This window comes from Aquarana catesbeiana, linkage group LG02 (genome assembly GCF_042186555.1).
Source record: "Aquarana catesbeiana isolate 2022-GZ linkage group LG02, ASM4218655v1, whole genome shotgun sequence".
Taxonomy (NCBI): Eukaryota; Metazoa; Chordata; class Amphibia; order Anura; family Ranidae; genus Aquarana; species Aquarana catesbeiana.
In genome coordinates this window covers 23,879,536-23,951,624 of record NC_133325.1, presented here as the reverse complement: position 1 = coordinate 23,951,624, position 72,089 = coordinate 23,879,536, and positions in this window count along the sequence as shown.

The window sequence follows — 72,089 nt, the reverse complement described above, 5'->3', positions numbered from 1 at the left end:
CCCAGGATAAGTCTACAGACCCTACAGTTTGCAATAGATGAGGGGGGCATGGCGGTCCCGCATCCACATTGCTATTTTCTAGCGGCCCAGCTGCAACATCTGAGATCAGGTAATGGTCCTATGTGTAATAATAACCTAGGTATAATGATTACAGGTGCACCCCACAAACGGGTTTTGGAGGTGTTGGAGGCAAATTCGTTTGTATATAGGACTCCCACAGTTAAACTAGTGTTAAAACTTTGGAATAGTATTAAGGGCCTGAGGGGTATGGAGGGGGTGGCGAGAGGTATGCCTCTTTGGGATAACAAAAATCTCCAAGAACTGACACGGATAGGAAAAATCAAGGCATGGGAGGTAAAGGGGATAATTAAATTAGAGCATTTATACAATGGTAACATGTTGAAATCCTTTGCCTCCCTAAAGGAGGAATTCTGTGTCCCGAAGCAGTCATACTTTAACTACATTCAAATTAAGCATGCACTGCAGGCCCAGTTTGGGGAACAAGGCCCGAGCTGGAGCCAATCACCTATCCCTCAAAAAATAGAGAGCTTGGAGGGGTCAAGAGGACTAATAGCTGAATTCTACCAATATATCTATAAAAATAGTAGGGAAGGGCCAGATAAACTTAGGTGCAGAGGGAAGTGGGAAAGAGACCTGGGGCCTATGTCAGATGCCCAGTGGAGGGAGATATTGAAGGGGGGTCATCAGGTCTCGGTATCGCCTGCGCAGAAGTTTTCGCACTTAATGTTACTTCATAGGGCATATTATACCCCCCAAAAGCTATTTAAGTGGGGGAGAAGAGTAGACGCTAAGTGTCCTAGGTGTCAAGCTACAGGAGATTTGCTACATATGGTATGGAAATGCCCTAAATTATTCCGCTACTGGACGGAAGTGGTTGAGACCATAAATAAGATCTTTAATTTAAGTCTTAAACTAGACTCAAAACTATGTATTCTAGGGATGGGAGGGAACTTGGGCAATGGGAGGGAAAAAACAAAAGCAGTGCGGAGATGCCTCTACCAGGCAAGAAAGGGAATAACTAAGAGATGGCAAGCTGAGAACCCCCCTTCTGTAGATGACTGGCGTAGAGCAGTGTCAGAAACAATAGGGAAAGAAAGGACAGTGTTTGTAAGGGCAGGGAACTTAAAGGAATTTAAAAAAATTTGGAATCCCTGGTTGGTGAAGATGGCCCACCCTACAGTGTGAACAGAGTAAGAAGAAGATAAGGAAGTTGTAGGCCCGAAGATAGGTGTAGTAGTATGTACGTATGAAGTGTTTCATAAAGAGAGAGTTTCATAAAGAGAGAGCTTGGTACAAGGTGCATATATTGGGGTAACAGGTGGGGAATACAGGGGAAAAAAAGGGGAGAAAAATCGAAATACACTTTTTATAGTATGGATTTATACAACACATTGGGTATTAGGTTGTTTATTATTGTTTGGAATTTTGTATACTGAGTAATGTGATGTATTGTGTACAATTATGAATAAAAATTATCAAATAAAAAAAAAAATAAAAAATATCATCAAAAGAAATCTCTATTTGTGGGAAAAAAAGGACGCAAATTTTGTTTGGGTACAACATTGCATGACCACGCAATTACCAGTTAAAGCGACGCAGTGCCAAATTGTAAAAAGTGCTCTGGTCATTGAGCAGTTTAATCTTCCAGGGCTGAAGTGGTTAAGGGAGCAGTGATTTTAATGATGTTTAAAGTGAAAAAATAAAAGTGAAATATTCCTTTAAATATAGTGCCTGGGGGGGGGGGGGGGGGGGGGGGGTTCCCTTAGTCCGCCTGTAAAGTGGCACATCTGTTCAATGTATAAAACATGCCACAGCAATAATGAAATTTCTAAAGGAAAAAATGTAATTTAAACTTACTCATGGCTGTAATGTTTTGCCAACTCCCAGTTACAGATTTTTAAAAAATGAAAAAAATGGCATAGGGTCCCCCCCTAGTCAATACCAGGCCCTTCAGGTCTAGTTTGAATTTGAATTTCTGGGTCTAGTGTGAACCCCACACCAAAAAAAATAAAAAACTGGAGTAGGATCCCCCCAAAATCCATAACAGACCCTTATCCGAGCATGCAGCCCGGCAGGTCAGGATGGGGGGGACAAGCGAGCCCCCCCCGAACCATACCAGGCCAAATGCCCAAAGCACCTTGTCCCCATGCTGATTTTTACAAGGGCCTCTTCCTGACAACCCTGGGCTATGATTGTCGGGGTCTGCGAGTGGGGGCTTATCAGAGTCTGGAAGGGGTCTAAAAAGGGGGCCCTCAGATCCCGCGCCCCTATGTGAATAGGTATCGGGTACATTGTACCTCTACCCATTTACCAAAAAAATGACAAAAAGTAAAAACTACAAGAGACAGTTTTTGACAAATCCCTTATTAAAAATAAATAAATAAAAAGTGTCCCACGATGTAAATCCACTATCAATCACACCGCCTGATGGACCCGAAAAATAGCAAAAATGGAAAACACTGTTGGAGGCTATCTGCCGTATGTGCTTTCTTTGCTTTGGCAGCTCTTATATAGGCAAAGGTGGGGCCACCGGGTTACGTCACTGGGTGGTTCCGCCCTTGCCTATATAAGAGCTGTCAAAGCATAGAGAGAGCAGTCGACAGTCGAGCGTTTTCTACTTTTGCTATTTTTCAGGTCTGTGGAACGGCATGATTGATGGTGGATTTACATCACGGGACACTTTTTAAGAAAAATGTCTTTTTTAATAAAGGTATTATCAAAAACTGTCTCTTGTGGTTGTTACTTTTTGACACTTTTTTGGTGAATGGGTAGGGGTACACAATACCCATTCACATAGGGGGGTGGGATCTGGGAGCCCCTCTTGATAAAGGCCTGTTCAAGCCTGCAGACCCTGAAAACCACAGCCCAGGGTTGTTGGGAAGAGGCCCTTGTTCCCCATCAACATGGGGACAAGGTACTTTGGGGGCAAACAAAAGCACCCTCCACATGTTGAGGGCAAGCGGCCTGGTATGGTTCAGGTGAGAGGGGGTACTCGCTGGTCCCCCCTTTCCTGGCCTGCCAGGCTGCATGCTCTGATAAGGGTCTGGTATGGGTTTTGGAAGGACCCCCACGCCATTTTTAAGAAAATTTTGGCATGGAGTTCCCCTTAAAATCTATACCAGACCCGAAGGGCCTGGTATGGATTTTGGGGGGGACCCCATGCTGTTTTTTTCTTTATTCTCTCATAGGGTTCCCCTTAACCACTTCAATACACTGTATTATATTCTCTGCACTGCACTATATACTCTGCACTGTGTTATATACCCTACACTGACTGCACTATATACTCTGCATTATATACACTACAATGACTGCACTATATACACTACACTGACTGCACTATATACTCTGTGTTATATACACTACACTGACTGCACTATATACTCTGCATTGTATACACTACACTGACTGCACTATATACTCTGAATTATATACACTACACTGACTGCACTATATACTCTGCATTATATACACTACACTGACTGCACTATATACTCTGCATTGTATACACTACATTGACTGCACCATATACTCTGCATTATATACACTACACTGACTGCACTATATACTCTGCATTATATACACTACACTGACTGCACTATATACACTGCATTATATAAACTACACTGACTGTACGCTCAATCCACTAACTTGCCTAATCTCTCTCCATTAATGTAAACTATACACAGCCGCCGTTGGAAGCAGCCTTATATAGTATGGGGCATGGACTTATACCCTGAGCCATGATTGGTCAAAGGCACCTCACCTTTGGCCAATCAGGGTCCTCACTGTACATCACGCAGGGATTGGCCAAAGCATGCCGGTCATATGCATGCTTTGGCCAATCAGCAGCCATCAATGCTGATCTCGCAGTGCATTATGGGGCGCTTGTCGGCGGGTGAATGTCCTGCGAACACCCCATATGTTCGTTTGTTCTACAAACAAAGGAACATCCGTTACTTACGTTCGACTCGCACATCGGCCCATCTCTAGTGGACAGTGATGAGGGGGACAGAATGGCAGACAATAATGGCGGGGGACTGAATGGTGGACAGTGATGGTGGGGACAGAATGATGGACAGTGATGGTGGTGGACAGAATGGTGGACAGTGATGGTTGGGACACAATGACAGACAGTGATGGTGGTGGACAGAATGGCGGACAGTGATGGTGGTGGACAAAATGATGGACAGTGATAATTCGGACAGAATGGGAGACAGTGATGGTGGGGACAGAATGGCGAACATGTGATGTTGGGGACAAAATTGCAGAGAGTGATGGTGGGGACAGAATCTTGTACAGTGATGATGGAACAAAATGGAGGACAGTGATGGTGGGGACAGAATGGCGGTCAGTGACAGGGACAGTATGGTGGACAGTGACGAGGACAGAATGACGGACAGTGATGAGGGGGACAGAATGGCGGACAGTGATGAGGGGGACAGAATGGCGGACAGTGATGAGGGGGATAGAATGGCGGACAGTGATGAGGGGGATAGAATGGCAGACAGTGATGGTTGGACAGAATGTTGGACAGTGATGGTTGGACAGAATGTTGGACAGTGATGGTTGGACAGAATGGTGGACAGTGATGGTAGGGACAGAATGGCGGACAGAGATGGTGGGAACAGAATGACGGACAGTGATGAGGGGGACAGAATGGCTGACAGTAATAAGAAGGACAGAATGGTGGACATTGATGAGGGGGTGTCAGGGCTGGGCTCAGCCCTTCCTTCTCAGAACTGGCGCTCAGCTGTCGGATAATTGTCATCTCATATCTCTCCACAGTTACTCAGCTGTTGATGATAGCCTGCTCGTCAGTCCTGCCTACTTAAGCCGTCCAGCCCAGAGGATCTCTGCCTTCGCCTTGGTCAACATCACAGAGATGCTCTCCTTTGTTCCTGTTTAAAGACTTGCTTGGCTGACATCCCTTCTGGCTCCAGATCCTGCTTGCTGTTCCACTACATTAATCCCTGACGTCTGGCTTGGCTGACTATCTGTTCCAGTTACTGAACTCTGGCTATGTTTTGACTACATTTGTTCTTTTTACTTTTATTATTAAACAAGTGTGATTTAACTGTACTTTTGTCTTGGTCTGATTTCATGGTTTATGACAGTAGGTGAAGGCCATGAATTTAGACGATGCAGTCAATCCACTTGTTGGTACAACCTATGTTGCAGGCCGTCCCTGCTGCTGCTCCAGTCTCTGTGCAGGCACCCGCCTCGAGTATTACCTCTATAAGAGGTATGTCTGGTTCCGCTCTGCTTCCCTAGCGATTTGGAGGCGATTCAGTCCAATGCAGAGGGTTTATCAACCAGGTTGGGTTATACTTTGAGATGCTGCCCCAGGCGTTTCCCACGGACAGAAGCTAAGTAGGTTTTGTTGTATCTTTGCTTTCTGTTGGAAGCAGCCTTATATAGTATGGGGCATGGACTTAGACCTTGAGCCATGATTGGTCAAAGGCAGTTTGGAATATACTTTGAGATGCTGCCCAAGGCATTTCCCACGGACAGAAGCAAAGTAGGTTTCATGATATCTTTGCTTTCTGAGAGAGCCTTGGCCTTGACAAACCCTCTATGGGAGATGCAAAAGCATGTTGTCTTGAGTTTTTTTTTTTATAATCACTTTTTCTTTATTAAGATAAATTCCAACATATAATATAGAAAAACACATTGCACAATATATCTATATAAATCTTTTCATTAACATACACCACACTATCCCCCCCACCCCGAGAAAACACACCGGATCCTTGATCATGTCCTCTTGAAAAGAGAGAAAAAAAAAGAATAAAGCCCACCCACTTGCCTATCCATAACCAAAACTCAATTTGTGCAAAACATTATTCAAAGTATAATTAAGAAGGGGGCTTTACAGCTCCCTATTACGTGTGTCAAACAACCAACAATACAAAATACAAAATACATTGGCTTACCTTTAAATAGACTATCCCCCCTTCAGTCCATCATGAATGCTGCTGCCAGACTCATCCACCTTACAAACAGCTCAGTGTCTGGTACCCCTCTCTGCCAATCCCTCCATTGGCTACCACTTGCCCAACGAATTAAATTCAAAATACTAACAATAAGTTACAAAGCCATCCACAACTCTGCCCCCAGCTACATCACTAACCTAGTCTCAAAATACCAACCTAATCGCCCTCTCCGTTCCTCCCAAGATCTCCTGCTCTCTAGCTCCCTCATCACCTCCTCCCATATCCGCCTCCAGGACTTCTCCTGAGCCTCGCCCATCCTCTGGAATTCCCTACCTCAATCTGTCAGACTGTCTCCAACTTTATCCACTTTTACGCGATCCCTGAAAACTTTCCTCTTCAGAGAAGCCTATCCTGCCTCCATCTAACAACTGCACTATTTTCTCCATTAGCTCATCCCCCACAGCTATTACCCTTTGTATAACTTGACCCTCCCTCCTAGATTGTAAGCTCTAATGAGCAGGGCCCTCTGATTCCTCCTGTATTGAAATGAATTGTATTGTACTTGTACTGTCTGCCCTAATGTTGTAAAGCGCTGCGTAAACTGTCGGCGCTATATAAATCCTGTATAATAATAATAATAATAATAATTCCCAGGGATGTTCTTTGGGCCCTTTTTAAATATTGGTGCTACATTGGCTTTTCTCCAATCAGCTGTTACCATTCCAGTCAGTAGACTGTCAGTAAAAATTAGGAACAATGGTCTGGCAATTAGTTGACTGAGTTCCCTAAGTACCCTCGGGTGCAAGCCACCTGTTCCCAGTGATTTATTAATGTTAAGTTTCTCAAGTCTAATTTCAATTCTGTCCTCTGTTAACCATGGAGGTGCTTCCTGTGTTGTGTCATGAGGATAAACACTGCAGTTTTGGTTACTGAAGCCCCTCGATTCACTCGTGAAGACTGAGGAGAAAATCAAATTCAATACCTTTGCTATCTCCCCATCCTTTGTAACCAGATGTCCTTCCTCATTCTTTATGGGGCCAATATGGTCTGTCCTCCCTTTTTTATTGTTTACACACTTAAAGAATTTCTTGGGATTTTTTTTGCTCTCCTCCGCTATGTGTCTTTCATGTTCTATCTTAGCCGTCCTTATTGCACTCTTAAATTTCTTGTTGCATTTTTTATAAAGGCTGAATGCTGATCCCTCAACCTTGCATTTTTTGAAAGCCTTCTCCTTTGCTTTTATATGCATTTTTACATTGGAGTTAAGCCATCTTGGACTTTTGTTTGCTCTTTTAAATTTATTACCCAATGGGATGCATTGGCTAATACCCTTATTTAATATGCTCTTAAAGCAAACCCATCTCTCCTCCGTGTTCTTTGTTCCTAAGATTTTATCCCAATTTATGCCTTCTAGCAAGGTTTGTAGTTTAGGGAAGTTGGCTTTTTTGAAATTCAGTGTCTGTATCCCCCCTTACGTTTCCTATTTGTGTGATTTATACTGAAGCCAATTGACCTGTGATCGCTGTTCCCTAAATTGCCTCGTATTTCCACATCCGTGATCAGGTCTGTATTGTTGGTAATCAGTAGATCCAGTAACGCTGTATTTATAGTTGGTGCATCTACCATCTGACCCATAAAATTGTCCTGCAAGACATTTAGGAACTGGTGAGCCTTAGATGAATGCGCGGTTCCCTCCGCCCAGTCTATGTCTGGATAATTAAAATCCCCCGTTATGATAACACTTCCCATCCTTGCTGCTAATCCAAATTGTGATAGGAGATTTCCCCTTCCTCCCTCAGGTTAGGGGGCCTATAGCATACTCCCAGTATTATTTTCCCCTTAGCTTCATCCCTTTGGAGCTCTACCCATAAGGATTCCACCTCCTCCCTAGCTCCCTTAGTGATGTCATCTCTCACATTCACTTGTACATTATTCTTGATATATAGGCATACCCCTCCCCCTCTTTTACCCTCTCTATCCTTGCAATAAAGGGTATACCCTTGAATGGTTGCCAGCCAATCATGAGAGCTGTTAAACCAGGTCTCTTAAATTCCCACAAAATCAAAATCCTCCTTGTACAACAGTTTCTCTAGTTCACCCATCTTTTCCGCCACCAATGCCAGACACCTGGGATTGGTGAACAAGCCACGTAGTTTAGACCTGTCACATATTATCCTCTTATTGGGTGTTCCGAGATTGCAACTAGGACTTGCTACTATACTTACCTTAGGTTTATGTGCTTTAGTCAACCTACTACTAATGCCCCCAATACTACCCTCTGGAATATGTTCTGCGCTGACTATATCTACATCTGGACCCTCACCCCATTGCCTAATTTAAAAACCCCTCTAACTTTTTGGCCATCGTCATTCCCAGCTGATCTGCAGTCTATCCCTTCTATAGTACTTGTTATCGACTAAGAAGTCAGCCCAGTCCTCCAGGAACCCAAATTCCTCCTTACTACACCAGCTCTTCAGCCACTTGTTTACTTCCCTAATCTCCCTCTGCTTTTCTGGTGTGGCTCGATGTACCGGTAGTATTCCTGAGAATACTACCTTGGAGGTCCTTTTCCTTAATTTATCTCCCAAGTCCCTAAAATCGTTCTTTAGGACACTCCATCTGTCTCTGATTTTGCCATTGGTGCCAACGTGCACCATGACAGCTGGGTCTTCCCCAGCCCATCCCAGTAATCTGTCCACCAGATCCGTGATGTGCTGAACCCGAGCGCCCGGTAGACAACATACAGTTCGGCGCTTCAGGTCTTTGTTACAGATTGGCCTCTCTGTCTTTCTAAGAATTGAGTCCCCTACCACCAAAATCTGTCTTTCCTTTCCCTTCGCTTCCCTCCCCACTCTCACTGGAGGAGTTCTTCCCCTGGCAGCTAGGAGAGTCCCTCAGCTCCAGCAGTTCTGGTGCCCTGACTGGTTTCACCAATGTCACTCAATGGAGCGTACTTTTTGGGATGCTCCAGCCCTGGATCGGCCTCCCTGGCACTTCCTCCTCTACCCTTCCTGACTATCACCTATCTACTCTTTCCTAGTGCCTGCTACTCTTTGTCTCCATCCGCCTCTGTGATGGCCCCTGCCGGCACCTGCCATGTACGTTCCTGGCTCTCCTTTAGTATGGAGACAGTTGCTTCCCCAGATTCAGAACCTGGGCTTCCAGGGAAACAATGTGCTTACATTTTGCACAGCAGTATTCACCCTCGATCGGATGATCAAGGAATGCATACATGCCGCAAGATGTACAACGAGTCACCTCTCCACACACGCCGGGCATCGTACCTATTAAATTTAATGAGGATTGGGGATTATACCCTGTCCAAATTACTTAACAACTAGCTTCCTGACACTAATACTCAATAAGACAATACACAGGTACTCAACAAGACAATACACAGGTACTCAACAAGACAATACAAAGGCACTCAACAAGACAATACACAGGTACTCAACAAGACAAAACAAAGGTACTCAACAAGACAATACACAGGCACTGGCAGACCTAAGTGCACTGGCAGACCTACGTGCACTCACAATACACAAGTACACAATGCATAAAGTACTAATGATCCACACACACTACTCAAACAACACTCAGGTACACAGGTACTTTGTCCCCTGTTATAACTGTTCTGTTTATCATCCAAAATAGAATCATTCAATCGCCATGTTCTTTCCAGGCGCCCAATCGATGCCGGACATATCGTTAAACTTATTTTAGCATGGTCTAACATGGTGATTGACTAAATAGTTGATGAATTTACATAATTCAGATAATGTTGATCGATCAACAACATATCGATCCTTGAATATACATTGTGTATTTTGGAGTAATAACTGAAATCCCTGTCCCGCTCATGCAGCACCCTCTAACTGTCCATCAAATGCAGAGAGCCAAGGCGCTGTTTAACATATCTTAATGCCTTATGAGACACAAAGGTTTTCCCCGAAAAACCCTGCCATGAAGTGCGTCTCTTGCAAAAAACTATCTCGGCCTTCATATGACGCAGTTCATGCCAGAGGCAGCCCCTCTTACCAATCGAACAAATCCCTCTTACATTATATGATACAATCTTCATTCTGCCTGCCATTCTCTCATTACTCCCATGAGTCTCTTATTATAGTGCTGTGCCTGATCGGTGTTTGCTTACGGCCTTCTGAGCTCTCTCACCTTGGATGCATCGAATGAGAAGAAGGAGGAGGAGAAGAAAAAATACAAAAAAAAAAAAATCTAAAAACCATGACCCATGGTGGCACATCCCCCTAAAGGGAGGGTGAATCCGGGCAGAGGTGCACCACCTGTGCCCAGTGCCCCCCCTTCCGAAAAGAAAGTCCCTTGTCTTGGGACCGACCTATTGGGGAAAAAATGAATAAAAACATGAACAGGGTACCTCGTGAACCCCAGACTTCTGTTTATATTTTTATATAATTTTTTTGCAATATTTCAGCGTATTGCCTCAAAGATTCAAACCAAAGGGGAGAAAAAAAATATTTGGGGGGGAGGAAGGGAAAAAAAGGGGGTAATAAAAGGGATTTAAAAAAAGAAGGGGGAAGGGTGGTGGGGGATTAAGAGAGAACAGAGGAAATAACAACCTCTGCCCCACCCCCCCAAAACACCCCCCCAGTCAACTGTAGGCAATCTGCTCCATTCCTCTTCGCCTTTGTCACTTTACACCACTACTCAGGCTTATCTTTCTATGACCAGATTATAGTCCTGTCTTATCCACATCCACATCAATTTTCTGTTGACCTTTAACTGGCACTTGTTGCCATCATTCTGGTCATTGTAGTGATGGTTTGTAGTTATTCAAGCTTCAATCCAGAAAGTCCACCAGGGGGAGCTCCATCACCTCTATGAAGTGTTGCAAGTCATCTTTCGTTTTAAGTGTTGCTGTTTTCCCATTCCGGGTTGCTACAACCTTAAAGGGATATCCCCAACGATATTTAACATCAGCTGCTTGTAGAACTTCCAACAAAGGTTTAATCATTCTGCGTTGCATAAGAGTTCTATAGGATAAATATGGAAATAAGGCTATTTGTGCACCTTCAAAATCAACCATGGATTTATTGCGGGCTGCTTTCATGATGGCTTCTTTCAATGGATATCTATGTAGTTTACAAATGACATCTCTTGGTTTTTCTGCATTTTTGGGGATAGGGGCAAAGACACGATGGACTCTGTCTATTTCAATCTTATCCGGTGCAGATGGCCCCAGAATTAACTGGAACAGACTGATAATCTTTGGAAGCAATTAAAAATGTTGTTTTATTCCAGGCAGGCCCCTTATACGTATAATTTGCCTACGATCTCTGTTTTCTTGATTATCCATTTGATCTAACAGAGAATTAAACACTTCCTCATGATGTTTTGTCATATCTTGGATATCAGCCACTCCTTGTCTAATATCATCCTGGCCCATCTCCATTTCCTCTACTTTGTGCCCCAGTGGCCCTATTTCCTCCCTTAACCCCTCCACAGCCTATTTACAGGATGATTCAACAGCAGTTATAGGTAATTGAATGTTTTTCTTTGTAGCAAGTGCTCTCAAATGTTCTCTTAAGTCCCAATCCACTATTAGCTCTGATTGAGATGCACTTAGTTCATTATTAAGATCACCATACAAAGGGTTAACATACTGCACATGCCCTGTAGAGGCTGTCTCTGGATTCATCACAAGTCCTTTGCTGATTTTTGCTGATTCACTGCTGGGTTTTTTTAGTACCACAACTTCCAACTTCCAGGGATTTAACTGTCCCTCCTGGGATTCCTTCCACCTACTGAAGACTCGAGTCCCCTCCAATACACTGTCCCTCCGGACCCTCCCTTCCACCAGCATAAACCGAGGTGTCTCTCCCTTCTCCTGGGAGATCCCTTTCCAGGGTTGTACAGCCCTGCTTTGGGCTCAGAGGTATTTGGCCATTGCCCTTCCAAAGCCTGTCATTCCTCAACCCCGTACAGGGGGATCGCATCCATGCCTCCCCGGTCCCCCCCTCATATCAGGGGAGCCGAAATTCCTTCCCTTCTGAACTGGGGGTCCTTTTAATTGCGCTCCCAGGATCTGCACTCTGCACCAAGAGGTAAGCTCTAAGCCCGTTAGCCTGGCTCTTTCCACCACCACCAGGCAGAGGTGCAGTACGGTGGAGTGTGGACATGCTTTAGCTGGTCTGGAGCCTGCTTAACACCACAGCCTATATTCCTGGAGCCCGGGGATCACTGAGTCAGTGAACAGACATGCTCAGTCAGTGTGTCTGTTCATGCCACGCCCCCTCATACGTTTTAAACTGGGAGACGCAAAAACCTGTTTTCTTGAGTTACCCTGAGTTTGTGGCTTTGTTTAAAAGGGTATTTGATGTTCCCGCACGCTCCGCTTCTGCTGCCAAGTGCCTCATACCCATTGAACAAAGTACGAGAACTGTTGCAGACTACACCATTAAATTCCATACTCTGGCAGCAGCGGTTGCGTGGAACAATGAGGCCCTTGTGGCTGCTTTTTCTCATGGTCTCTCGGATACCATCAAGGATGAGATAGCAGACCAAGATATACTCACTGAGCTGGATAAGTTAATCACGTTTGCCATCCTCATTGACTCCAGACTCAGAGAAAGACTCACTTTTAAGGAGCACTTGCGGAAGCCTCCTGTACGTTTGTCTCCGAGCTTTGCAGTCCCACCCGTGCCTCCCTCAACTCCCATGCCTCTTGGTACCGAGTCATCAGTGAAGGTGAACCCATGCACTTGGGTTTCACGTGTCTCTCTGCGGATGAGAGAACCTTTAGGAGGAGGGAGAGATTGTGCCTTTATTATGGCCAGGCAGGTCACTTTTTGAAGTCTTGTCCTGCCCGTCCAGGGAACGCCCAAACCTTGAGGTCCTGTCACGGACAGACCTTAGGTGGCGTTATTTCATACCCAGTTATCCAGAAGGATAATCCCCTGGTTTCGGTCACCCTTTCTTGGGCTGAGTCATCCATCGAGGTACAGGCTCTAATCGACTCTGGGGCTGCAGGCCTGTTCATTGATGCTGCCTTTGTATCAAAGCACTCAATTTCGCTGCAGCTGCGTGACACTCCACTTGCCATTGTGGCTTTTGACGGGAGACCTCTACAGGCTGCCCACGTGACTCATTAGACGGTTTAGTTGTCCATGGCCATAGGGGCTCTTCACCTTGAGATAATCAAATTCCAGGTTATTTCCTCACCTAAGTTTCCGCTGGTTATTGGTTATCCTTGGTTACAGAGGCACAACCCCTCATTTGATTTGCTCCGTGCTGAGGTTCTCTCCTGTTCACCACAATGCAGTAAGACATGTTTCCAGAAGGTAGCCAAGGTCCTGTGCACCTCTTCACTCTCCTCCCTGCCAGAGGAGTACCATGATTTTAGCAATGTCTTTGACAAAGGTCAAGCCGGTAGTTTGCCTCCACACTGGTGGTATGATTGCGCAATTGACCTTCAACCTGGTGCCATACCCCTCGTGTCCAGGTTTACCCTTTTTCGGTCTTGGAGGATAAAGCCATGGAGGAGTATGTTGCAGACGCACTTTATCGAGGTTTGCAAATCCTCATCTCCTGCTAGCACTGGTTTCTTCTTTGCGAAGAAGAAGAGTGGTGAACTGAGACCTTGTATTGATTATAGGGGTCTCAATCGTTTCACGATTAAGAATGCCTATCCGATTCCGTTGATTACAGAGATATTTGACTGCCTCAAGGGAGCAACAGTTTTCACAAAGCTTGATTTGAGACGGGCATACAATCTTGTGAGGATTAAGGAGGGTATCCTGAAGTATTTCTCCTTTGATTCTATTACACAGTGGGGGGTCTTCTGCCCTGTGTTAAGGCTAACCCCCTCCAGACGGCTCCATGGTCTGGAAGGAAGGCATTGTTCTGTGTTTGACCATTTGTTTATGTACTTTAATTACCCCCCGGGGTTTCTCTGTGTCATTACACATATCAGTCCTCCTATTCAAGCTATCGGACCACTCTCTGCTGACCCTGTTTCAAGTCCTCATTTGCATGGACAAGAGGACCTGAGTGAAGACTAGAGTGTACTTTACAATTGACCAATAGGAAAGTGGTTGTTGGGGGCGGGGTGTTCAAACTGCTGTATATAAAAGTGTGTTGTGTGCATCAATAAAAGTGAGATTCCTGTTTGAACTTACATACAGCCTGCCTGGTGTTTGTTCTGAGCTATCACATATAACTGGATTAGAACGGCACATAGCTATAGTTCGAATCCCGGAGCATCGGATGACCGAACCATCAGACGTTGCGATCTGCAATCTGATTCAATAGCCACAGAGGAGTGTCGGGAGAGTGGAACCGAGCAAGCAGGGGCTTGTTACATTGGTGGCAGCGGTGGGATTTGCTCTCCAGTTACTGGGACACTCCAAACCACCACAGTGAATGGCCAGCTATGCAGCCTGCAGGAGAGCTGAAAGATTTACTTGAGAGCCCTGGAGGGACTGGTGGGACAAAGAACAAGGCCACCCTGATCAGTGAGCTAGCCAAGATGGATCAGAGGGATGGTGATGCGGGACCCCGGTCAGTTGAAGACTTGTTTCAGCAAGGAGTTCGAGAGTGGTTGGCATTATATGGTGCTAACCCATCAGAGACCGCCATACAGAATGCCATTAGAGACATCCAGTTGCAGGATGAGCAACAAGAGAGAGAACTAGAGCGGCAACATGAGCGGAGAATGGCGGAAATACGGCAATCGAAGACAACACCTAAAGATACAGCGCCTTTCCGTAAGTTGCCCTTTCAGGCGTTTAAACTATTTAAGGAAGAAGAGGAGGAAATTGAAGCGTTCCTGCAGGACTTTGAGAGACTATGCCAGATATATGATGTACTGTCCCAAGATTGGATTGCCTTACTGGTGAGTAATTTGACTGGCAGAGCAGCCGATGCGTATTGGGTCCTGGAAGACGAGGACACTAAAGATTATGACCGGGTAAAAGAAGTTCTGCTGCCATTACACCTGAAGCCAGCGGGATTAAGTTTAGAGAGTCCCGGAAACAAGCCAGCATAACATACGTGGAGTGGGCACATCGTCTGCAGCGGAACCTTAAGGACTGGTTCCAGGGAAGGCACGCTCATACCATAGAGGACATCACCCAGCTAGTACTCTTAGAACAGTTCTTTAACCCCACCCCTCTGATAGTACGGGATTGGGTGCGAGATAAGCAACCACAGACTGTACAGCAAGCGGCTACTTTGGCCGATGAATATCTGGACTCTCGAAGGTCAGACGAAAGCGAGCACTATCCACTATCTCGGCCCAGTTTACCAGCCTCTAACTCAACTTCGGTACCTCAGTGGTCTGCCTCTAGACCCCCAGCCCGACCCAACCCTCCTAACAGACCTAAGTGCTATACCTGTAACCAAATCGGTCATCTGCAGCGATATTGTCTTACCCGATCCACGAGGTACCGAGAGACTGCTCATCCATCCAGACCAGTGGCTCATTGCTTCCAGAACGAGCCCAACCATTGAGATGTTCAGGAAGAGTGTGGCAAACTTTTTGAGGCTGATCCCGTCCAAGCTGCTGCCGGAGATAATCGGCAGCACCATCGTCAGGCTGTATGGGTTAATGGGCAGCCATCCCAGGGACTCCGCGATTCCGGGGCTACGATTACCCTCATCCAGCCTCACATGACTCCCCAGTCGGCCCGGACCGGCCAGACTGTTGCAGTCAGGGTAGCAGGGGGCAAGGTGCTATGTTTATCCACCGTCCAAGTCCTCTTGGATTGGGGCTTAGGGGAGCGACAAGTGCGAGTGGGATTACTACGTGAGTTACCCACGGAAGTACCTCTGGGGAACGATTTGGGGAATTTGACTTCCTCATATGCCCCAGAGGCCGCCATGGCCATGACCACCCGACGTCAGAGCCAACTTCAAGGCAACTCCACTCCTATGGGGACCCAGGTAAGACCAAATCCTCCTACATTACCCCGACTTGACAACCCTGTATCCTGGGATTCTCCTTCCGACATTAGGCAAGAGACTCAGAATGACCCAACATTAGCTGGTTATCGGGACAGGGCAGGCAAGGATCCAGGGGGGTTGGGGGAAGACAAAATAGAGTGGGGGGGGTTCTTTATTGTTACACTGAGGGAATGGGCACCAGGAAGCGGCAGGGTTCCCACAAACAGCTAGTTGTACCCCAGAAATACAGACGGGAGCTATTGCGGCTGGCTCACGACATCCCCTTGGCCGGACATTTAGGGATAGCTAAGACCCGAAGTCGGTTGTCTCATGCGTTCTTCTGGCCCAGGTTACATGCTGAGCTGCGAGAATACTGCCGGACCTGTGAGACTTGTCAGAAAGTAGGGAAGACAGGGGATCACCCAAAAGCCTCACTGCAACCCCTGCTGATCATTAGAGAACCCTTTAGCCGCATAGCGGTAGATATTATAGGCTCATTGGCCCGCCCCAGTGCCACTGGGAAGAAGTATATTCTTACGGTGGTGGATTATGCCACTTGCTACCCGGAGGCCGTTCCCTTATCCAATATCCAGGCTGATACAGCAGCAGATGCCTTACTGCGGGTATTCACTAGGGTAGGGTTTCCCCAGGAGATATTGTCCGATCAGGGTACCCAGTTTACAGCCAAGCTGACACAGCAGCTCTGGCGTCTCTGTGGGATTAAACCCCTCCAGAGCACTCCCTACCACCCTCAGACTAACGGGCTGTGTGAGAGATTTAATGGGACCCTGAAGCAGCTGCTTCGGGCCTTCGTGGAGAGTAGGAAGGATTGGGAGAAATATCTTCCCCATCTACTGTTCGCCTATAGAGAGGTACCCCAAGAGTCCACGGGGATTTCCCCATTTGAGCTGTTGTATGGGCGAAGGGTTAGGGGGCCCTTAAACTTAGTGAGGACCCAGTGGGAGGGGGTAGAGGATCCAGAAGGCCTCCCCATCCTTAGTTATGTCTTGGAACTCAGGGAGCTCCTGCGGGAACTTACCGATCTAGTCCATGAGAATATGCAATTGGCCCAGAGTCAGTTTGGTATGATCGGACTGTGCGGAATCACACCTTTTATATCGGACAGAAAGTCCTGGTACTAAAACCCCTGAAGCAAAATAAATTACAGGCCTCCTGGCAGGGCCCCTATCCGGTGGTAAAACAGCTGTGCGATACCACCTACGTGGTTGCCAGCTGTGCAGACACAAAAATTAAGAGGACGTTCCACATTAATATGATGAAGGCCTATCATGAGAGGCATATGTGCTCCTGCCACCGGGTACTCTGAATATCTACCGATGCCGGAGCTTCCCGAAATCAGTAACTGTTCCAGGGGTGTGGAAGATATACGGCTAGGAGATAGATTAGGAGCCCAAGAACGAGAACAGGCCAGAGAATTACTCCAGGACCGGCAGGAGATGTTCTCGCCACTCCCTGGGTACACTCACATAGCTGTGCACAAGGTAGAGACTCCCCGAGCAGAAGCCCCTGAGACAACCAGCCTATAGGATTCCCGGAGCAGTGCAAGAAGTGATGAGAGCGGAGATTTGGGAGATGCTCGAGTTAGGGGTGATCAAACCATCGGCAAGCCCCTGGGCTTCCCCTGTAGTATTAGTCCCAAAACGGGATGGCACGACCTGATTTTGTGTGGACTATAGGTGACTGAATGACTGTACTGCAACAGATGCCTACCCTATGCTCCAAGTGGAGGAATTGCTGGACAAAATAGCTCAGGGACATTATCTGACGACTATTGACTTATGTAAGGGCTACTGGCAGATTCCCTTAGAAGCGGAAGCAATTCCAAAGTCGGCCTTCATCACCCCGTTCAGCCTTTACCAGTTTGGGGTAATGCCATTCAGGATGAAGAATGCTCCGGCTACCTTCCAGCGGATGATAGATGAACTCCTCGATGGTCTGCAAGATTTTGCATGCGCATATCTTGATGACATCGCAATCTTTAGCCAGACATGGGAGGAACAGCTTAGACACCTGGGAATAGTGCTAGATTGGATCCCAGCCACTAACCTGACCCTGAAGCCAGACAAATGTAATATGGGGATGTCTGAGGTGCAATATCTGGGAGTGGGATGTGGGAAGCAGAGGCCAGAACCTGCAAAAATCGAGGCCGTCCTAAACTGGTCAGTTCCCAGAACCAAGACCCAGGTACTTGCATTTTTAGGGACAGCAGGGTACTACAGGAAGTTTGTACCCCACTAAAGTGACATAGCCAAACCCCTGATGGACCTGACCAAAAAGACTCTCCCTAGACAGGTCCTGTGGTCCCCGGAGTGCGAAATAGCGTTTCATCAGTAAAAAAACGCCCTAACGCAAGCTCCCATACTGGCGGCACCCGATCCTAACAAACGCTTTGTCATTCATACAGATGCCTCCATGTTCGGACTGGGAGTCACGTTGGCAATGACTGGAAAGAGCACCCGGTGGCGTATTTCAGCCGCAAGTTGTTACCCCGTGAAGTTGGATATGCTGCAGTGGAAAAAGAGTGTTTGGCCTTAGTCTGGGCTTTAAAGAAATTGCAGCCCTACGTGTATGGACGCTCTTTTACCGTCATGACAGACCACAATCCCTTGATATGGCTTAAGCGGGTGGCAGGAGAGAATGGCCGATTACTAAGGTGGAGCCTGGCTTTGCAACCGTACAATTTCACTATACAATATCGGCCAGGGCCTCAAAACGGGAATGCGGATGGGTTATCCCGGCAGATGGACCTGGAACCTTAAGACTACTTTTCCAACATCCTCAGTTGACCCGTTCGGGGTCCCACTGTGGCTGTTGGACTGTTTCCCAGGGGGAGTATTATCATGAACCTTGGAATACTGGATTGTCATGAAGCTTGGAATACTGAAGTATTTCTCCTTTGATTCTATTACACAGTGGGGGGTCTTCTGCCCTGTCTTAAGGCTAACCCCCTCCAGACGGCTCCATGGTCTGGAAGGAATGAATTGTTCTGTGTTTGACCATTTGTTTATGTACCTTAATTACCCCCCGGGGCTTCTCTGTGTCATTACACATATCAGTCCTCCTATTCAAGCTATCGGACCACTCTCTGCTGACCCTGTTTCAAGTCCTCATTTGCATGGACAAGAGGACCTGAGTGAAGACTAAAGTGTACTTTACAATTGACCAATAGGAAAGTGGTTGTTGGGGGCGGGGTGTTCAAACTGCTGTGTATAAAAGTGTGTTGTGTGCATCAATAAAAGTGAGATTCCTGTTTGAACTTACATACAGCCTGCCTGGTGTTTGTTCTGAGCTATTACATATAACTGGATTCGAACGGCACATAGCTGTAGTTCGAATCCCGGAGCATCGGATGACTGAACCATCAGACGTTACGATCTGCAATCTGATTCAATAGCCACAGAGGAGTGTCAGGAGAGTGGAACCGAGCGAGCAGGGGCTCGTTACACTACCCCTGCAGGGGTAACTACTTTCAGTGAGTGGGGACCCATTGGGGGAGCACCACAGTCACCATACTTGCTGTGCACTGAAGTCACTTGATTTTTGGATATTTGGGATCACATTTTTTGTTCCTTTTTTCAATTTTATATATATATATATATATATATATATATATATATTTTTTTTTTTTCTTTTATATGTTCACGTTTGGTCAGGAACTTGGACTATACATTGAACACTTATCAATTATATGTATTAGTTGTGGACTTTAGTTGCGAGTTCTCTAAGGTGCGCTCATTCACTTAGCGCTCACACTGATTGGTGTGGATATTTTTGCACTTTATGTACATCCACTTATCACGTTATGTTTAACGGATTGGTTTATTTATGGTTTTCATTTTAGTCTTTGGGTTGGATGGGTGAGGGTGGGTATGCACACTATTCTGAGTTGCATCCTAGCCTTATTCAGACACACTTCAAACACATATTCACCTATTAGGCATTTTCTTCATACTTATTGGTCTAGTAATTAATATTTCTTCTTTTGTGTATGGTTTGAAATATCTTCTAGACATCCACTTTAATATCACATTTTTTGGGGACTACACACATTGTTATTTTTATATATATATTCTTTTATGTCAGGTCTAAGGAGTACAGTCTAATTATCATACACCACTTTCTTACCACCACTTAGTGCCATATAGGGTAGCGCCATCACCCCACTTTTTCTTAGTAATGCTTCCCATCGTAGTTGGCCCTCTTGAAGATGTCCACCATCTCCACCATCTCTATAAAGGCCATATTTGAGGCCTTAAATATCCTCCCGGATCGGGACGTTTGTGGCTCCTGGCTTTCCTCAGCGTTGCTGCTACTCTCAGGCACCTGCTCTGTCTCTGCCATGTGCTCTCCCACTGCGCCGAAAGACAAGGGCCGTGAAATAGACTAGAAAGAACGTCTGGGGTGGGTGGAGTTTCACGCATGCGCAGTGTATATAAAGCGTAACACGCGTGCGTTGTACGTAAGACTTGTGAAGATATGAAATATATGAGCCATATCTTGTTATGTATCTAGAGTTCCTCTTCAACATGAAAATGTATTTCTTATCATTTTGAGTAAAATGTTTTTGAATTCTTTTGGTATTGCAACACATGTGGCTGTCTTGGTTGGCCTCCAATTGACATGAAATGTTCTGCCTATGACATGATACAATTCTTGGAAAAGATGTTAATATGAAAAGTCCCCATTTAAAAGTTAAATTAATCCCTTGATATAATCAATCTTCCTTCTGTCAAACAAACTGTCACCCATTATTCAGTAAGGTCATGCTGACCAAAAGTTATGTTGAAATAATTAGTAAAATACGTACTGTGTGATGTGTAATTTTGGGCTTGTGCCCACCATAGACTACTGTATAATCAGAAAGAACGTCTGGGGTGGGTGGAGTTTCACGCATGCGCAGTGTATATAAAGCGTAACACGCGTGCGTTGTACGTATGATCTGTGAGAGGAGGAAGGAGTAGCGGAAGCGCCAATCGTTTGAACGAAGGTACAATTTTAACTTGGTGCATCAGTGGCCTATACTTCTTATAGATTGAGGGCTATATTGGGACAAGATTAGGAGAGTTTAGCCTGACATTAGGGTTTGTCTTGTGTTGTGTCTTGCAGATAAAATGATCAGGACTTTATCCCCATATTCACTGATATGTACAGGGAGCTGCCCTGTCTGTGGCAGGTAAACCAACCCTTTTATAACAATCAAAAAAACAGGAAGGCAGCGCTGGATCAATTACTGGAATTTGTGAAGCCGGTCATCCCCTATTTGAAGGCCCTAATTGGTGGCATGAGGAGCACTTATAATAGGGAGCGCAAGAATGTCCAGGATTCCCAGAGATCAGGAGCTGCAGCAGATGACATTTATGTACCCAGGCTGCAGGGCCGGTGCTACCACTAGGCAAACTAGGCAGCCGCCTAGGGCCCACTGCTGCCTAGGGGCGCCCAGCCACTGGAGTTCCTACTCTCTTCTCTCTGCAACAAGCAACTAAGTCTCATCATCAGAAGGCAGCCGCCGCTCTGTGCGCACATAGTGTCAGAGGTGCAGTGGCAGCGGAGCACTGTGTCTGTGTCTGACTCCCGAATTAATGGAAGCAAGCAAACATTTATTTATGGGCACTAGTAGGCTACACTGATGGGTGCTGGTGAGGCAGCATTGATGGGCGGTGGTAAGGCTCCATTGGTGGGTGCTGGTAGGCTGCATTTGAAGGGCGCTGGTGAGGCTGCATTGATGGGCAATGGTAAGGCTCCATTGATAGGTGCTGGTAGGCTGAATTTGATGGGCGCTGGTGAGGCTGCATTGATGGGCGATAGTAAGGCTCCATTGATAGGTGCTGGTAGGTTGCATTTGATGGGCGCTGATGAGGCTGCATTTGATGGGCGCTGTTGAGGCTGCATTTGATGGGCGCTGGTAAGGCCCCACTGATGGGCGCTGGTGAGGCTGCATTTGATGGGCGGAGGTGAGGCTGCATTTGATGGGCGCTGGTAAGGCCCCATTGATGATTGCTGGTGAGGCTGCCTTTGATGGGTGCTGGTGACGCTGCATTTGATGGGCGCTGGTGAGGCTGCATTTAATGGGTGCTGGTGAGGCTGCATTTGATGGGTGCTGGTGGGCTGCATTTGACGGGTGCTTCATTAAAAAGGTGGGGTATACATGGGCAGGACAAAGGGGGTAGAATCAGGGGTGGAGCCAAGGGGGTGCAGCAAAATGAAGTTTCGCCTAGGGTGTCAAAGATCCTTGCACCAGCCCTGCCAGGCTGTGGTACTATGACAGACTGCATTTTCTGGCAGGCCAGACTGAACCCAGGCCAGCACTCTCCAGTCTTCCTTCAAGGCTTCCTTCCACCTCAGCTGAGGCTTCCGACGTCTGACCTGGGCCTTCAAGCCAGGAAGAAGTGGAGGAGCCCAGCTTGAGCCAGGTATAGCATTGTTCAACATATTTCTTGTCAAATAATTAATGATGTTAACTAGATGTTATTATTGAGCATTCATTTCTGATTTTACAAAGTGTTTTATATATGAATAGACAGTAGTAGCCACAAATGATTGTAACAAGAATGAAAAATGCTGGGGTCTGAATGATAGTCTTTTCTATTTATTACCATTCAATTTGCAACAGTCATGAGCTGAAAATTGTGTATGATTGATGAACCAAAAACTAAAATTATGTCCCTTTTTCATACACAGGAAAGTCTCAGCCAGGAGGAGGCCATGGAAAGTGGCAGCCAGGAGGTGGCGGGAGTAAGTGGCAGCCAGGAGGTGGCCGGGCCCAGTAGCCTGCATGAATCCCAGGTCCCTCCCCTCCGCCTTCCAAAAAAAAGTCCCAGAAAGAGGAGTAGCCTGGAGGAGGCAGCACTTGGCTATTTTGGAAGGCTACTGCGGTCCTCAGAACCCCCCCAATATTCAAGAGGACTATGCCTACATGGCAGCCTGTAGTTTTGCATGACTTTTTTTCCTTTAGAAATGTCATTTTGCTGTCAGACTGTTCTAAACACGGGAAACATGCACCCCTTTAAAGCCATACTATAGACACCCCCCAGGTACGAAATTTAAAGGAATATTACACTTTTATTCTTTCACCTTAAGCATTATTAAAATCACTGCTCCCGAAAAAACTTCTGTTTTAAAACTTCTTTTTCAATACATGTACATGTCCCCTGGGGCAGGACCCAGGTCCCCAAACAGTTTTTATGACAATAACATGCATATAAGCCTTTAAAATGAGCACTTTTGATTATTCATGTTCGTGTCCCATAGACTTTAACGGTGTTCGAACAAATTTTTTGCCTGTTCGCATGTTCTGGATGCGAACCGAGGGGGTGTTCAGCTCATCCCTACTGTCCACCATTCTGTCCCTCTCATCACTTCTCTGCCATTCTGTCCCCACCATCACTGTCCGCCATTCTGTCCTCCACCATCACTGTCCACTATTCTGTCCCCGCCATCACTATCCACCATTCGGTCCACCACCATCACTGTCCATCATTCTGTCCACCACCATCACTGTCCATTATTCTGTCTCCACTAACCCTGTCCTCCATTCTGTCCACCACCATCACTGTCCATCATTCTGTCCCAATCATCACTGTCTGCCATTCTATCCCCACCATGAGAGTCCGCCATTCTGTTCCCCTCATCACTGTCCGCCATTCTGTTCCCCTCATCACTGTCTGCCATTCTGTCCCAACCATCACTGTCTGCCATTCTATCCCCACCATGAGAGTCCGCCATTCTGTTCCCCTCATCACTGTCTGCCATTCTGTCCCCATCATGACCAGTGTAGGAACTAATGTCCCCAACTTCCACTACCCACTCTTTATTTACTACTCCCCTTTCCCTTTCTTATCTATAATAATTAGATAACGCACACAGGAGTTGTTTTGGAGTAAAACCGGCCATAGCAGCCTCCTTTATTATAAAATATAAAACCAACTTTTAAATAACTTTAAATAACTCTTTTAATGAACATTTTGTACAACTATGTATAACTTTTAACTGACAGTTCTTACACCTCCCAATCTTTGGTCTTCTGATGGCACTCTTAACTTCATCTCCTCCATTTTAACAACTTCACCAAACACCATACACTGCGGTACATAATTTTTACCATACCAGGCCACCAGCCGTATTTAAAAAACAGCTCGGTGACAACACCCTTCCCGCAGTGTAACATCTGTCTTCCAGCCTCGCCTTCCGCTGTAAGAACAGAACACACCAGAGGGGCCCAGAATACTGAAAGCCCCCCACCATTTACCATCACCTCTTTGCATTTTTACCACCATCAGAGACCAAAGATGCCGCCACAGCCCGCAAGGATGACCCCTTAGCCTTAAGGGCACCTCCACACCCGCAATGCCCTCTCAATGCCATCTTGAAGCCCGAGAGCCCAAAGATCAATGCCTACTGAGGTAAGGTGCATCCCATCTCCCCTTAGATACATCCCCACATTAACCTCCAACTCCGTGTGCCTCACCACCAATCCCCCATTATTAACCACAAACTTTCCAATTGCCTTGTTTACTTTAATTCTCGCTTTGTTGATCCTAGGTACCGATCTAGCCATGCGCCATGACGTCCTTGCCACTATGTCAGACCAAACTATGATCATGCCCGGGAAGGCCACCCGAAGTGCCAAAAAATCGCACTTGCCGGCCGACACCAGTTCCCTGGTAGATCGGACCCCCAGATCATTCCCTCCTGCATGTATCACTAAAACATCCGGGGGTCTATCGAGTCGAGTGTATTGTTCAAATTCCTGAACCACTCTACCCCACCCCATGCCTGGAAAGCCCAACCAGCGAATACATGCCTCCCTCCTGGAAATCCCCAGTTGCCTGCCTTCTGGTCTGACGTCCCCCCTTTTTGCACCCCAGAAAACATAGGAGTGCCCCAAGATCCAAACGAGGCGTGGTTGACCCCCATCTGCAAAGACATAACACAACAAAAGACAAATTGAAACATGTGAACTTCCTCTACCCCTGTCCTCAAATGCATGTAATCATAAAATATCTATGTGTATTTTTTTTTTTTTTTATATCGCATCTGATGACAATTGAGGGCGCACATAAGGCTGGAACCTCCTGGATTCCCACCTCCCAATCCTCTTGATTGCTGCCTCATCCAACCCACACCTGGCAGCTTCAGTAGCCGCCCCGATACGGAAGGAGTGCGAGGCGAATTGCCTACTATCCAACCCTGCAGCCCCAATGCATTTTCTAAACACTGCAATGAATTGAAACCTAGATAAGAAAGTTCTATCTTCATGCACAAACAACGGCCCTTCCCCGACCGGGCGAATTAGCAGAAATTCCTCAACTACTTGAACCGGGCAAATTCCCGACCCAGGTAACCTGAACAGTTGCACTTTTACCCCTTTTCCGGCTTGGTCTGTTTTTGACCTGCCCAGTTTCAGCAACACCCTATCCTGTTTTACTTCCACATCCTGCATCTTCAAACCCCCTGCTACTTGTTTTGCTGGACTCACCAACTCGCCAACCCGAAACGCTCCAAAAAACGCGATAGAAAAAACCGCCTTGAACAAAATCACTTCATAACCCGACTTACATACCCCACCTAACTTATTACACAATACCTGCAATAATGAAAAAGATACCGGCCTCCTCGAATCCTTCTTCGCATGGTTCTTCCTATAACCTTTTAAGGCCTGTTTTACCCAGAAATCCTTGGTAAAATCAGTCAGGCCCTGTAACTTGAATAAAAAGGCCAACCCCGCCAATTTCCGCTCAATTGCGGACACTGAACCACCCCCTTCCATGTGTCGTGACACAAAATACACTACCAACAACCTCAAGTCCTGTTCTCCCAGCCCGGCGTCCGCCAGCCGTGTAAACGTGGCCCATTCCGACCATACTTTTCTATATGCCGCCCATGTCGACCCACTCACCGATTTCCTGATCCATCCTGCGGCGATTCCAATACCGTCTCCCAAAGCCACCCCGGACAAGGAATCCCCTCTGTTTCCGCGGCGGGCGCCAGCTCCCTGAATCTGTCCCACTGGAACCGAGACAAGGAATCAGCCAAAGTATTATCTACGCCCGGGATATGCACAGCATATAGAAAAACATTAATTTGTAAGCACCTCAACACCAGGTGACGCAACAATCGTATTACCGGCGGGGATGATGCCGATAGCCGATTGATGACCTGAACTACCCCCATATTGTCACAATTTAAACGTATTTTCAAGTTCCGCCATCTCTCCCCCCACAATTCTACTGCTAATACCACCGGGAATAATTCCAATAGCACCAGATTCCGAGTAAATCCCGACTCTACCCAAAAATCAGGCCATGCCTCCGCACTCCACTGCCCTTGGAAAAAAGCCCCATACCCCGTAGATCCCGCGGCGTCCGTCACCAAATCCATGTCACAGTTACTTACCGGTCCTTCCATCCACACCGAGCGCCCGTTGTAGCTTTCCAGGAACGTGTGCCACACCTTCAAGTCCTCCCTATGTTCCCTGGTAAGCCTGATAAAGTGAGTCGGAGACTGTATCCCCGCTGTGGCAGCTGACAACCGGCGGCAAAAAACTCTACCCATTGGAATAATGCGACACGCAAAATTCAACTTACCTAAAAGGGATTGTAATTGCCGCAGCTGCACTTTCCTCTGTCCCATCAAATCCCTGACATCCCTTTTTAACCCGTCCACCTTATCCCCTGGCAACCTGCACTCCATGTCTCTGGTATCTATTTCGATGCCCAAAAAACTCAACACTGTCGTCGGGCCCTCTGTTTTATCCGCTGCCAATGGTACCCCAAACTTACCTGCAATGTGTTCCAAGGTTGCCAACAGAATCGCACACCCCTTGGACTCACGAGGCCCCACGCAGAGAAAGTCATCCAGATAATGAATCACAGAATCCATCCCTGACACATCCCTAATCACCCATTCAAGAAATGAGCTAAACAGCTCAAACTTGGCGCAAGATATCGAGCAACCCATTGGCAGGCACTGATCGACGTAAAATTCCCCCTGCCAACAGCAACCCAACAGCCAAAAGCTGTCCGGATGTACTGGAAGCAAACGGAATGCCGCCTCAATGTCTGCTTTTGCCATGAGTGCCCCCTGACCGTAATGTCTCACCCATCCCACCGCTGCATCGAACGATGTGTACGACACTGAACAATCTTCAGGATTGATACCATCATTCACAGATGCCCCTTTTGGAAACGAAAGGTGGTGAATAAGGCGAAACCTGTTTGGTTCCTTTTTAGGCACCACTCCCAACGGTGACACTACTAAATTCTGTAACGGCTTAGTTGCGAAAGGCCCACTCATTCGCCCCAACGCTACCTCCTTGGCCAGTTTTTCCGAAACCACCCCAGGATTCTGCAGTGCAGACCGCAAGTTCTTGGCCATCGGAGGTATAGCTGTCAGAGAACATGGAATTCTGAAACCCACTGAAAAACCCTCCCCCCAACTCCCTCGCTGCCTCTCTGTCCGGGTACCTATTTAAAAAAGGCCGCATCCTTACCTCCTTCACTGGCGTTATCCCTCTTCTGAGCAGGTTCCCCTGTCTTCTTTCCTCTTTTGAAGCAGCGTGACAAAGCGTGGTTCCCCCCACATCCTGAGCATTCATGTTTAAAACGACAGGATCCCCCAAACTTGCAGGATCCTTCGTTAAACTGCCAACACACCCCAAATTTTTTCCCGGCCGGGAGTCCAGAGGTAGACGATCCCCCGGCCCCCCCATGAAAAGGCTGGTTTGGTGCCCTGGCGGAAGACATCAAACGCATCCATAAGCTTATATCCTTATGGTCCCATCTAAGAGCCGGCCTCACCGCCCTGCGTTGCCTAAATTGCTCATCGTATCGAAGCCACGCAGTGCCCCCATACACCCTATGTGCCTCGCCTATGGCATCCATGTAGCAAAACAACGCAGAGCAATGCTCTGGGTTCTTTTCGCCAATTACACTCGCCATAATGGCGAACGCCTGTAACCAATTACTAAAGGTCCTAGGGATCAGACGATACCTTCGCTTCTCCTCATCCTCTTTTTTGGAATCGTCCGGCTTTACCCTATCCAAGTTGAACTTCTCTAACGGTAACAAGGAAAAAATTTCCACATACTCACCTTTTACTATTTTCTCCCGCACTTCTTGTTTTAAGTGTGCTCCCAGCGGGCCTTCATAGCAGACGTACACTTCGCATTTAGCCGCATCCGCTATCCTGACCACATCCTTCCTGACCGCCACTGCAGATTCCCCCGTGGCGGTGTTTTCCGCCACCCCTGCGTCTGAGTCGGCGACAGCCTCACCCCTTGTCCCCGTTGTTCCCCCAACACCCGACTGCTCCACCTGCCCTCCAACCCACGGCGCCACTATCGCTGGTGCCGTCTGGTTGGTTGCAAATCGTTGCACCAAATCCCTTAATCCTCCTAACAATTCCTGCAATGTTCCCCCTGTCCCAGCGGCGACAGGCTGAACGCCCGTCCCCCTTAAGCCAGGCGATCCCCCCGCCACGGCCCCTAGAGCTCCCCCAGGAGCCGTCGTGTCCCCCCCATCACCCCTATCTAACCAATTACCACCATCAACATTGATAACAGAATCAGTTAAAACATGTGACTCACCAGGCTGACTGGGTCTGCTTCCCATCGCCGCTGCACTGGATCCTCCAGAAGGCGCGATGTCCTGGCGCACGTCCTCATCCGAACCCGACAGCTCTCCTTCCAGCCGAACTTCCGTGGCTTGGAGCATCGGCGTGAGTAACCTCCCAGGTGAAGCTTGCCTAGGGGCTGTGGATTCCCATCTTGTGGCTGTTCTCCCCCTTTCCTTGCGACCACCTGCTGCTGTGTTCTGCTGTCCCACACTGCTGTCTCCTCTGCTGGCCCCTGGACCTCTCCTTCTGTCTTCCACTGGCTCTCTTCCGATCCTGACTGCATAGGGGCTGCCAGCAGCGTCTGGTAGCTGACCTCCAGCCGTGCCCCTGCTCCTCCCCCGTCGGATCTCCCCCCTAGCAGATGCCTGTGCTGCGGGGGGGACCGTTCTGCTGCTGTCCTGTCTTCTGGGTGGCGAAGCCCGGGCGCCATAACGGCCCGAAGCCCCGCCCCCCGCGCTCCGCCGTTGTGGAGGATTCCACCCGGTCCCCCCAGGGGTGACGGCGGCCACCCGTTTTGCTGGTGGGGCCGACGGGTCCGTTCCCGGGCTCCTATGAGGGCGAGCTGAGCTGGATGAGGGGCCTGGTAAAAAACGCTCAGGCGGCCTAGACCACCTGGCGCGTGGCGTCGCTTCCCCCCCCGCGCCGGACCCCCCCGCTTCGTCTAGCAGTAACGGTGTTACCTGAGCCTGTAGCCATTCCTGTCCCCTCATGGCCGCCGCTGTCCGCAGCCTTGCTAAGAGCAAATCTATGTCTGCCATGCTGCTGGAAAATGCTTCTCTCCCCTTGTGTCCAACTTCCCCTTTGTCTGTCTCCTCACACTGCTCCTGCTTAAACCCCGCCTATTCCTTTTATATCTCCCCACCCCTAAAGTTAACTTCAATCCCCTCCCTCTTACTTCCTTTCCATTTTAACCCTCCGTTGTCTCCTGTTCCACCTTGTCATGCCCAGCCCTTCATTACCATTCCATATTTCCATTACCATTCCGGGCTTCCCTTCACTGTCTGCCATTCTGTCCCTACCATCCGTTTCCACCATTCTGTCCAACCATCACTGTCCACCATTCTGTCCCCACCATCACAGTCCGCCATTCTGTCCCCCCCATTACTATCCACCATTCTGTCCCCCTCATCACTGTCCGCCATTCTATCCTCATCACTGTCTTCTATTCTGTCCCCACCATCACTGTCCGCCATTTTGTCCCCACCATCACTGTCCGCCAATTTGTCGCCACCATCACTGTCCCGCATTCTGTCCCCGCCATTCTGTCCTCCACCATCACTGTCCACTATTCTGTCTCCACCATCTGTGTCCGCCATTCTGTATACCACCATCACTCTCCATTATTCTGTCCACCACCATCACTGTCCACTATTCTGTCCCTACCAACCTTGTCCGCCATTCTGTCGACCACCATCACTGTCAGTATTTCTGTCTCCTTCATTACTGTCTACCATTCTGTCCCCACTATCATTATCCGCCATTCTGTTAAACTATCACTGTCCACGATTCTGTCCAGTCATCACTGTCTGTCATTCTATCCCCCTCATCACTGTCTCCCATTCTGTCCCCCTGTCAGAAACCATGAAATCAGGCCAAGACAGAAGTACAGTTAAATCACACTTGTTTAATTATAAAAGTAAAAAGAACAAATGTAGTCAAAACATAGCCAAAGTTCAGTAACCAGAATATATAGTCAACCAAGCCAGAAGTCAGGGATCAATATAGTGGAACAGCAAGCAGGATCTGGAACCAGAAGGAATGTCAGCCAAGCAAGTCTTTAGACAGGAACGCAGGAGACAGAGCAGTCTCTGTGATGTTGACCAAGGCAAAGGCAGAGATCCTCTGGGTTGGACGGCTTAAGTAGGAAGGACTGACGAGCAGGATATCATCAACAGTTGAGTAACTGTGGTGAGATAGGAGCTGGCAATTAGCCGACAGCTGTGCGGCCAGCTCAGAGAAGGAAGGGCTAAGCCCAGCCTTGACAGTACCCCCCCTCGGAGGACCACCAGGCTTGAGGGTAAAATGACTATGGAAAACAGGGAGGAGGACAGGAGCATGTACATCCAAGGATGAGACCCAAGAACGTTCCTCAGGACCATATCCCTTCCAATGCACCATGTACTATATGTGCCCATGGAACATATGGGAGTCAACAATGGACTGTACTTCATACTCCTCATGGTTCTCAACCTGTACAGGGTGAGGACGTGGCACCCTGTACTATAGCTAGCACCGGCTATAAGGAATTGTTGGTCCGGCAATACACATAAAAGTTAATTGATAAAAACGGCATGGGAATCCCCCACAGGAGAACCCCAAACCAAAATTAAAAAAAAATGCGTGGGGTCCCCCTAAATTCCATACCAGGCCCTTCAGGTCTTGTATGGATATTAAAAAAAATGGCGTGGGGGTCCCCCTCAAAATCCATACCAGACCCTGAGTGCCGGTTCACACAGGGGCGACTTGTCAGGCGACCTAGTTGCCTGACAAGTCGCCTCCCGTTCTGTACAATGGAACCGTTCTAGTAGGAGCGACGCAAGTAGCCCCCAAAGCACCTTGTCCCCATGTTGATGGGGAGAAGGGCCTCATCCCCACAAACCTTGCCCGGTGGCTGTGGGGTCTGCGGGTGGGGGGCTTATCGGAATCTGGATCCCAGCCCCCCCTGTGTTAATTGGTAATGGGTACAAATGTACCCCTACCATTTCACAAAAAAAGTGTCAAAAAGGTTAAAAAACACAAGAGACGGTTTTTGACAAGTCCTTTATTAATTACTTCTTTTTTCCACTTCTTCTTCCATCTTCTTTCTTCTGGTCTTCCTTCAATGTTCTTCTTCTTCCTCCATCTTCTTCTTTCTCCGCTCTTCTCGTCCCGAATCTTCCTCTGGCTTCTTCTCCGCTATGTCCGCATGATCCACCTCAGTGGGAGTCTTCCGCCGTGTGACGCTTAGGTTCTCTTGACACTTCTTATATAATGGAGGGTGGGGCCACCCGGTGACCCCGCCCTCCTCTGATGCACGGGGACTTCACAGGGACTTCCCTCTGACTTTTCCCTTTTTGTCAGAGGGGGGCAGGGTGGGGTCACCCGTTTATGTAACCGGGGGAAGAAGAAGATGGAGAAGAAGAAGATGGAGGAAGAAGAAGAACACCGAAGAAAGACCAGAAGAAAGAAGATGGAAGAAGAAGTGTAAAGAAGAAGAAATTAATAAAGGACTTGTCAAATAGAAGAGTGGACAGTGATGGTGGAGGACAGAATGACGGACAATGATGGTGGGGAAAGAATGGCAGAGAAGTGATGAGAGGGACAGAATGGTGGACAGTGAAGAGGGGGACAGAATCATGGACAATGATGGTTGGACAGAATGGCGGAAAGTGATGGTGGGTACAGAATGGCAGACAGTGATGGTTGGGACAGAATGGTGGACAGCGATGGTGGGGACAGAATGGTGGACAGCGATGGTGGGGACAGAATGGCGGACAGTGATGAGAAGGACAGAATGGCGGTCAGTGATGTGAAGTACAGAATGGCAGACTGTGATGGTGGGGACAGAATGGCGGACAGTGAGAGTGGGGACAGAATAGTTGACAGTGATGGTGGGGGCAGAATGGTAGACAGTGATGGTGTGGATAGAATGGAAGACAGTGATGAGGGGGACAGAATGGCGGACAGTGATGAGGGGGATAGAATGGCAGACAGTGATGGTTGGACAGAATGGTGGACATTGATGGTGTGGACAGAATAGCGGACAGCAATGAATGGGACAGAATGGCGGACTGTGATGGTGGAGACAGAATGGCGGACAGTGATGGTGGGGAAAGCATGGTGGACAGTGATGAGGGGGACAGAATGGTGGGCTCTGATGGTGGGGACAGAATGGCGGACATTGATGAGGGGGACAGAATGGCGTACTGTGATGGTGGGGACAGAATGGTGGGCAATGATGGCAGGGAAAGAATGGCGGAGAAGTGATGAGAGGGACGGAATGGTGGACAGTGATGAGGGAGACAGAATGGCGGACAGTGATGATTGTGACAGAATGGCAGACAGTGATGTGGGGACAGAATGGTGGACAGTGACAGTGGGGACAGAATGGTGGGCAGTGATGGTGGGGACACAATGGTGGACAGTGATTGTGGGGACAGAATGGTGGACAGTGATGAGGAGGACAGAATGGCGGACAGTGATGGTGGGGACAGAATGGTGGACAGTGATGGTGGGGGCAGAATGGGGGACAGTGATGGTGTGGATAGAATGGAAGACAGTAATGGCGGGGAAAGAAAGGGCGGACAGTAATGAGGGGGACAGAATGATGGACTGTGATGGTGGGGACAGAATGGCGGGCAGTGATGGTGGGGACAGAATGGTGAACAGTGATGGTGAGAACAGAATGGCGGACAGTGATGGTGTGAATAGAATGGAAGACAGTGATGAGGGGGACAGAATTGCGGACAGTGATGGTGAGGAAAGAATGTTGGACAGTGATGGTGGTGGACAGAATGGCGGACAGAGATGAGGGGGATAGAATAGCAGACAGTGATGGTTGGACAGAATGGTGGACATTGATGGTGTGGACAGAATAGTGGACAGCAATGAAGGGGACAGAATGGCGGACAGTGATGAGGGGGATAGAATGGCAGACATTGATGGTTGGGACAGAATGATGAACAGTGATGGTTGTGGACAGAATGGCGGACAGGGTTGGTGGGGACAGAATAGTGGACAGTGATGGTGTGGACCGAATGGTGGACAGTGATGGTGGAGACAGACTAGTGGACAGTGATGGTGAAGGACAGAATGGCGGACAGTGATGGTGGAGGACAGTGATGGTGAAGGACAGAATGGCGGACAGTGATGGTGGGGACAGAATGGCGGAGAAGTGATGAGAGACACAGAATTATGGACAGTAAAGAGGGGGACACAATGGCAGAAAGTGATGAGAGGGACAGAATGGCAGACAGTGATGATTGTGAAAGAATGGCGGAAAGTGATGGTGGGGACGGAATAGAAGACAGTGATGAAGATAGAATGGCGGACAGTGATGAGGGGAACAGAATGGCAGACTGTGATGGTGGGGACAAAATGGTGGACAGTGGTGGTTGGACAGAATGGCGAACATTGATGGTGGGGACAGAATAGTGGACAGCAATGAAGGGGACAGAATGGCGGACAGTGATGAGGGGAATAGAATGGCGGACAGTGATGAGGGGAATACAATGGCAGACAGTGATGGTTGGGACAGAATGATAGACCGTGATGGTTGTGGACAGAATGGCGGACAGGGTTGGTGGGGACAGAATGGTGGACAGTGATGGTGGGAACAGAATGGTGGACAGTGACGGTAGAGACAGAATGGCGGACAGTGATGGTGGGGACAGAATCGTGGACAGTGATGGTTGGACAGAATGGTGGGCAGTGATGGTGGGTACAGAATGGCGGCCAGTGATGGTTGGGACAGAATGGCGGACAGTGATTGTGGGGACAGAATGGCAGACAGTAATCGTGGGGACAGAATGGCGGACTGTGATGATAGGGACAGAATGACAGACAGTTATGAGGGGGGCAGAATGGCAGACATTGATGGTTGGAAAGAATTACAGACAGTGATGAGTGGGACACAATGGTGCACAAGAATGAGGGGTACAAAATGGTGGACAGTGATGGTGGTGGACAGAATGGCGGCCAGTGATGGTGGGAACAGAATAGTGGAAAGTGATGGTGGGGACAGAATGGCAGAAAGTGATGGTAGGGACAGATTGATGGACAGTGATGAAGGGGAGAGTATGGCGGACAGTGATGGTTGGCACACAATAACGGAAAGTGATGGTGGGAACAGAATGGCAGACAGTGATGAAGGGGACAGAATGACGGACAGTGATGAGGGGGATAGAATGGCAGACAGTGATGGTTCGACAGAATGGCAGACATTGATGGTGGGGACAGAATGGCAGACAGTAATGAAAGGGACAGAATGGCAGACAGTGATGAGGGGGACAGAATGCCAGACAGTGATGGTTGAGAAAGAATGACGAACAGTGATGGTGGTGGACAGAATGGTGGACAGTGATGGTAGGGACAGAATAGTGGACAGTGATGGTGGTGGACAAAATGAAGAACAGTGATGGTGGGGACAGAATGGTGGAGAAGTGATGAGGGGTACAGAATGGCGGGCAGTGATAGTGGGGAGAGAATGGTAGACAGTGATGGTGGGGACAGAATGGTAGGCAGTGGTGGTGGTTGACAGAATGATGGACAGTGATGGTGGTGGACAGAATGATGGACAATGATGGTTAGGACAGAATGACAGACATTGATGGTTATACAGAATGGCGCACAGTAATGAGGGGGACAGAATGGCAGACAGTGATGGTGGTGGACAGAATGGCAGACAGTGATGGTGGTGGACAGAATGGCGGACAGTGATGGTGGTGGACAGAATGGCGGACAGTGCTGGTGGTGGACAGAATGGCGGACAGTGATAGTTGGGACAGAATGGCAGACATTGATGGATGGACAGAATGCCGAACAGTGATGAGGGGGACACAATGGCGCATAATAATGAGGGGTACAGAATGGCAGACTGAGATGGTGGGGACAGAATGGCAGACAGTTATTGTGTGGGTAGAATGGAAGACAGCATGAGTTGGGACAGAATGGCGGCCAGTAATGAGGGGGGACAGAATGGTGGACAGTGATTGTGGTGGACTGAATGATGGACAGTGATGGTGGTGGACACAATGACGGACAGTGATGGTGGTGGACAGAATTGTGGACAGTGATGGTGGTGGACAGAATAGTGGACAGTGATGGTGGTGGACAGTGATGGTGGTGGACAGAATGGCGGTCAGTGATGGTTGGGACAAAATGACGGACAGTGATGGTGGTGGACAGAATGGCGGACAATGATGGTTGTGGACAGAATGGTGGACGGTGATAGTTGTGGACAGAATGGTGGACAGTGATGAGGGGGACAGAATAGCGGACAGTGATGGGGAGGACAGAGTGGCGGACAGTGATGAGGGGGACAGAATACCGAACAGTGATGAGGGGGATAGAATGGCAGACAGTGATGAGGAGGATAGAATGGCAGACAGTGAAGAGGGGATAGAATGGTGGACAGTGATGGTTGGACAGAATGGATAGTGATAGTTGGGATAGAATGACGGACAGTTATGCTGAGGACAGAATAGTAGACAGTGATGGTGGTGGACAGAATGAAGGACAGTGATGGTGGGGACAGAATAATGGACAGTGATGGTGAAGGACAGAATGGCAGACAGTGATGGTGGTGGACAGAATAGTGGACAGTGATGGTGGTGGACAGAATAGTGGACAGTGATGGTGGTGGACAGAATGGCGGCCAGTGATGGTTGTGGACAGAATGGCGGACAGTGATGGTTGGGACACAATGACGGACAGTGATGGTGGTGGACAGAATGGCGGACAGTGATGGTTGTGGACAGAATGGTGGACAGTGATGTTTGTGGACAGAATGGCGGACAGTGATGAGGAGGACAGAGTGGCGGACAATGATGAGGGGGACAGAATACCGAACAGTGATGAGGGGGATAGAATGGCAGACAGTGATGAGGGGGATAGAATGGCAGACAGTGATGAGGGGGATAGAATGGCAGACAGTGATGAGGGGATAGAATGGCGGACAGTGATGGTTGGACAGAATGGACAGTGATGGTTTGGATAGAATGACGGACAGTTATGGTGAGGACAGAATAGTAGACAGTGATGGTGGTGGACAGAATGAAGCACAGTGATGGTGGGGACAGAATAATGGACAGTGATGGTGAAGGACAGAATGGCAGACAGTGATGGTGTTGGACAGAATGGCGGACAGTGATGGTGGGGACAGAATGGAGAGAGTGATGAGGGGAACAGAACGGCGGACAGTGATGGTTGGACAGAATGGCGGAAAGTGACGAGGGGGACAGAATGACAGATGGTGATGGTGGGGACAGAATGGTAGACAGTGATTGTTGTGGACTGAATAATGGACAGTGATGGTTGGACAAAATGGCAGACAGAGATGAGGGAGACACAATGGCGCACAGTAATGAGGGGGACAGAATGGCAGACAATGATGGTGGGGACAGAATGTTTGACAGTGATGGTTGAACAGAAAGAATGGTGGACAGTGATGAGGGGGACAGAATGGTGGACAGTGATGAGGAGGACAGAATGGTGGAAAGTGATGAGGGGGATAGAATGGCAGACAGTGATGAGGGGGATAGAAAGGCAGACAGTGATGGTTGGACAGAATAGTGAACACTGATGGTTCGACAGAATGGCAGACATTGATGGGGACAAAATGGCGGACAGTAATAAAGGGGACAGAATGGCGGTCAGTGATGGTGGGGACAGAATAGTGCACAGTGATGGTGGGGACAGAATGAAGGACAGTGATGGTGGTGGAAAAAATAGCGTACAGTGATGGTGGGGACAGAATAGTGGACAGTGAGGGTAAAGGACAGAATGGCGGACAGTGATGGTATTGGACAGAATGACAGATAGTGATGGTGGGGACAGAATGGTGGAGAAGTGATGAGAGGGACAGAATGGCAGACAGTGATGTGGGGACAGAATGGTGGACAGTGATGGTGGGGACAGAATGGTGGGCAGTGATGGTGGGGACAGAATGGTGGATAGTTATTGTGGGGACAGAATGGTGGACAGTGATGAGGAGGACAGAATGGTGGACAGTGATGGTGGGGGCAGAATGGGGGACAGTGATGGTGTGGATAAAATGGAAGACAGTAATGGTGGGGAAAGAATGGCGGACAGTGATGAGGGGGACAGAAGCTCAGTCTGAAGCTGTGGAACTTGGTGTAAGTGGAGCTGGAATAAGTGGGAGTTAAAAAACCAGAGCTAGAGTGTACAAGTCTTGCTGTTTGTTTGCTGTTTGTTTGCTGTTTGCTTGCTGTTTGCTTGCTGTTTGTTTGCTGGGTTGCATTTTTGGGGCTTTTCCTTTTAGTTTTTAATTTGCCTTTTGCTGTCACTTTTTAAATAGCTTTTTTTTTTTTTTTCCTCAGGTTTCATCAGTCTATCAATTAAGGGGTGTGGTTAATTGCTCACAGTTGCCTATTTAACTGGTTGTAGGACTCATTCTGAGCGTGCTCAGTCTGAAGCTGTGGAACTTGGTGTAAGTGGAGCTGGAATAAGTGGGAGTTAAAAAACCAGAGTTAGAGTGTACAAATCTTGCTGTTTGTTTGCTGTTTGTTTGCTGTTTGCCGTTTGTTTGCTGTTTGTTTGCTGTTTGCTTGCTGTTTGCTTGCTGTTTGTTTGCTGTTTGTTTGCTGGGTTGCATTTTTGGGGCTTTTCCTTTTAGTTTTTAATTTGCCTTTTGCTGTCACTTTTTAAATAGCTTTTTTTTTTCTCAGGTTTCATCAGTCTATCAATTAAGGGGTGTGGTTAATTGCTCACAGGTGCCTATTTAACTGGTTGTAGGACTCAGTCTGAGCGTGCTCAGTCTGAAGCTGTGGAACTTGGTGTAAGTGGAGCTGGAATAAGTGGGAGTTAAAAAACCAGAGTTTAAAACAGGAGGTTATAACAGGGGTCAAAATACCTGTGTAGTGTGAGTATCTGAGTGTTGTCTGAGTAGTGTGTGTGGATCGTTAGTACTTGTGTATTGTGTACTGTGTACTTGTGTATTGCGAGTGCACGTAGGTCTGTGAGTACCTGTGTATTGTCTTGTTGTGTACCTGTGTATTGTCTTGTTGTGTACCTGTGTATTGTCTTGTTGTGTACCTGTGTATTGTCTTGAGTATTAGTGCCAGGAAGCTAGCTGTTAGGTAATTTGGACAGGGTAAAATCCCCAAATCCTCACTAAATTTAATAGGTACGATGCCCGGCGGGTGATCTTGCCGCATGTATGCGTTCCTTGATCATCCGATCTAGGGCGAATACTGCTGTGCAAAATGTAAGCACATTGTTTCCCTGGAAGCCCAGGTTCTGAATCTGTGGAAGCAACTGTCAGCACTGAGAAGTCCCTCCATACTAAAGGAGAGCCAGGAACGTACACGGCAGGTGCCGGCAGGGGCCAGCACAAAGGCGGGTGGAGACAAAGAGGTGCAGGCACTAGCAAAGAGTAGATGGGTGACAGTCAGGAGGGGTAGAGGGGGAAGTGCCAGAGAGGCCGATCCAGGACTGGAGCATCCCAATAAGTACGCTCCATTGAGTGACATTGGTGAAACCAGTCAGGGACAAGCACTGCTGGAGATGAGGGACTCTCCTAGCTGCCAGGGGAAGAACTCCTCCAGTGAGAGTGGGGGGGCAGCAAAGGGAAAGGAAAGACAGATTCTGGTGGTAGGGGACTCAATTCTTAGAAGGACAGAGAGGGCAATCTGTAACCAAGACCTGAAGCGCCGAACAGTATGTTGTCTACCGGGCGCTCGGGTTAGGCACATCACGGATCTTGTGGACAGATTACTGGGAGGGGCTGGGGAAGACCCGGCTGTCATGGTGCACGATGGCACCAATGACAAAGTCAGAGGCAGATGGAGTGTCCTAAAGAACGATTTTAGGGACTTAGGAGCTAAATTGAGGAAAAGGACCTCCAAGGTAGTGTTCTCAGGAATATTACCGGTACATCGAGCCACACCAGAAAAGCAGAGGGAGATTAGGGAAGTAAACAAGTGGCTGAAGAGCTGGTGTAGTAAGGAGGGGTTTGGGTTCCTGGAGGACTGGGCCGACTTCTCAGTCGGTAACCGGTACTATAGAAGGGACGGACTGCACCTAAATGAGGAGGGTGCAGATCTGCTGGGAATGAAGATGGCCAAAAAGTTAGAGGGGTTTTTAAACTAGGCGATGGGGGGGAGGGTCCAGAGACAGTGATAGCCAGCGCGGAAGATATTCCAGAGGGTAGTATTGGGGGCATTAGTGGTAGGTTAACCAAAGCACAAAAACACAAGGTGAGTATAGTAGCAAGTCCTAGTTGCAATCTTGAAACACCCAATACGAGGACAATATGCGACCGGTCTAAACTATGTGGCATGTTCACTAATGCCAGGAGCATGGCGGACAAGATGGGTGAACTAGAGATACTGTTGTACAAGGAGGATTTGGATTTTGTGGGAATTTTAGAGACCTGGTTCAACAGCTCTCATGATTGGCTGGCAAACATTCAAGGGTATACCCTATACTGCAAGGATAGAGAGGGTAAAAAAGGGGGAGGGGTATGCCTATATATCAAGAATAATGTACAAGTAAATGTGAGAGATGACATCACTGAGGGGGCTAGGGAGGAGGTGGAATCTTTATGGGTAGAGCTCCAAAGGGATGAAGCTAAGGGGAAAAAAGTATGCTATAGGCCCCCTAACCTGAGGGAGGAAGTGGAGACGGATCTCCTATCACAAATTGGATTAGCAGCAAGGATGGGAAGTGTTATCATAATGGGGGATTTTAATTATCCAGACATAGACTGGGCGGAGGGAACCGCGCATTCATTTAAGGCTCACCAGTTCCTTAATGTCTTGCAGGACAATTTTATGGGTCAGATGGTAGATGCACCAACTAGAAATAAAACATTACTGGATCTACTGATTACCAACAATACAGACCTGATCACAGATGTGGAAATATGGGGCAATTTAGGTAACAGCGATCACAGGTCAATTAGTTTCAGTATAAATCACACAAATAGGAAACATGAAGGGAACACAAAGACACTGAATTTCAAAAGAGCCAACTTCCCTAAACTACAAACCTTGCTAAAAGGCATAAATTGGGATAAAATATTAGGAACAAAGAATAAGGAGGAGAGATGGGTTTGCTTTAAGAGCATATTAAAAAAGGGCATTAGCCAATGTATCCCATTGGGTAATAAATTTAAAAGAGCGAACAAACATCCTGGATGGCTTAACTCCAATGTAAAAATGCATATAAAAGCAAAGGAGAAGGCCTTCAAAAAATACAAGGTTGAGGGATCATCCTCAGCATTCAGACTTTATAAAGAATGCAATAAGAAATGTAAGGGTGCAATTAGGACGGCTAAGATAGAACATGAAAGACACATAGCGGAGGAGAGCAAAAAAAATCCCAAGAAATTCTTTAAGTATGTAAACAGTAAAAAAGGGAGGACAGACCATATTGGCCCCATAAAGAATGAGGAAGGACATCTGGTTACAAAGGATGGGGAGATGGCAAAGGTATTGAATTTATTCTTCTCCTCAGTCTTCATGAGTGAATCGGGGGGCTTCAGTAACCAAAACTGCAGTGTTTACCCTCATGACACAACACAGGAAGCACCTACATGGTTAACAGAGGACGGAATTAAAATTAGACTTGAGAAACTTAACATTAATAAATCACCGGGACCAGATGGCTTGCATCCGAGGGTACTTAGGGAACTCAGTCAGGTGATTGCCAGACCGTTGTTCCTAATTTTTACAGACAGTCTATTGACTGGAATGGTACCAGCTGATTGGAGAAAAGCCAATGTAGCACCAATATTTAAAAAGGGCCCAAAATACATCCCTGGGAATTACAGACCAGTTAGCCTAACATCAATAGTATGTAAAATCTTGGAGGGGATGATAAGGGACTATATACAAGATTTTAGTAATAAGAATGATATCATTAGCAGTAGGGATGAGCTTCGTGTTCGAGTCGAACCCATGTTCGACTCGAACATCGGCTGTTCGCCCGTTCGCCGAATTCCGAACTTTATGGGCCGTTCGCGCTAAATTCGTGTGGCGCGTCATGGCCCATAATTCACTGCGGCATCGCAGTGCATTGCTGGCTGATGATTGGCCAAGCATGCACTATGACCCGCATGCTTGGCCAATCACAGCGCCGTCAGTAGAGAGAGCTGTAATTGGCCAAAGCCAGGGTGGCTTTGGCCAATTATGGCTCAGGGGATTTAGTACACACCCCACACTATATAAGGCCGCCTGCACGGCGGCCCTGTGTAGTGTGTGTTCCGGTGTGCTGAGAGATAGAGAGAGAGAGAGACAGTGTCATTTGATTTGAGTTAGATAGATTAGGCAGAACAGTCAGTCAGTTAGCTGCACTTACAGTGTATTGTGTATATATATGCATCCCAGGTGTTGCATATATATATATACACTGTATTCAGTTTAGCTAGATCCGTTCCTGTTATCTTCTATCTAGACTATTTACATTTAATGCAGTGCGTCCTGCTCACAGTGTTCAGCTAGATCCGTTCCTGCTATTTACATTTAGTGCAGTGCGTCCTGCTCACAGTGTTCAGCTAGATCCGTTCCTGCTATTTACATTTAGTGCAGTGCGTCCTGCTCACAGTGTTCAGCTAGATCCGTTCCTGCTATTTACATTTAGTGCAGTGCGTCCTGCTCACAGTGTTCAGCTAGATCCGTTCCTGCAATTTACATTTAGTGCAGTGCGTCCTGCTCACAGTGTTCAGCTAGATCCGTTCCTGCTATTTACATTTAGTGCAGTGCGTCCTGCTCACAGTGTTCAGCTAGATCCGTTCCTGCTATTTACATTTAGTGCAGTGCGTCCTGCTCACAGTGTTCAGCTAGAGCCGTTCCTGCTATTTACATTTAGTGCAGTGCGTCCTGCTCACAGTGTTCAGTTAGATCCGTTCCTGTTATCTTCTAGACTATTTACATTTAGTGCAGTGCGTCCTGCTCACAGTGTTCAGTTAGATCCGTTCCTGTTATCTTCTAGACTATTTACATTTAGTGCAGTGCGTCCTGCTCACAGTGTTCAGCTAGATCCGTTCCTGTTATCTTCCTACTGACAGGCAGGCTTGTCTGGTTACAGTATTTACAGCTACCTGAAGAAAATTACAGGTGTTCTATTTGATCCTATTAGTACCACGGTCAGGCAGCTAGACTATTTACATTTAGTGCAGTGCGTCCTGCTCACAGTGTTCAGCTAGATCCGTTCCTGTTATCTTCCTACTGACAGGCAGGCTTGTCTGGTTACAGTATATAAAGCTACCTGAAGAAAATTACAGGTGTTCTATTTGATCCTATTAGTACCACGGTCAGGCAGCTAGACTATTTACATTTAGTACAGTGCGTCCTGCTCACAGTGTTCAGCTAGATCCGTTCCTGCTATTTACATTTAGTGCAGTGCGTCCTGCTCACAGTGTTCAGCTAGATTCGTTCCTGCTATTTACATTTAGTGCAGTGCGTCCTGCTCACAGTGTTCAGCTAGATCCGTTCCTGCAATTTACATTTAGTGCAGTGCGTCCTGCTCACAGTGTTCAGTTAGATCCGTTCCTGCTATTTACATTTAGTGCAGTGCGTCCTGCTCACAGTGTTCAGCTAGATCCGTTCCTGTTATCTTCCTACTGACAGGCAGGCTTGTCTGGTTACAGTATATAAAGCTACCTGAAGAAAATTACAGGTGTTCTATTTGATCCTATTAGTACCACGGTCAGGCAGCTAGACTATTTACATTTAGTACAGTGCGTCCTGCTCACAGTGTTCAGCTAGATCCGTTCCTGTTATCTTCCTACTGACAGGCAGGCTTGTCTGGTTACAGTATATAAAGCTACCTGAAGAAAATTACAGGTGTTCTATCCCAGCTTAGTGCAGCTACAGGCCATTAGTATGTCTGGAAGGCCAAGAAGGAGAGGCAGACAGTCACAAGCCAATAAGAGAGGGCAAGCAGGCTCTGTGTCTAGTGCTGGTCGTGGAGACGGTGCATCCTCATCAGCACGTGGCCATGGGACACGCTTGGCCTTTTTTTCGGCAGCTGGCCGTGTTGAGCCGCAACATGCGGAAGACTTGGTCGAGTGGATGACCAAGCCGTCCTCATCCTCCTCATCCTCTCTCACCCATGCCCAGGGTGCTTTGTCTGGCAAAGCAGCGGCCTCTTCCCTCAGCTCAATGTCATCAGTGACTCCTTCCCTAGCTCCACCATGTCCTCATGAGGATTCCCTCGAACTGTTTGACCACAGTGTTGGGTACATGCTCCAGGAGGATGCCCAGCGTTTGGAAGGCTCTGATGACGATACTGAGCTCGATGAAGGCAGTAACATGAGCACGGACAGAGGGGGTGCCCAAGAAGGACAGCAATCTGGCAGTCATGCTCCCCCTGCTGCAGCATACTGCCAGGTTTGCTCCAGTGATGAGGAGGGAGGGGATGATGAGGTCACTGACTCAACGTGGGTGCCTGATAGGAGAGAGGAGGAGGAGGAGGAGGAGGAGGAGGAGGAGGAGGCGGCGGCACATCACCAACGAGGCAGGATGCCCTCCAGGGGCCAGCCTAAGGGCAGCACATTGACTGCATCACACCCCAAAGCTCCACATGTGCAGGGCGCTGCAGTCTCTGCGCGTTATTCAAAAAGTTCTTTGGTGTGGGCCTTTTTTGAGACGAGTGCATCAGATCGCACCGCTGCTATTTGCAACATATGTCTCAAGCGTATCTCGCGTGGCCAAAACATCTCCCGCTTGGGTACCACATGCTTGACCAGACATATGTTGACCTGCCATGCAGTTCGTTGGCAAGCGTATCTAAAAGACCCACACCAAAGAACAAAGAGGATCTCTCCTTGCTCCTCATCAGCTGAGATTTCCAACCCCACTAGACCTTCAGTCCTCTCTGAGACCTGCAGTGAGAGGAATGAAGGTGTAGAATTAGGTGTGTCACAGCCAAGTACTTGTGGGCAATCTGCTTTTGGTACACCGACGTCAGATTGTACCAGGCAAATTTCCCTGCCCCAGCTGCTGCACCGCCGAAAGAAGTTTGCTCCCAGCCATCCACATGCCCAGCGGTTGAATGCTAGCTTGGCAAAATTGCTAGCACTTCAACTGCTGCCTTTTCAGTTGGTAGACTCTGCCCCCTTCCGTGAGTTTGTGGAATGTGCGGTTCCTCAGTGGCAGGTACCCAAACGCCACTTTTTCTCACGGAAGGCGATTCCGGCTCTCTACCGGCATGTGGAAGGCAATGTCCATGCCTCGCTGGACAGGGCGGTCAGCGGTAAGGTGCATATTACCGCTGTCTCATGGTCCAGCAGGCATGGACAGGGACGTTACCTAAGTTTCACGGCGCATTTGGGTGACTCTGCTGGCAGCTGGGAAGGATGCAGGACAAGGTGCAGTAGTGTTGGAGGTTGTTCCGCCACCACGCCTCCAAAATGCTGATTGTGACACACCTCTCTCCTCCACCCCCTCCTCTTCTTCTTCCTCCATGGCCTCTTCCTCGGAACTAGCGGTGCTCCGTAGGCGTTCAAGGGGCTACGCAAGTACGCAGGCCAAAAGATGCCATGCGGTGCTTGAGCTGGTGTGCTTGGGGGACAGGAGCCACACTGGGGCAGAGGTTCTGTCAGCTCTGCAGGGGCAGGTTCAGAGGTGGTTGACGCCACGCCAACTTAAGGCAGGAATGGTGGTTTGCGACAATGGCACCAACCTCCTCTCTGCCCTCCGACAGGGACAAATGACCCATGTGCCCTGTTTGGCTCACGTCCTTAACTTGGTGGTGCAGCGGTTCTTGGGCAGGTACCCGGGCTTACAGGATGTCCTGAGGCAGGCCAGGAAAGTCTGTGTGCATTTCCGCCGGTCATATAATGCCAGTGCTCGGCTGACGGACCTCCAAAAGGAGTTTAACCTGCCCAAGAACCGCCTAATCTGTGACATGCCCACCAGGTGGAACTCAACGTTGGCCATGCTGCAGCGGCTGCACACGCAGCAGAGGGCCATCAATGAGTACCTGTGCGACTATGGCACCAGGACAGGGTCAGGGGAGCTTGGGTTTTTTTCCCCACGCCAGTGGGCCATGATCAGGGATGCATGCACTGTCCTGTCACCATTCGAGGAGGCCACGAGGATGGTGAGCAGTGACAGTGCATGCATCAGTGACACTGTCCCCCTTGTCCACCTGTTGGAGCACACGCTGCGTGGAATAATGGACAGGGCACTTGAGGCATGACAGAGGCAGGAAGAGGAGGACTTCCTTAGCTCTCAAGGCCCCCTTTATCCAGACAGTGTTCCTGCATGCCCGCCGATCACACAGGAAGAGGACGAGGAGGAAGAGGAGGAGGAGGAGGAGGAAGATTGTGTCAGTATGGAGGTGGAGCCTGGCACTCAGCATCAGCAGCAGTCTTTAAGGGATCAGTCCCAAGAAACACATGGACTTGTACGTGGCTGGGAGGAGGTGGCTGCGGACCATGTCGTTCTTAGTGACCCAGAGGACTCCGGACCGAATGCCTCAGCAAACCTACGCTGCATGGCCTCCCTGATCCTGCAAAGCCTGCGTAAGGATCCTCGTATTCGTGGTATCAAGGAGAAGGACCAATACTGGCTGGCAACCCTCCTTGATCCACGTTACAAGGGTAAGGTTGCGGACCTTATCTTGCCATCGCAGAGGGAGCAGAGGATGAAACATCTTCGGGAGGCCTTGCAGAAAGGTCTGTGCAACGCGTTCCCAGAGACTGGGAGGTTACAAACTCCTGTTTCTGGACAACGTGTTGCTGAGGCTTCGGTCAGTCAAAGAAGGAGCGGTGGAGAAGGTGGCCGTCTGACCGATGCGTTCAGACAATTTTTTGGTCCGCAGCCCCAAGGCATGATCGGTTCCAGCAACCATCGCCAGCGTCTGTTTTACATGGTGCAGGAATACCTAGGGGCAAGATCAGACTTGGACACCTTTCCCACCGAAAATCCTCTGGGTTACTGGGTCTTGAGGATGGATCACTGGCCAGAGCTTGCACAGTATGCAATTGAACTACTGGCCTGTCCTGCATCCAGCGTTCTTTCGGATCGCACATTCAGTGCTGCTGGAGGCGTGGTAACCGATCACAGGGTGCGTCTGTCCACCGACTCGGTCGATCGGCTGACCTTCATAAAAATGAATGAGTCTTGGATCACCACCAGCTACCAAGCACCTGATGCTGATGTAACCGAATAATTTTTTTTGAAATCTCAGATCCCTTCAAAGACTGCCTATGCTGATGCTGAGTGACTATCCCTGAGTAATTATCCTCTTCCTCCTCAATCATCACGCTGATAGCTTGTAAGAACATTTTTGGTTCTGGGCGCCACCACCAGTGCCTAAGGCACAATTTTTCAGCCGGCATGTAATTACAATTTTTGATGTAATACTTTGCAGCAGGGCTCGTTCCTGCATTCCAACTAGAGTGTCTGTGAGGGGTTGCAGTGTTGTGGCACCAGCACCAGTGCCTAAGGCCCAATTTTTCTGCCCCTGTCTAACAGGGGCGTGTAATTACAATTTTTGATGCAATACTTTGCAGCAGGGCGCGTTCCAACTAGAGTGTCTGTGAGGGGTTGCAGTGTTGTGGCACCAGCACCAGTGCCTAAGGCCCAATTTTTCTGCCCCTGTCTAACAGGGGCGTGTAATTACAATTTTTGATGCAATACTTTGCAGCAGGGCTCGTTCCTGCGTTCCAACTAGAGTGTCTGTGAGGGGTTGCAGTGTTGTGGCACCAGTGCCTAAGGCCCAATTTTTCTGCCCCTGTCTAACAGGGGCGTGTAATTACAATTTTTGAAGCAATACTTTGCAGCAGGGCTCGTTCCTGCGTTCCAACTAGAGTGTCTGTGAGGGGTTGCAGTGTTGTTGCACCAGCACCAGTGCCTAAGGCCTAATTTTTCAGCTCCTGTTCAACAGGGGCATGTAATTACAATTCTTGATCTAATATTTCACAGCAGGGCCCTGTGAGGGCTTACAGTGTTGTGGCCACAGCAACACCTAAGGCCCAAATTTCTGCTGAGTATATAGGGCAGGACCCTACTTTCAAACATCTAACTTACAAACGACTCCTACTTGCAAACGGAAGGAGACAACAGGAAGTGAGATGAAATCTATATAGGGCCTGGTGGCCCCACACCTTTCCTTATTTTAATTTGGGTGCGGGGTTCCCCTTAATATCCATACAAGACCCAAAGGGCCTGGTAATGGACTGGGGGGTACCCATGCCGTTTGTCTCACTGATTTTCATCCATATTGCCATGACCCGACATGACATTAAACCCGCAAGCAGTTTTAAATGAGATTTTTTCCTTTAAAATGACATTTGGTGCAGGGACTGTTCTAAACATGGGAAACACGCGTCACTTTACAGGCATACTATAGACACCCCCCAGGTACGATATTTAAAGGAATATTTCACTTTTTTTTTTACTTTAAGCATCATTAAAATCACTGCTCCCGAAAAAACGGCCGTTTTTAAAAGTTTTTTTTGCATTGATACATGTCCCCTGGGGTAGGACCCGGGTCCCCAAACCCTTTTTAGGACAATACCATGCAAATTAGCATTTAAAATGAGCACTTTTGATTTCGAACGTTCGAGTCCCATAGACGTCAATGGGGTTCTAACGTTCGTGCGAACTTTCGGTCCGTTCGCGGGTTCTGGTGCGAACCGAACCGGGGGGTGTTCGGCTCATCCCTAATTAGCAGTAATCAGCATGGATTCATGAAGAATCGTTCTTGCCAAACCAATCTATTAACCTTCTATGAGGAGGTGAGTTGCCATCTAGATAAAGGAAGGCCCGTAGACGTGGTGTATCTGGATTTTGCAAAAGCATTTGACACAGTTCCCCATAAACGTTTACTGTACAAAATAAGGTCCGTTGGCATGGACCATAGGGTGAGTACATGGATTGAAAACTGGCTACAAGGGCGTGTTCAGAGGGTGGTGATAAATGGGGAGTACTCAGAATGGTCAGGGGTGGGTAGTGGGGTTCCCCAGGGTTCTGTGCTGGGACCAATCCTATTTAATTCGTTCATAAAGGACCTGGAGGATGGGATAAACAGTTCAATCTCTGTATTTGCAGACGATACTAAGCTAAGCAGGGCAATAACTTCTCCGCAGGATGTGGAAATCTTGCAAAAAGACCTGAACAAATTAATGGGGTCTGCGACTACATGGCAAATGAGGTTCAATGTAGAAAAATGTAAAATAATGCATTTGGGTGGCAAAAATATGAATGCAATCTATACACTGTGGGGAGAACCTCTGGGGCAATCTAGGATGGAAAAGGACCTGGGGGTCCTAGTAGATAATAGGCTCAGCAATGGCATGCAATGCCAAGCTGCTGCTAATAAAGCAAACAAAATATTGGCATGCATTAAAAGGGGGATAAACTCCAGAGATAAAATGATAATTCTCCCGCTCTACAAGACTCTGGTCCGGCCGCACCTGGAGTATGCTGTCCAGTTCTGGGCACCAGTCCTCAGGAGGGATGTACTGGAAATGGAGCGAGTACAAAGAAGGGCAACAAAGCTAATAAAGGGTCTGGAGGATCTTAGTTATGAGGAAAGGTTGCGAGCAATGAACTTATTCTCTCTGGAGAAGAGACGCTTGAGAGGGGATATGATTTCAATTTACAAATACTGTACTGGTGACCCCACAATAGGGATAAAACTTTTTTGCAGAAGAGAGTTTAATAAGACTCGTGGCCACTCATTACAATTAGAAGAAAAGAGGTTTAACCTTAAACTACGTAGAGGGTTCTTTACTGTAAGAGTGGGAAGGATGTGGAATTCCCTTCCACAGGCGGTGGTCTCAGCGGGGAGCATTGATAGCTTCAAGAAACTATTAGATAATCACCTGAATGACCGCAACATACAGGGATATGTAATGTAATACTGACACATAATCACACACATAGGTTGGACTTGATGGACTTGTGTCTTTTTTCAACCTCACCTACTATGTAACTATGTAAGAATGATGGACTGTGATGGTGGGGACAGAATGGCGGGCAGTGATGGTGGGGACAGAATGGTGGACAGTGATGGTGAGAACAGAATGGCGGACAGTAATGGAGTGAATAGAATGGAAGACAGTGATGAGGGGGACAGAATGGTGGACAGTGATGGTGAGGAAAGAATGTTGGACAGTGATGGTGGTGGACAGAATGGCGGACAGAGATGAGGGGGATAGAATAGCAGACAGTGATGGTTGGACAGAATGGTGGACATTGATGGTGTGGATAGAATAGTGGACAGCAATGAAGGGGACAGAATGGCGGACAGTGATGAGGGGGATAGAATGGCAGACATTGATGGTTGGGACAGAATGATGGACAGTGATGGCTGTGGACAGAATGGCGGACAGGGTTGGTGGGGACAGAATAGTGGACAGTGATGGTGTGGACCGAATGGCGGACAGTGATGGTGGAGACAGAATAGTGGACAGTGATGGTGGAGGACAGAATGGCGGACAGTGATGGTGGGGACAGAATGGCCGAGAAGTGATGAGAGACACAGAATTATGGACAGTGAAGAGGGGGACACAATGGCAGAAAGTGATGAGAGGGACAGAATGGCAGACAGTGATGATTGTGAAAGAATGGCGGAAAGTGATGGTGGGGATGGAATAGAAGACAGTGATGAAGATAGAATGGCAGACAGTGATGAGGGGGACAGAATGGCAGACTGTGATGGTGGGGACAAAATGGTGGACAGTGATGGTTGGACAGAATGGCGAACATTGATGGTGGGGACAGAATAGTGGACAGCAATGAAGGGGACAGAATGGCGGACAGTGGTGAGGGGAATAGAATGGCGGACAGTGATGAGGGGAATACAATGGCAGACAGTGATGGTTGGGACAGAATGATGGACAGTGATGGTTGTGGACAGAATGGCAGACAGGGTTGGTGGGGACAGAATAGTGGATAGTGATGGTGGGGACAGAATGGTGGACAGTGATGGTGGGAACAGAATGGTGGACAGTGACGGTAGAGACAGAATGGCGGACAGTGATGGTGGGGACAGAATCGTGGACAGTGATGGTTGGACAGAATGGTGGGCAGTGATGGTGGGTACAGAATGGCGGCCAGTGATGGTTGGGACAGAATGTTGACAGTGATTGTGGGGACAGAATGGCGGACAGTAATCGTGGGGACAGAATGGCAGACTGTGATGATAGGGACAGAATGACAGACAGTTATGAGGGGGGCAGAATGGCAGACATTGATGGTTGGACAGAATGACAGACAGTGATGAGTGGGACACAATGGTGCACAAGAATGAGGGGTACAAAATGGTGGACAGTGATGGTGGTGGACAGAATGGCGGCCAGTGATGGTGGGAACAGAATAGTGGAAAGTGATGGTGGGGACAGAATGGCGGAAAGTGATGGTAGGGACAGAATGATGGACAGTGATGAAGGGGAGAGTGTGGCGGACAGTGATGGTTGGCACACAATGACGGAAAGTGATGGTGGGGACAGAATGGCAGACAGTGATTTAGGGGACAGAATGCCAGACAGTAATGAAGGGGACAGAATGGCAGACAGTGATGAGGGAGACAGAATGCCAGACAGTGATGGTTGAGAAAGAATGACGAACAGTGATGGTGGTGGACAGTGATGGTAGGGACAGAATAGTGGACAGTGATGGTGGTGGACAAAATGAAGAACAGTGATGGTGGGGACAGAATGGTGGAGAAGTGATGAGGAGTACAGAATGGCGGACAGTGATGGTGGAAACAGAATGGCGGAAAGTGATGAGGGGGACAGAATGGCGGACAGTGATGGTGGGGAGAGAATGGCAGACAGTAATGGTGGGGACAGAATGGTAGACACTGATGGTGGTTGACAGAATGATGGACAGTGATGGTGATGGACAGAATGATGGACAATGATGGTTAGGACAGAATGACAGACATTGATGGTTATACAGAATGGCGCACAGTAATGAGGGGGACAGAATGGCAGACAGTGATGGTGGTGGACAGAATGGTGGATAGTGATGGTGGTGAACAGAATGGCGGACAGTGCTGGTGGTGGACAGAATGGCGGACAGTGATAGTTGGGACAGAATGGCAGACATTGATGGATGGACAGAATGCCAGACAGTGATGAGGGGGACACAATTGCGCATAATATTGAGGGGTACAGAATGGCAGACTGTGATGGTGGGGACAGAATGGCAGACAGTTATTGTGTGGGTAGAATGGAAGACAGTGATGAGTGGGACAGAATGGCGGCCAGTGATGAGGGGGGACAGAATGGTGGACAGTGATTGTGGTGGACTGAATGATGGACAGTGATGGTGGTGGACACAATGACGGACAGTGATGGTGGTGGACAGAATAGTGGACAGTGATGGTGGTGGACAGAATAGTGGACAGTGATGGTGGTGGACAGAATGGCGGCCAGTGATGGTTGTGGACAGAATGGAGGACAGTGATGAGGGGGACAGAATGGCGGACAGTGATGAGGGGGGACAGAATGGCGGACAGTGATCGTTGGGATAGAATAGCGGCCAGTAAAGACAGGGACAGAATGATGGACAGTGATGAGGAGGACACAATGGCACACAATAATGAGGGGTACAGAATGGCAGACAGTGATGGTGGGGACAGAATGGCAGATAATGATGGTGTGGATAGAATGGAAGACAGTGATGAGGGGACAGAATGGTGGACAGTGATGGTTGGGACAGAATGGCGGACAGTGATGAGGAGGACAGAATGGCGGTCATTGATGAGAAGGACAGAATGGCAGACAGTGATGGTGGTGGACAGAATGGTGGATAGTGATGGTGGTGAACAGAATGGCGGACAGTGCTGGTGGTGGACAGAATGGCGGACAGTGATAGTTGGGACAGAATGGCAGACATTGATGGATGGACAGAATGCCAGACAGTGATGAGGGGGACACAATTGCGCATAATATTGAGGGGTACAGAATGGCAGACTGTGATGGTGGGGACAGAATGGCAGACAGTTATTGTGTGGGTAGAATGGAAGACAGTGATGAGTGGGACAGAATGGCGGCCAGTGATGAGGGGGGACAGAATGGTGGACAGTGATTGTGGTGGACTGAATGATGGACAGTGATGGTGGTGGACACAATGACGGACAGTGATGGTGGTGGACAGAATAGTAGACAGTGATGGTGGTGGACAGAATAGTGGACAGTGATGGTGGTGGACAGAATGGCGGCCAGTGATGGTTGTGGACAGAATGGAGGACAGTGATGAGGGGGACAGAATGGCGGACAGTGATGAGGGGGGACAGAATGGCGGACAGTGATCGTTGGGATAGAATAGCGGCCAGTAAAGACAGGGACAGAATGATGGACAGTGATGAGGAGGACACAATGGCACACAATAATGAGGGGTACAGAATGGCAGACAGTGATGGTGGGGACAGAATGGCAGATAATGATGGTGTGGATAGAATGGAAGACAGTGATGAGGGGACAGAATGGTGGACAGTGATGGTTGGGACAGAATGGCGGACAGTGATGAGGAGGACAGAATGGCGGTCATTGATGAGAAGGACAGAATGGCAGACTGTGATGGTGGGGACAGAATGACGGACAGTGAGAGTGGGGACAGAATAGTTGAAAGTGATGGTGGGGGCAGAATGACGGACAGTGAGAGTGGGGACAGAATAGTTGACAGTGATGGTGGGGGCAGAATGGTAGACAGTGATGGTGTGGATAGAATGGCAGACAGTGATGAGGGGGATAGAATGGCAGACAGTGATGGTTGGACAGAACGGTGGACATTGATGGTGTGGACAGAATAGCGGACAGCAATGAATGGGACAGAATGGCAGACAGTGATGGTGGGGAAAGAATGGTGGACAGTGATGAGGGGGACAGAATGGCGGATATTGATGAGGGGGACAGAATGGCGTACTGTGATGGTGGGGACAGAATGGCGGGCAATGATGGCAGGGAAAGAATGGCGGAGAAGTGATGAGAGGGACGGAATGGTGGACAGTGATTAGGGAGACAGAATGGAGGACAGTGATGATTGTGACAGAATGGCAGACAGTGATGTGGGGACAGAATGGTGGACAGTGATGGTGGGGACAGAATGGTGGGCAGTGATGGTGGGGACAGAATGGTGGACAGTGATTGTGGGGACAGAATGGAAGACAGTAATGAGGAGGACAGAATGGCGGACAGTGATGGTGGGGACAGAATGGTGGACAGTGATGGTGGGGGCAGAATGGGGGACAGTGATGGGGTGGATAGAATGGAAGACAGTAATGGCGGGGAAAGAATGGCGGACAGTGATGAGGGGGACAGAATGATGGACTGTGATGGTGGGGACAGAATGGCGGGCAGTGATGGTGGGGACAGAATGGCGGGCAGTGATGGTGGGAACAGAATGGCGGACAGTGATGATGTGAATAGAATGGAATACAGTGATGAGGGGGACAGAATGGCGGACAGTGATGGTGAGGAAAGAATGTTGGACAGTGATGGTGGTGGACAGAATGGCGGACAGAGATGAGGGGGATAGAATAGCAGACAGTGATGGTTGGACAGAATGGTGGACATTGATGGTGTGGACAGAATAGTGGACAGCAATGAAGGGGACAGAATGGCGGACAGTGATGAGGGGGATAGAATGGCAGACATTGATGGTTGGGACAGAATGATGGACAGTGATGGTTGTGGACAGAATGGCGGACAGGGTTGGTGGGGATAGAATAGTGGACAGTGATGGTGTGGACCGAATGGCGGACAGTGATGGTGGAGACAGAATAGTGGACAGTGATGGTGGAGGACAGTGATGGTGGAGGACAGAATGGCGGACAGTGATGGTGGGGACAGAATGGCGGAGAAGTGATGAGAGACACAGAATTATGGACAGTAAAGGGGGGGACACAATGGCAGAAAGTGATGAGAGGGACAGAATGGCAGACAGTGATGATTGTGAAAGAATGGCGGAAAGTGATGGTGGGGACGGAATAGAAGACAGTGATGAAGACAGAAAGGCAGACAGTGATGAGGGGGACAGAATGGCAGACTGTGATGGTGGGGACAAAATGGTGGACAGTGATGGTTGGACAGAATGGCGAACATTGATGGTGGGGACAGAATAGTGGACAGCAATGAAGGGGACAGAATGGTGGACAGTGATGAGGGGAATAGAATGGCGGACAGTGATGAGGGGAATACAATGGCAGACAGTGACGGTTGGGACAGAATGATGGACGGTGATGGTTGTGGACAGAATGGCGGACAGGGTTGGTGGGGACAGAATAGTGGATAGTGATGGTGGGGACAGAATGGTGGACAGTGATGGTGGTAACAGAATGGTGGACAGAGACAGTAGAGACAGAATGGCGGACAGTGATGGTGGGGACAGAATTGTGGACAGTGATGGTGGGTACAGAATGGTGGGCAGTGATGGTTGGGACAGAATGGTGAACAGTGATTGTGGGGACAGAATGGCGGACAGTAATCGTGGGGACAGAATGGCGGACTGTGATGATAGGGACAGAATGACAGACAGTTATGAGGGGGGCAGAATGGCAGACATTGATAGTTGGACAGAATGACAGACAGTGATGAGTGGGACACAATGGTGCACAAGAATGAGGGGTACAAAATGGTGGACAGTGATGGTGGTGGACAGAATGGCGGCCAGTGATGGTGGGAACAGAATAGTGGAAAGTGATGGTGGGGATAGAATGGCGGAAAGTGATGGTAGGGACAGAATGATGGACAGTGATGAAGGGGAGAGTAAGGCGGACAGTGATGGTTGGCACACAATGACGGAAAGTGATGGTGGGGACAGAATGGCAGACAGTGATGAACGGGACAGAATGACGGACAGTGATGAGGGGGATAGAATGGCAGACAGTGATGGTTCGAAAGAATGGCAGACATTGATGGTGGGGACAGAATGGGGGACAGTAATGAAGGGGACAGAATGGCAGACAGTGATGAGGGGGACAGAATGCCAGACAGTGATGGTTGAGAAAGAATGACGAACAGTGATGGTGGTGGACAGAATGGTGGACAGTGATGGTAGGGACAGAATAGTGGACAGTGATGGTGGTGGACAAAATGAAGAACAGTGATGGTGAGGACAGAATGGTGGAGAAGTGATGAGGGGTACAGAATGGCAGACAGTTATGGTGGAAACAGAATGGCGGAAAGTGATGAGGGGGACAGAATGGCGGACAGTGATGGTGGGGAGAGAATGGCGGACAGTGATGGTGGGGAGAGAATGGCAGACAGTGATGGTGGGGAGAGAATGGCAGACAGTGATGGTGGGGACAGAATGGTAGACAGTGATGGAGGTTGACAGAGTGATGGACAGTGATGGTGGTGGACAGAATGATGGACAATAATGGTTAGGACAGAATGACAGACATTGATGGTTATACAGAATGGCGCACAGTAATGAGGGGGACAGAATGGCAGACAGTGATGGTGGTGGGCAGAATGGCGGACAGTGATGGTGGTGGACAGAATGGCGGACAGTGCTGGTGGTGGACAGAATGGCGGACAGTGATGGTTGGGACAGAATGGCAGACATTGATGGATGGACAGAATGCAGGACAGTGATGAGGGGGACACAATGGCGCATAATAATGAGGGGTACAGAATGGCAGACTGTGATGGTGGGGACAGAATGGCAGACAGTTATTGTGTGGGTAGAATGGAAGACAGTGATGAGTGGAACAGAATGGCGGCCAGTGATGAGGGGGGACAGAATGGTGGACAGTGATTGTGGTGGACTGAATGATGGACAGTGATGGTGGTGGACACAATGACGGACAGTGATGGTGGTGGACAGAATAGTGGACAGTGATGGTGGTGGACAGAATAGTGGACAGTGATGGTGGTGGACAGAATGGCGGCCAGTGATGGTTGTGGACAGAATGGCGGACAGTGATGAGGGGGACAGAATGGCGGACAGTGATGAGGGGAGACAGAATGGCGGACAGTGATCGTTGGGATAGAATGGCGGCCAGTAAAGACAGGGACAAAATGATGGACAGTGATGAGGGGGACACAATGGCACACAATAATGAGGGGTACAGAATGGCAGACAGTGATGGTGGGGACAGAATGGCAGACAATGATGGTGTGGATAGAATGGAAGACAGTGATGAGGGGACAGAATGGTGGACAGTGATGGTTGGGACAGAATGGCGGACAGTGATGGTGGTGGACAGAATGGCGGACAGTGATGGTTGGGACACAATGACAGACAGTGATGGTGGTGGACAGAATGGCGGACAGTGATGGTTGTGGACAGAGTGGTGGACAGTGATGGTTGTGGACAGAATGGTGGACAGTGATGAGGGGGACAGAATAGCGGACAGTGATGAGGAGAACAGAGTGGCGGACAGTGATGAGGGGGACAGAATACCGAACAGTGATGAGGGGGATAGAATGGCAGACAGTGATGAGGGGGATAGAATGGCAGACAGTGATGAGGGGATAGAATGGCGGACAGTGATGGTTGGACAGAATGGACAGTGATGGTTGGGATAGAATGACGGACAGTTATGGTGAGGACAGAATAGTAGACAGTGATGGTGGTGGACAGAATAATGGACAGTGATGGTGAAGGACAGAATGGCAGACAGTGATGGTGTTGGACAGAATGGCGGACAGTGATGGTGGGGACAGAATGGAGAGAGTGATGGAGGGAACAGAACGGCAGACGGTGATGGTGGGGACAGAATGGTAGACAGTGATTGTTGTGGACTGAATGATGGACAGTGATGGTTGGACAAAATGGCGGACAGAGATGAGGGAGACACAATGGCGCACAGTAATGAGGGGGACAGAATGGCAGACAATGATGGTGGGGACAGAATGGTGGACAGTGATGGTTGAACAGAAAGAATGGTGGACAGTGATGAGGGGGACAGAATGGTGGACAGTGATGAGGAGGACAGAATGGTGGAAAGTGATGAGGGCGACAAAATGGCAGACAGTCATGAGGGGGATAGAATGGCAGACAGTGATGGTTGGACAGAATGGTGAACACTGATGGTTCGACAGAATGGCAGACATTGATGGTGGGGACAAAATGGTGGACAGTAATGAAAGGGACAGAATGGCGGTCAGTGATGGTGGGGACAGAATAGTGCACAGTGATGGTGGTGGACAGAATGAAGGACAGTGATGGTGGTGGAAAAAATAGCAGACAGTGATGGTGGGGACAGAATAGTGGACAGTGATGGTAAAGGACAGAATGGCGGACAGTGATGGTATTGGACAGAATGGCAGATAGTGATGGTGGGTACAGAATGGTGGAGAAGTGATGAGAGGGACAGAATGGCAGACAGTGATGGTTGGACAGAATGGCAGACAGTGATGATTGGACAGAATGGCGGATAGTGATGAGTGAACAGAATGGCGGGCAGTGATAGTTGGACAGAATGGCGGACAGTGATGGTGGGGACAGAATGGCGGACAGTAATGGTGGGGACAGAATGGTAGACAGTGATGGTGGTGGACAGAATGTGTTATTGTATTCCACTAAAGTTACCCTCTTCTAAGGAACTGGCTTCCATTTTTGGTCGGGAGAACTATCGTTTACATGGGCCACCCAAGGTGATTGTCTCGGACAGGGGTAGTCAGTTTGTGTCCCGTTTCTGGCGAGCCTTTTGTTCACAGTTGGGAGTTCAGCTTGCTTTGTCCTCTGTGTATCACCCGCAGTCGAATGGGGCCGCAGAATGAGCCAATCAGTCCTTGGAGCATCTCCTAAGTTGATATTTTTCTGACCATCATAACAACTAGGGATGAGCTTCGAGTTTGAGTCGAACTCATGTCAACTTGAACATTGACTGTTCGCCAGTTCTCCGAACAGCGAACAATTTGGGGTGTTCGCGGCAAATTCGAAAGCCGCGGAACACCCTTTAAAAGTCTATGGGAGAAATCAAAGTGCTAATTTTAAAGGCTTATATGCAAGTTATTGTATTGTAATTTTTTTTAATAATGCTTAAAGTGAAACAAAAAAAGTGTAATATTCCTTTAAATTTCATACCTGGGGGGTGTCTATAGTATGCCTGTAAAGGGGCGCATGTTTCCCGTGTTTAGAACAGTCTGACAGCAAAATGACATTTCAAAGGAAAAAAAGTCATTTAAAACTACTCGCGGCTATTAATGAATTGCCGGTCCGACAATACACATAAAAGTTCATTGATAAAAACGGCATGGGAATTCCCCACAGGGGAACCCCGAACCAAAATAAAAAAAAAAAAACGACGTACAAGGCTCTTCAGGTCTGGTATGGATATTAAGGGGAACCCCAGCCAAAATGTTTTACAAAAATGGCGTGGGGTCCCCCCAAAAATCCATACCAGACACTTTTCCGAGCACGCAACCTTGCAGGCCGCAGGAAAAGAGGGGGGGACGAGAGAGCGCCCACCCTCTTGAACCGTACCAGGCCACATGCCCTCAACATGGGAAGGGTGCTTTGGGGTTCCCCCAAAACACCTTGTCCCCATGTTCATGGGGACAAGGGCCTCATCCCCACAACCCTTGCCCGGTGGTTGTGGGGGTCTGCGGGAGGGGGGCTTATCGGAATCTGGAAGCCCCCTTTAACAAGGGGACCCCCAGATCCCGGCCCTCCCCCCTGTGTGAAATGGTAAGGGGGTAAAAGTACCCCTACCATTTCACAAAAAAGTGTCAAAAATTTTAAAAATGGCAAGAGACAGTTTTTGACAATTCCTTTATTTAAATGCTTCTTCTTTCTTCGATCTTCTTTCTTCTTCGGTTTCTTCCTCCATCTTCTTCTTCCTCTGGTTCTTCTGGTTCTTCCTCCGGTGTTCTCGTCCGGCATCTTCCTCCGCGGCACTGGTGTCTTCTTCCCTTTGTCTTCTCGGGCCGCTCTGCATCCACCATGATGGGAGGCTCCCACTGTGTGGCGCTTCTCCTCTTCTGACGGTTCTTAAATAATGGAGGGAGGGGCCACCCGGTGACCCCGCCCCCCTCTGAAGCATGGGGACTTGACGGGGACTTCCCTGTGGCATTCCTCGTGACGTCAGAGGGGGCGGACAGGGAAGTCACCGTGCGTCAGAGGGGGGCAGAGCGGCCTGAGAAGGTGAAGGGAAGAAGATGCCGGCGCCACAGTCTAATGGGGCTGCAGAATGAGCCAATCAGTCCTTGGAGCAATTCCTACGTTGCAATATTTCTGACAAAAATAACAACTGGTCAAACCTATTACTGTGGGCAGAGTTTGCTCACAACAGTGATTTGAATTCTGCTTCCCGATTGTCCCCGTTTATGGCAAATTGTGGTTTCCAACCTTCCATGTTGCCTGACTTGTTTGGTCCGCAGAGTATTCCTGCATTGGAGGAGCATCTCTGTGGTCTTCGTTCCACTTGGCCCAAGTCCAGGAGGCTTTGCGACATGCTAATGATAGGTACAGACTTCATGCTGACCGCAGACGCCTACCAGGTTGGGGACAGGGTCTGGCTGTTATCTTGCAACCTCCAACTTCGTGTTCCCTCACAGAAGTTTGCACCTTGGTTTATTAGGCCTTTCTGTATTCTCCGCAGGATTAACCTGCTTACGCATTAGACCTTCCTTCTAATATGCATATTTCGAATGTATTTCATGTCTCCTTATTAAAACCTTTGGTCTGCAACCACTTTACCACCTCGGTGCCACGTCCTCACCCTGTAAAGGTTGAGAACCATGAGGAGTATTAAGTACAGTCCATTGTTGACTCCCGTAGGTTCCATGGGCGCATACAGTACCTGTTGCATTAGAAAGGGTACTGTCCGGAGGAACGCTCTTGGATCTCATCCTGGGACATACATACCCCTGTCCTCCTCTGTGATTTCCATAGATGTTTTCCCCTCAAGCCTGGAGGTTCTCCGAGGGGGAGGGGTTGTTGAGGAGAGGGTACTGTCAGGGCTGGGCTCAGCCCTTCCTTCTCTGAGCTGGCTGCTCAGCTGTCGGTTAATGGCCACATGCCCTCAACATGGGGAGGGTGCTTTGGGGTCCACCCCAAAACACCTTCTCCCCATGTTGATGGGGACAAGGGCCTCTTTCCCACAACCTTTGCCCAGTGGTTGTGGGGGTCTGCAGGGGGGGGGCCTATTGGAATCTGGAAGCCCCCTTTAACAAGGGGCCACCCCAGAACTCGCCCCCCCTATGTGAATGGGTATATTGTACCCCTACTCATTCACCAAAAAAAGTGTCAAAAAAGTAAAAATGACAGGATAAATAAAGGAATTGTCAAAAACTATGTACCCGATACCCTTTTACATGGGGGGGTGGAATCTGGGGCCCCTTGTTAAAGGGGGCTTCCAGATTCCGATAAGCCCCCCACCCGCAGACCCCCACAACCACTGGGCAAGGGTTATGGGGATGAGGCCCTTGTCCCCATCAACATGGGGACAAGATGTTTTGGGGGGACCCCAAAGCACCCTCCCCATGTTCAGGGTATGTAACCTGATAAGGTTCAGGAGTGGGGGGGGCTCTCTCATCCCCCCTTTTCCTGCCAGGTTGCATGCTCGGATAAGGGTCTGCTATGGATTTTGGGGGGATCCCCACGTCATTTTTTTTTCATTTTGGCTTGGGTTTCCCTTTAAAATCCATACCAGACACAAAGGGCCTGATAATGGACTGGGGAAGGGAACCCACACCGTTTTTTTAAATGATTTTTATATGTATTAATGTATTGCCTGGATCTGACAATACATTACAGCCGCAAGCAGTTTTAAATGACATTTTTTCCTTTGAAAAAGTAATTTTGCTGCTCTCATTCATTACACTATGTACAGCCGTTATGTAAGCAGCCTTATATAGTGTGGGGTGTGGACTTAGCCCCCTGAGCCATGATTGGCCAATCATGGCTCAGGGTGGCTAAGCCCATTAGACACAATGTTCTGTACCTGAAATATGTCTGTTAATTCTGATCTGCATTCATTAAAGAAAGGTAATGCTAAAAATATTCCACCAAGACTGTACTAAGACATCTATTGAACACACGTGTTAGACTCATAGTATATTGAAGTGATCACTTACCTGTGTATACCGATACATACTAAGTAACTGGGCCATGGCATAATTTGTATGGAAAGTGCTGTCACCAATAAAACCAGTGAATTCTCCACGTCCCTTACAGTAATAGTTAGGAGCTTCCTTTTCTCCAGACAATATCCTTATGACATATCCCATAGATTTCATTGGATCATTACAAGTACTGAATATATGATAGCCCAGGGTCACATTGCGCAGAAGATTGGGGTTATTGTTAATCTCCCAGACAGCTAAGATTATCGCCAAGATGCTTTTGTATTCTTCAATGTCAACCCTGCAGGATATTGAGAGGTTTTCAAATGACACAAAAAATGGTTACTTCTGAGATCTCAGTTTGGCCACATCCCACAAAAATGACACTTTTATTTTTTTTTATTTTTTTATTTTTTTTTTTTTTGTTTTAAATACTGTTTATTGAAAAAAATAGATAACAGTACAAAATTTTCAAACTGGCAGAGACCACCAGAAGTGACATAACAATGTAAGGTACAATAGTGTCAGAATGTACATGTATCTCCCCTTGAATCAAGTACAGAATAAGAGTGTAAACATATGGGGACTCAAGGTCATCAATCAGAACTCCAATTCCTAGAGTAAGGTTGCCAGAGAGCCGGACAGGAAACCCATAGCTTGCAAGTACCAGGGGTCCTCCAGGGACGGCCACGCACCCCAATTGGGAACCTGCTGTACGCGGACCCGCCTGGAGGGACCCTGGGAGAGTATACTAGCTTTCTCTGGACCTGTCCTGAGCTTCCGGGCCGCCCATTGTTGTTCAAATGAGAGCTCTGTCTTTTCAGAGTAGGTAGTAAAACAGGCTATGAGCCTAACTGTAGTAACTTCGAAAATATCACTTATACGGGGGGCTAACCCCGAAACTTAGAAATGGTACCTGCTGAGACACTATAATGTGAGATTTTTCCTTTTACTTATTGTATAGCCTTAATATGTCGTTGAAGGAAAAATATACAGTTAAGGGGGTTTCTGCCAGGTACTCTATTCTCAACCGTTATTCATCCTACTTAGGCAAAAGGTATTAGAGTTAAAAAGAAAGACAGAAGAAGAACAGGGGGGGACAGAGGGGAGAAAAGAGAAAGGGAATGAAAAGGCTGGGGACAGGAATCCTCGCGAATAAGGGGCAGATCTGGATCCGACCGGAGCCCGGGGGCCCCTATACCTTGTGCCGATTCAGGTAAGAGGTGGTAGTCCCAGGAAACGAGCCCAGGGCTCCCAAATCAGTCTGAATTTGTCAGAGGTGTCTAATATGTTGCTCGAGACCTTTTCCTGTGTCATAATCCAGGAAATTTTTTGTTTGGCCTGGCGAAGGGAGACCGAGGGTTTTTTCCAGGCATGAGCTAACGTAATCTTGGCCCCAAGCAAAATGAAGTGAATCAGAAATCGTGACAATCTAGGTACTTTCGGGATGTTGTAATTTAGTAGAGCTATTGTGGGGCATTGTTGGACTGCAAATCCTGTGGTTTTGCGGATGAGGTGAAATATTCCGTTCCAAAACCCTCTGATTTTGGGACATTCCCAAAATGTGTGGAGTAGAGAGCCTATATGGTCACAGCCTCTGAAGCAGAGGGGTGAAGAATTTGGATAGAATTTAGTAATTCGGGTTGGTACCAGGTACCACCTAGTTATAACCTTGAGATCTGCCTCCATCAATGAGGAGCTAAGCATGCCTTTAAAGGAACGGGCAACACAAGTATGCCAGGTATCCATGTCCCATTCGAGTTGCAGATCCCGCTCCCATTGCAGCATATAATTCGCTTTCTCCCGGGGCTCTGCTAGTGCAGAGTATATGAGGGATATTCCACCCCTTACACCCATGGTTGAGGAGCACCAGAATTCGTATGGTGTAACCGATAGTGGGACTGACGAGTTTTTCCAAATCCCTCGTAAAAAATGTGAAAGTTGGTAATAACGGAAGGTCTCTGATGCTGGCATCTCTAATTTAGAGATGCAGTATTTGAGCGATATTGGCCCGGAGTTAATGAAAAATTGTCCTATTCTGTAAAGGCCCTTGTCGAGCCACCACCTGAAGGCCTCGATGTTCATACCCGGTTGGAATTGAGGATTGTGGAAGATATGTGCCAGGGGTGACCATTCGGAAGTGATGTGATGTTTCTTGTAAAGTGTGTCGCACAGGGCCATTGAGTGAGACAAGGATGGGGAAAGGATCGGGGGTCTATCTTTTTGTGGTCTCCAAGCCAGAAAGTCCAGAGTATGGTTAGGAGTGGCCTGTCGTTCAATGTCAACCCAATCAGGCCTAGAGCCTTTAGAATATATAGCTGAGAATTGGCAGAGTTGTGCCGCCTGATAATACCACCATAGATTAGGTAGGCCTAGCCCTCCTTTCTTCTTAGGTCGGTATAGCACCTGCTTGGAAAAACGGTGACCCTTCCCCCCCCAGATAAATCTGGTGATTGATGCCTGGAGTTTGTCTAGTGTGTGTTTTCGAATGGGAATTGGTAGGGAGCGGAAGAGATACAGGATTTTGGGGAGTAAAGTCATTTTGACTGAATTGATTCTACCTAACCAGGACATTTTATAGCGGGCCCAATGCATGAGATCTTCTGAAAGTTTCTTAAACATTGGGGGGTAATTGTGGTGGTAGAGCTGATCTATTTTCGCTGATAAGGATACACCTAAGTATGGTAGGAATGAGTCGCACCAAGTGAAGGGGAAATGGGTCTTGAGCCTCTCTACCAGCTCGTGTGGGGAGGAGATATTCAGGGCCATTGATTTGGCCATGTTAACCTGAAGTCCCGATATGCAGCCAAATGAGTTAAGTAGTTGGAGAATGTTGGGGGTGGAAGTGAAGGGGGATGTGACAAAAAGGAGGACGTCATCCGCGAATAGGGCGCATTTATGGGTTTTTTGACCACACCGCACTCCGTGAATGTTAGGGTTTTTTCTTATGGCTAAAGCCAAGGTTTCTATCGCTATTGCGAATAGAATCGGCGAAAGAGGACAGCCTTGTCTAGTCCCTTTTAGTATAGAGAATTCTTCGGAAAGGTGGCCTTGTATTTTAATACGTGCTTTAGGGGAGGAATAGAGGGAGGATATGGTAGTAATAAATTCCGGGCCAAAACCCCATTTCCGCAATACAGTAAAGAGGTATGGCCAGGTGACCGTGTCGAAGGCCTTTTGGAGATCTATCGATAGAACATATCCTGGTTGAGCGGGCCCCCCATCCCATGACGATTGCATGAGGGAAATTAAATCTACCGCTCTCCTAATCTGGTCCGGCCCCTGTCTTCCGGGAATAAACCCCACCTGGTCCTTGTGGATATAGTTAGCTATGAAGGAAGCGAGTCTATTAGCTAGAATTTTCGTCATAATTTTTAAATCATTGTTTATCAATGAGATTGGTCTGTAATTGCTTACGTCACTAGGGTCTTTGCCCGGTTTGGGGATTACTGAAACGTATGCCAGGTTGGCAGACGGTTCCAAGGGGGACCCCGCGCGGAGAGAATTAAAGAGGCGGGCCAGATAAGGAGAGAGCAAAACCGAAAAAGCTTTATAGTAATGTGCGGAGAAGCCGTCAGGGCCTGGGGCTGAGTCTGTTTTGAGGTTCTTTATGACTTCATTAATTTCCTCCACCCTGAAGGGGGATTCCATAATGGACCTATGGGAGTCCGATAGAGTGGGAATATCGAGGTTATTGAGGAAGGATTCAATATAGTCTGAGTTTTTTGAGTTGGAAGGGACGGGGGCTGAGTATAGCTTGGAATAAAAAACCTGGGAGGTTTCCAAGATTTTTTTGGGATTTTGGGTGAGAGTTCCCGAATGGGATCTGATCTTGGGAAGTGAGAATGTTTTAATTTTGGGGGATAATTTAGCAGCCAGCTGGGGGCCTATTTTATTTGCCTGGATATAAAATCTGCCGCTGAGCCATTCAAGATGCTTGTCTGCATTAGAGGTAAGGGCTAGGTTGAGTGCTACTCGGGCGGCTTCTAGCTTGGACAGGGTTGATGGAGAAGGGTCAGCTTTATGGGACTTACTGAGGGATTGGAATTCCCTTTCCATTTGCAGAATATCCGCTTTTCTTTCCCTTTTGAGTTTAGACGCCATTTGGATCATTTTCCCTCTGAGGACTGCCTTGTGAGCACCCCAGAGCACACTAGGAGAGATGTCCCCCGTATCATTAATACGAAAAAATGACACTTTTAATGAAAACAATAAGGCAATTGTAGACAAAATCAATTACAAACCATAAACTGCTAATGGCATCTGGTAATCATGGTAACTTTGCGAAATTTAGAAAATTTTATTGCACAGTGCCCTGGAGGTGCAAAAGATGAACAGTGCTGGAAGAGGGGTGCAGAGGGGGAAGGGGTGGGCAGTGTTGGTAGAGGGGTGCACTGATGAACATTGTGGGAAGAGCTTTGCAGTTAGTGCAGATGGGAGCATTGTTGGACAAGGGTCCCCATAAGCATAGTTGCCAACAGTCCCAATTTTCCCGGGACAATCCTGATTTTGGGACCCTCGTCCCGATCGGAGGCTGTCCCGAATCGGGATTTGCCCAGGGAAATCGGGAATGTTTGCATTTTACCTTTTTTTTGCAGCTGGCTTTAACAAAATGGCCGCCGGAGCCCCCGCTGCCGCTAGATCGCTCCCCCTTGTGTTCAGTGGAGAGAGGAAGGGGGCTCGATCCGTGCAGCCAATGAATCGGCTTCTCCTCTCGCACGGATCGGCCCCTCCCCTCTCCACTGAACACATGGCGCTGGCGGCCACTCATCATCATGCTGTAATGCCCAAGCTGCATTCAGAAGGGGTAGGGATTTAGACCTTGCCCGCCTATTGACCACTGTCATGCTGCCACAGCCATGCTTTGCTGAAGATTGGGAGGTGGTGGGACTCCCTTGTGAAAAGAACGAGGGGGGGGGCTGAGGACTCTGATGTGAAAGGAAGGGGGGGGGACTGAAGGTTCTGATGTGAAGGAGGAGGGGGAACTGACATCCCTGATATGAAAGGGGGCAGGGGGGACCTGAGGACTCTGATGTGAAAGGAGGGGACTGAGGACTTTGATGGGAAAAGGGAAACTGAGAGCTGTGATGTGAAATGATTCCAGGGGACATTAGAATGATGTGAAGGGGGGAGGGGACTGAGGACTCTGGAAAGGGGGAACTGAGGACTCTGATGGGAAAGAGGGGAACTGAGGACTCTGATGTGAAAGGGAAGGACAGAGGACTCTGATTGGAAAGAGGGGACTGAGGACTCTGGTGTGAAAGGGGGGGGGGGCTGAGGACTCTTATTGGAAAGGGGGGAACTATGGACTCTGATGGGAACAGGGGGACAGAGGACTCAGATGTCAAAGAGAGGAACTGAGGACTCTAGTTGGAAAGGGGGGAACTGAGGAATCTGATGTGAAAGGGGGAACTGAGGACTCTGATTGGAAAGAGGAGGGACTGAGGACTCTGATTAAAAGGGGGGAACTGAGGACCCTGATTGGAAAGGGGGAATTGAGAACTCTAATGTGAAAGGGTGCCAGGTGACTGCGGACTTTGATGTGATGAAGGAAGGGGGGGGAGGGAAGCTGGGGACTCTGATGGGAAAGGAGGAAACTGAGAACTCTAATGTATAAAGGTGCCAGAAGACTGCAGACTCTGATGTGAAGAATGATTGGAAAGGGGGGGACTATGGACTCTGATGGGAAAAGGGGGACTGAGGAATCTGATGTGATGCAAGGACGGACTCTGCCGGGGGCACCTGATGCAAGGACAGACTCTGCTGGGGACCCCTGATGCAAGAACAGACTCTGCTGGGGACCTCTGATGCAAGGATGGACTCTGCTGGTGGCAGGCGACGTGGAAGGTGACACGCTCAGGGCTTCCACTGATTCTGCATTATGGTGAGTTGAATGATTTAATTTTATATTACAATGTAATAATAGAAATAATGCGCTTCAATCATCCTGACACCATAACAATCATGGTGCCGGGATGATTGAAGCGCTAACGCCAGGTGTTTGGAGTATCTTTATCTGCTGATTGTTAAACTTTCTAGAATACATATATTTCTATTGTTGTGTAGGATCTGGGGCTGCTGTCCCTTCATTCCTCTCTCCCCCTTTCCCTCTCCATCCCTCATTCATCTCAGACTCTAACCACACACCCTTTGAGCCACGCCCATTTAAGCCACGTCCACTATTTCATGTAAACCACGCCCATCTTTCGCCGCGGCGCGTCACAGTTTTCTTTTTTATTACTATGTCATGCCTACAAAGCATGCCCCGCCCCCCTAATTGTTATACGGCTCCGCCTACAGCCAAAAAAGTGTCCCACATTTTTTTTTTTTGCAATGTTGGCAACTATGCATAAATATAAGGATGAACAGCAGGGATGAGCATGCTTTTGCCAATCACAGCACGCTCTGCTGTGAGAGCCTTGATTGGCAGGGTGCCTTTGGCCAATCATGGCTCAGAGGGCTAAGTCCATGCCACACACTATGTAAGGCTGCTTACATAATGGCCGTACATAGTATAATGAATGAGAGCAGCAAAATTAAATTTCTAAATGAAAAAAATGTAATTTAAAACTGCTCGCAGCTGTAATGTATTGTTGGATCCCAGCAATATACATAAAAAGCATTGAAAAAAATGATGTGAGTCCCCCCCAGTCCATTACCAGGCCCTTTGGGTCTGGTATAGATATTAAGGGGAACCCCCACGCTAAAATAAAAAAATGGCTTGTGGGTCCCCCCAAAATCCATACCAGACCCTTATCTGAGCATGCAACCTGGCAGGCTGCAGGAAAAGGGGGGATGAGAGAACGCCCCCCCTCCTGAACCATACCAGACCACATGCCCTCAACATGGGAAGGGTGCTTTAGGGTCCCCCCATGTTGATGGGGACAAGGGCCTCTTCCCCACAACCCTTGCCCAGTGGTTGTGGGGATCTGCGGACGGGGGGCTTATCGGAATCTGGAAGCCCCCATTAACAAGAGGGGGCCCAGATCACGCCCCCCTATGTAAATGGGTATTGGGTACATTGTACCCATGCCTATTCACCAAAAAAGTGTCAAAAAAGTAAAAATGACAGGAGACAGTTTTGGACAATTCCTTTATTAAAATAAAAAAAATGAAAGTGTCCTGCGATGTAAATCCAATTTCGATCACAGCGCCTTCATGGGAGTCACCCCGCCAACTGTGACCAGTCTAAACTATGTGGCATGTTCACTAGGAATGAGCGGAACACCCCCCTGTTCGGTTCGCAGCAGAACACGCAAACACCATTAAAGTCTATGGGACACAAACATGAATAATCAAAAGTGCTCATTTTAAAGGCTTATATGCAAGTTATTTTCATAAAAAGTGTTTGGGGACCTGGGTCCCCAGGGAACAATGCTTAAAGTGAAACAATAAAAGTGAAATATTCCTTTAAATTTCGTACCTGGGGGGTGTCTATAGTATGCCTGTAAAGTGGAGCATGTTTCCCATGTTTAGAACAGTCCGAGAAAAAAATGAAATTTCTAAAGGAAAAAAAGTCATTTAAAAGTACTAGCACTAGCGACGGCTATAATGAATTGTCAGGTCTCTGCAATTCACATAAAAGTCATTGAAAAAGACGGCCTGGGATTCCCCCACAGTGCTTTACCAGGCCCTTTGGGTCTGGTATGTATATTAAGGGGAACCCCAAACCAAAATTTGAAAAAAAAATGCGTGGGGGTTCACCTAAATTCCCTACCAGGCCTTTCAGGTCTGGTATGGATATTAAGGTGAACCCCATGCCAAAATTTAAAAAAAAATGGCGTGGGGGTCCCCCTAAAAATCCATACTAGACCCTTATTTGAGCACACAACCTGTCAGGTTGCAGGAAAAGAGGGGGGGACGAGAGAGTGCCCCCCCTCCTGAACTGTGCCAGGCCACATGCCCTCAACATGGGGAGGATGTACTTCCCCATAACCCTTGCCCAGTGGTTGTGGGGGTCTGCGGGCGGGGGGGCTCATCGGAATCTGGAAGCCCTCTTTAACAAGGGGGGCCCCAGATCCCAGCCCCCCCGTGTGAAATGGTAATGGGGTACAAATGTACCCCTACCATTTCACAAAAAAACTGTCAAAAATGTTAAAAAAGACAGTAGGTTTTTGACAATTCCTTTATTAATGTCTTCTTCTTTCCCCTCTTCTTCTTCCATCTTCTTCTGGTCTTCATTCGGTTTTCTTCCTCCATCTTGTTCTTCCCCCACTTCTTCCTCTGCTTCTTCCTCCGATCCTCTGCTTCTTCCTTCGGCCTTCTCATCCGCATCTTCCTCCGTGGCTTCTTCTTCCCCCGCTTTGATCTCCAGACGATCCGCATTCATGGGAGGTTCCCGCTGTGTGACGCTTCTGTTCTTCTGACAGTTCTTTTAATACTGAGGGCAGGGCTGCCCAGTGACCCCGCCCCCTCTGATGCACGAGCAAAGCCATAAGGAAGTCCCCAGGCTTTAGAGGGGGCGGGGTCACCAGGTGTCTCCTCCCTCAGTAATAAAGTGAATGTGAGAGATGACATCACTAAGGGAGCTAGGGAGGAGGTGGAATCAGGGATGGACTGGCCATCGAGACTACCGGGAGTTTCCCTGTGGGCCGATGGCTCAGTGGGCCGGTTTCAGTGGCCTCCTATTACCTCGGAGGTCTGGGGCGATCTACCCGTCAATCGCCGACAGCTGGCGCCTTACGGGTAGATCGAGATTTAGCCAGCATGCAGATTAGCGCAGGAAGCGTCTGTCTGTAGTAAGTTCTCTCTCTCATGTCATGCAGCGCTGCTTGCTCCCCGGTGGCCCCTCCTCTCTTCTCGTCTATCCCATATGATGTCACAAGCCAATGGGGATAGACGAGAAGAGAGGAGGGGCCGCCGGGGAGCGAGCAGCGCTGCATGACATGAGAGAGAGAACTTACTACAGACGCTTCCTGCATGCTGGCGAGGCTAGTAAACGATCTCATAATGTGCCCCATAATGTGCCCTGATGTGCCATGTACTACGTGCCCTGTGCCCTGATGTGCCCCATGCCCTGATGTGCTATGTGCCCTGATGTGCCCCTATGTACCCTGATGTGCTATGTGCCCTGATGTGCTATGTGCCCCGATGTGCCCTGATGTGCCCTGATGTGACCCGATGTGCTATGTGCCCTGATGTGCCATGTGCCCTGATGTGCTATGTGTCCTGATGTGCCATGTGCCCCATGCCCTGATGTGCCCCATGCCCTGATGTGCTATGTGCCCTGTGCCCTGATGTGCCCAGTGCCCCAATGTGCTATGTGCCCTGTGCCCTGATGTGCCCTGTGTGCTGATGTGCTATGTGCCCTGTGCCCTGATGTGCTATGTGCCCTGATGTGCCGCGTGCCCTGATGTGCTGTGTGCGCTGATGTGCCCGTGCGCTGATGTGCTATGTGCCCTGATGTGTCCCGTTCCCTGATGTGCTATGTGCCCTGATGTGCTATGTGCCCTGATGTGCCCTGATGTGCTATGTGCCCTGATGTGCCCTGCGCCCTCATGTGCCCCGTTCCCTGATGTGCTATGTGCCCTGATGTGTTCTGTTCCCTGATGTGCTATGTGCCCTGATGTGCCCCGATGTGCCTTGATGTGCTATGTGCCCTGATGTGCCATGTGCCCCATGCCCTAATGTGCCACGTGCCCTGATATGCTATGTGCCCTGTGCCCTGATGTGCCCCATGCCCTGATGTGCTATGTGCCCCGTGTGCTGATGTTCTATGTGCCCCGTGCACTGATGTGCTATGTGCCCTGATGTGCCCCATGCGCTGATGTGCTATGTGCCCTGATGTGTCCTGTTCCCTGATGTGCTATGTGCCCTAATGTGCCCCGTGCCCTGATGTGCCCCGTGCACTGATGTGCTATGTGCCCTGATGTGCCCTGTGCCCTGATGTGTCCTGCGCCCTGATGTGCCCCATTCCTTGATGTGCTATGTGCCCTGATGTGTCCCGTTCCCTAATGTGCCACATGCCCTGTGCCCTGATGTGCCCTGTGCCCTGATGTGCCCCATGCCCTGATGTGCTATGTGCCCCATGCGCTGATGTGCTATGTGCCCCGTGCACTGATGTGCTATGTGCCCTGATGTGCCCCGTGCGCTGATGTGCTATGTGCCCTGATGTGTGCCGTTCCCTGATGTGCTATGTGCCCTAATGTGCCCTGATGTGCCCCGTGCACTGATGTGCTATGTGCCCTGATGTGCCCTGTGCCCTGATGTGTCCTGCGCCCTGATGTGCCCCGTTCCTTGATGTGCTATGTGCCCTGATGTGTCCCGTTCCCTAATGTGCCCCGATGTTCTATGTGCCCTGATGTGCTATGTGCCCTAATGTGCTATGTGCCCAGATGTGCCCGATGTGCTATGTGCCCTGATGTGCTATGTGCCCTGATGTGCCCCGATGTGCCATGTGCCCTGATGTGCTATGTGCCCTGATGTGCCCTGATGTGCTATGTGCCCTGATGTGCCCCAATGTGCCCTAATGTGTTATGTGCCCTGATGTGCCCCGATGTGCTATGTGCGCTGATGTGCTATGTGCCCTGATGTGCCCTGATGTGCCCTGATGTGCTATGTGCCCTGATATGCCCTGATGTGCTATGTGCCCTGATGTGCCCCAATGTGCCCTGATGTGCTATGTGCCATGATGTGCCCCGTGCCCTGATGTGCTATGTGCCCTGATGTGCTATGTGCCCTGATGTGCCCCAATGTGCCCCTTGCCCTGAAGTGCTGTGCCCCGATGTCCTATGCTCTGATGTGTCCCATGCTCTGATATGCCTTGTGCCCCGTGCCCTGATGTGCTGTGCCCCGATGTCCTGTGCCCTCATGTCCTGTGCCCCGGTGTGCTGTGCCTCAATGTCTTGTACCCTGATGTGCTGTGCCCTGATGTACTGTGACCTGTGCCCTGATGTCCTGTACCCTGATGTGCTATGTCCTGATGTGCTATACCCTGA